The 62,269-nt window shown below is 45.5% G+C and overlaps 2 protein-coding genes across 2 annotated transcripts; one reads left to right on the forward strand and one right to left on the reverse strand.

The window, feature by feature from the left end:
- Positions 1–3,637: 3,637 nt before the first annotated feature.
- Positions 3,638–11,834, forward strand: ZHX2 (zinc fingers and homeoboxes 2; the record flags this gene model as incomplete). Its single annotated transcript, XM_081111315.1, has 2 exons — positions 3,638–6,173; positions 10,352–11,834. One exon carries the CDS (start codon positions 3,638–3,640, stop codon positions 6,167–6,169), a length of 2,532 nt encoding a protein of 843 aa, XP_080967441.1. The 3' UTR covers positions 6,170–6,173; positions 10,352–11,834.
- A 20,172-nt stretch (positions 11,835–32,006) lies between these two features.
- On the reverse strand, positions 32,007–56,671 carry DERL1 (derlin 1). The gene is made up of 8 exons (XM_081111316.1): positions 56,300–56,671; positions 45,518–45,629; positions 42,341–42,405; positions 41,045–41,071; positions 40,166–40,261; positions 38,992–39,044; positions 37,139–37,249; positions 32,007–34,210 (listed from the first exon to the last, which is right to left on the reverse strand). The coding sequence occupies exons 1-8, from the start codon at positions 56,450–56,452 to the stop codon at positions 34,072–34,074; spliced, it is 756 nt and encodes a 251-aa protein (XP_080967442.1). The 5' UTR covers positions 56,453–56,671; the 3' UTR covers positions 32,007–34,071.
- Positions 56,672–62,269: the final 5,598 nt, after the last annotated feature.

Raw genomic sequence — 62,269 nt, forward strand, 5'->3', positions numbered from 1 at the left:
AGGTGACTGTTGTCTTGTGAGCTTGATCAGGTGACCTTGATCTTCTCAGAAACATTCAAGGCAGAATCTTTTACTAAAACAGAGAGGCAGCGTTGAGAGAACTAAAAATATTGGCGCAGTTGCCATAGAAATTTCTATGGGCATGTACAGAAGATGAATAAACAGACTTCGGAGCAGCATGACTGAGGTGAGATGAGCTGGTGTAAATGTGCAGCAGCTTATCCAGGGCTGGCAGCTGAGGGGGGCTGTGGGGGGAAAGGTAGGGATGATCAGAGGTAGATTGAAGAGGAGAAAGGTGCGGAACGGTCCATCTGAACCTCGCTTTGCCAAGTCCGTCATCATTAATACTAGCTCACTAATTCAGGTCACCCTTTTAGGGAACCAGAATGTGCCAGTGTTAAAGGTGTTGAGTCCAATCCTACAGGCGCAGATTCACCCCATTTTCCACCTGCAGAAACTGAGGCTGGCTGTGGGGAATGGGAGGGCTGCATTTGGTGTCCTTCAGGTGCATGTGGGTTTGGGGCCTGTGAGGCAGGCATCCTGGCTATGGCCAGAGAAGGATGAACTCCTCTGTTGGTAAGTGGCAGAGCCAGGTTTCAAACCAGGGAGGCCTGGCTCCAGCTTATGCCCTTTCTACCGAGCACGTGTACCTGATGGTGAGTGCTGAGGAGCAGGAGGCAGCTGGAGGCCATATCCTCGCCTACTGAAGGGCTGGAAGAGTCTGAGCTTTGGGACCATTGTCCCTGAGTGAATGATTAAAATTCTGGGCTTCATGTTCACACGGGCCCAGAAGGGTCTGCCTTCTCAGGCATAGCTGGCTTCCTCTGACCCTAAGCCACTAACTGAGTAGGGTCACTCCTAGGACACCAGCCTCCTCTCAGGGCCCTGTGTCACCTAAATGCACGGTGACACTGATGTAGTGGGCCACATGGAACAGCCACAAACAGCATTTCGACCACTGAATTTTTTTTAATTTTTTAATTTTTATTTTTTGCTGGAGGAAACCATGCAAGCTTTCTTCTACCTAATATAAGAGTGTCTCCAGAGTAGCAACTTGAAAAATATGTTATAATTCAATTAAAAAATCTTTCTCCTTTGAACACTCCCAGAGGGGGAAAGCCACTAGGAATTTGTGAGAAATCTAATTTATAGACTCAGTATTGGGAAATTGAATCGTTATAGGGACCAAGCAGTGAGGATGGAGGAAGGAGAATCTGGGCTTCATCTTCCTCAGCAGCACATTTCATCTCTCTGAGCCTCAGTTTCCTTACCTGTGAAATGGAGCTTAGAGCCATCTGTTGGTCTTGTGAGAATAGTAAAGATTGTGCATGTAAATAGCATCTTGCTACTGCATTTTCCTGCCTACACTTAACCAGTTCAGCAAGCCTCTTCTTTTAAAAAAAAAATTGTCTGAGCAACTGAACAATAAAAGCTAAGCACAGACACAGGTAACAGGAAATAGCTTTTTAAAAAAAAAAATGATTTTAAAGGGAGAGAGAAAAAAAAATATCTATCCACTGCTTCCTGCATATCCCTACTGGGGATGAATGTGCCCTGACGGGAATCAAACCAGTGACCTTTTGGTGCACCAGCCAATGCCCAACCAACTGAGCAATACCGGCTAGGACAGGAAATAGCTTCTTAAAGCTCTCCCCCCACCCCAACCACCAACCGCACTGCTATAGTCTCTATTGTTTCTAAAGGCGTCTCCTGTTACTCAGCACCCAGCATTCTCTGTTCTATTCCCTTCCACCATCATTACTTTGTACAGCTCTCCCCCATTTCTGCATCATCCTTTGACTTGTCACAACCTATTCCAGCAGCTGGAGGGTGGATGGCCAAGGGGGAGAGGGAAGCATGAGCCAAAATGTGCCAGGGTTTGCCGGCTGTCATATAAGGGCATGGAGTTCACTCTGATGGGAAACTGAGAGAGTGCTTCATGGAAGAAGGCGACATGAACTGATTCCTATCTTAAAACATCCCTCTGCTGCTCTGAAAAGGAAGGAAGCAAGAGACCCATGAGGCTGGTATAGACTTCCAGGCGGGAGATGACGTTGGCTGAGAAAAGTCAGGAAGAGGTGGAAGTGGTCTGATACTAGATGTCTTTTGAAGACAGAGTCAACAGGATTGATGATGGATGAATTGTGTGGGGTGAAGCCAAGAGGTCTTTGGCCCAAGGGAGCAATGGTGGAGTTATTGATGGAGGTGAAGAACTCTGTAGAGGGTGACACGTGTATGAGGGGAAGATCAAGAGTCTGGTGTTCAGTGAGGACATGGAGACTGAAGATGTCAGTTGAGGGTTGTCATAAAGAAGACATGGTTCCCCCAGCTCTGCTATGCCATGTCCTGTCCTCACCGGTACCCTGAGGGACCCTCACCACTGTAGACGAAGTTGCCCAGCATGAAAATACAAGGGCTCCTCCAGCCTTAGGGTGGCCAGGTTCTGGGTTCACAAGGTAGAAACGCCCCCTCCTGTGTCCTGCTCAGGTTTGTCACCTGAGCCCCTAAAGAGATGGGTGTGGACCCAGAGCCCCACAGAGCAGCCCATGAATATAAGTATTCATTTCCTGCCTTGAGCACTTTTGTCAGTGGGACCTACACCCAAGCCAATGGGAGGGGCAGGAGGTGATATGCCATCTCCTCCATTACCCTCTCCCCAGATGTCAGCTATCCAAACACTTCTCCTTTAGCCACACAATGAAAGGTTCTATCTACATCAGCCCATGAATGTAGATGCTCAACATGGCCCAGCCCATCAGTCGTGGAAGGTGCATCTCTACAGTGTAGTATCATGCAGCCATTTTTAAATCATTATTTTGCTCCATATCTATAGAAATGGGGAACTTTTCAAGTGAAATGAAGGAACTATAATGTTGGGGGTAATGTTTTTCTCCTTTATACTTCAGTGCATTTTTCTGGATTATCTATAGTGATTTTATTTTTATGAATAGAAACAAAAGTTCATAACTGTTTTTTAATGCCCATACAAATGCCACTTGGTGGATGCAGGAAAGCGTCTTACTTCTAACATCCCAACAATTAAAGCGGCTTGAGAGCCCAGCCGCTTGTCATCTGCAGCTTTCCCTCCACCACCCCACCCACCACTCCAGAACTCAGTACCTTTGCTGCTTTTCTGTATCTATTAGTCTCTAAACATGACAGAGTGAGCTGCATCCTCATTTGCTTGTTTTGGGCCAGGTCCCACTTCCCTTGCAAGAGAGGGAAGAAAAGAAGAACGTAATCTTTCATTGTGGCGTGCGCCCACCCTCATGCTTACCTGGGTGTTTGCTCTGGGTGCCGTTTGGGATGGTTATGGGTGCAGCTCAGAAAGCAATGCTAGTTTCTTTTGCCTTGTAGAGAAACACTGACCCTATCTTTGTTCTTGTCCCACAGATACGATGCAGCCTCTTGTGTTTAACTGTTGGAGCAGTTACAATTTTCTGTGCTGAGATCATTCTGGAAACACTAGACTTCAGCATTGACGAAGCCAAAGTCATCGGAGGGGAGATAAAGCCAAGAGCCTTTCTTTGAACAAACAAATAAGTTTGTTCCAAAAGTTTTACTGCCCCCCTCCCTACGCGCCCCCCCACCCACCCACCCCTGCCCCAAAATAAGCCATCGCACGCAGGCAGGCAGCATGGCGAGCAAACGAAAGTCTACAACCCCGTGCATGGTTCGGACATCGCAAGTTCTAGAACAAGATGTGCCTGAGGAAGGAGACAGGGCCAAAGAAAAGGGGATCATCATGCCACAGCCTGAAATGGCCAAGGGCAGTTGGGCAGCGGAACCTGAAAACTCTTCCAAAGAAAATGAAGTGATAGAGGTGAAATCGACAGGGGAGAACCCCTCCAAAAAGCTCCAAGGCGGTTATGAGTGCAAATACTGCCCCTACTCCACGCAAAACCTGAATGAGTTCACGGAGCACGTGGACATGCAGCACCCCAACGTGATTCTCAACCCCCTCTACGTGTGTGCTGAATGCAATTTCACAACCAAAAAGTACGACTCCTTGTCCGACCACAACTCCAAGTTCCATCCTGGGGAGACCAACTTCAAGCTGAAGTTGATCAAGCGCAATAACCAAACTGTCCTAGAGCAGTCCATTGAAGCCACCAACCACATTGTGTCCATCACCACCAGCGGCCCCGGGAGTGGTGACAATGACCCTGGGATCTCGGTGAGTAAAACCCCCATCATGAAGCCAGGGAAACCGAAAGCTGATGCCAAGAAGGTGCCCAAGAAGCCCGAGGAGGCCACCCCCGAGAACCACATGGAAGGGACTGCCCGCCTGGTGACAGACGCAGCTGAGATCCTCTCGAGACTCGGAAGCGTGGAGCTGCTCCAGGAGTTAGGGCACGTCACGCCTTCTGTCCAGCTCCCACCAAACATCAACCTGGTCCCCAAGGTCCCCGTCCCGCTGAATACTACCAAATACAACTCTGCCCTGGACACGAACGCCACCATGATCAACTCCTTCAACAAGTTCCCTTACCCGACCCAGGCTGAGTTGTCCTGGCTCACAGCTGCGTCCAAACACCCAGAGGAGCACATCAGAATCTGGTTTGCCACCCAGCGCTTAAAGCACGGCATCAGCTGGTCCCCAGAGGAAGTGGAGGAGGCCCGGAAGAAGATGTTTAATGGCACCATCCAGACAGTCCCCCCGACAATCACTGTGCTGCCCACCCAGCTGGCCCCCACAAAGATGTCTCAGCCCATCCTCCAGACAGCTCTGCCATGCCAGATCCTGGGCCAGACCAGCCTGGTGCTGACTCAGGTGACCAGCGGGTCAACCACTGTCGCTTGCTCCCCCATCACACTTGCCGTGGCCGGAGTGACCAGCCACAGCCAGAAGAGACCTTTAGTGACTCCGCAGGCGGCCCCTGAGCCCAAGCGTCCACATGTCGCCCAGGTGGCTCAGGTGGCTCAGGTGCCAGAGCCCCCACCCAAGGTGGCGAGCCTTTCGCTGACCGCGGCCAGCGACCGCAAGAAGACAAAGGAGCAGATAACCCACCTCAAGGCGAGCTTTCTCCAGAACCAGTTCCCTGACGATGCTGAGATCTACCGACTCATCGAGGTGACCGGCCTTGCCAGGAGCGAGATCAAGAAGTGGTTCAGTGACCACCGGTACCGGTGCCAAAGGGGCATCGTCCACATCACCAGCGAAACCCTTGCCAAAGACCAGCTGGCCATCTCGGCCTCCCAACACGGCCGCACGTACCATGCCTACCCAGACTTTGCCCCACAGAAGTTCAAAGAGAAGACCCAGGGTCAGGTTAAAATCCTGGAAGACAGCTTTTTGAAAAGCTCTTTTCCGACCCAAGCGGAACTGGATCGGCTGAGGGTGGAGACCAAGCTGAGCAGGAGGGAGATCGACTCCTGGTTCTCAGAGCGGAGGAAGCTTCGGGACAGCATGGAGCAAGCGGTCTTGGATTCCATGGGGTCTGGCAAAAAAGGCCAGGATGGGGTGGCCCCCAACGGTGCTCTGTCTCGACTTGACCAGCTCACCAGTGCCCAACTGGTCAGTTCTCTGCCCAGTCCTTCACCAGCAATTACAAAAAGTCAAGAACAAGTCCATCTCCTGAGGAGCACGTTTGCAAGAACCCAGTGGCCTACACCCCAAGAGTATGACCAGTTAGCAGCAAAGACAGGCCTGGTTCGAACTGAAATTGTGCGTTGGTTCAAAGAGAACAGGTGCTTGCTGAAAACCGGGACCTTAAAGTGGATGGAGCAGTACCAGCAGCAGCACATAGCGGAGGACCACGGCTATGACACCCTGTCGAGGAAAGCTGTCAAGGCTGCCGTCACCGAGAGCCCGAAGAACGGGAGCGAGGTGGGCCTGCAATACCACAAGGACCCCAAAAAGCTCTGCGAAGAGGACTTGGAGAAGTTGGTGCCCAGGGTGAAAGTGGGCAGCGAGCCAGCAAAAGAGGGTTTGCCAGCAAAGCCCTCAGAGGCCACCTTGGACAGGTCAGAGGGCAACAGCCGAGAAGGCCAGGGGAGTGGCGAAAACGGGGAGTCAGGCGTTGTGGATTGGGTGGAGGTGACGGTCGGAGAGGAGGATGCCACCTCTGACCGGTCAGACAGCTGGAGCCAGACTGCCCCGGAAGGCACCGCAGAGCTGGCCGACTCGGACTCCGACAGCGTCCCTCCCGAGGCTGGCCAGGCCTAGACAGGTAAAGCCACCTGTTTCCCCCGGGCAAGGAGGGGAGGATGCTGGGTTTCTTTCTTTTGGTTGCCAGAGCCAATGGAGTTCGTAGGGTACAGAGAATGTTGACAAAGATGATGGGTTCTTTATTTTTTTTTTGAAAGGAAGAAAAGTAGGGGCTCATAGATTTCATGTTCTTATTTAAAAGGCTGCGCTAATGGGTGACAGCCCTGTGGCCTGTGGCCTGTCTGGACACCACCCTTTGGGCCTGTCCATTCTAAAGTCTAGTTGCAGTTGTAATCGCCTGTTTTGTGATCGCTGCTCTAAGAACAAAAACAAACAAGAAAAGGATGTGTCCTTTCCTTTTTTTCTTTTCTTTTTGGATTTTTAAAGGGTAAGTATCTACGTTTACTGGCTATAGACTTGGGGTCGTTTCTATTAACCTGAAAGGTTTGGGCATTTGCCTTGTCATGGTGAATGGAAGGTGCCCTGTGTATCTCATTAAGTAACCCTGCTCCTAGCTCTGCTGATTGGGTCCCCCAAGCCCCTTCAATCTGGACGAGACTGGTGTAAATTAGGCCCGTGGAGCCACAGAGGCCTGGGAAGGGAGGTTGCCATGGTTACTAATGGCCATGTCATCCACATAATGGGACATGCCACCCAAGCCCTTGGTGTTTGTGCTTCACAAGAGGTCTGTGCAAATCAAGGCCAAAAGCATAGCAGCTTGCTTGGTGGTACACTTAGAAAAGATGTCAGAGGTGGGCGTGGGGAGTAGGAGGGAGAAGGACGCAGGAGGGAAAGATCCACCTTGGCCAAAGCACAAAAGCCCTCCCCGCCCCCATGTCATCGTTAAAAATAATAAAATAAAGGTACGGACTTCCAGAATGATTGAAAAAGTCCCAAAGGGAGCCTGGAAATGACCATGCCTCTTTATTAATGAATTTGGACAGCTGTGGCTGGCCATGTCACTCATTCATTCATTTATCCAGTAATAAAATGAGGCACCTGGCAAAAAAAATAAAGTCTTCTGGAAACCTTCTTTTAGCCAGTTCCTTCCGGTATGAAAAGAGCAATTTAATGAGCAGCCAATCACAGAATGGCGTCAAGCCTTCCTCCAAGGAAGGAGGAAGCAGTAATGGGTTGTGGATCAGGAAGCAGCTCAGAGGGAGGGGGCATGACAGGAAGAGGGCTAAAGGCTGCTGATGTCACCAATAGTGCCAGCTACCCACCTCCGTCTGGCTGCCTGGGTTTTGTCCTCCCTCTGGCCACTTTCTTGCAAAACCCTACCAGTCTGGCCCCTCTCTCTCTTGATAAAGTGGAAGAGAAATGGGTTTTGTCCAATCAGAATCTGCCTGAAAACTCCTAGTTTTCCTTATCTGCTGTCCTTGACCTTTTCTGATACATGATACAAGTCTACATGATTGCTTTAGACCAGTGGTTCTCAACCTTCCTAATGCCGCGACCCTTTCATACAGTTCCTCATGTTGTGGTGACCCCCAATTTCATTGTTACAAATTGAACATAATTAAAGCATAGTGATTAATCACAAACACAATATGTAATTATATATGTGTTTTCCGATGGTCTTAGGCGACCCCTGTGAAAGGGTCGTTCGACCCCCAAAAGGGTCGCGACCCACAGGGTGAGAACCGCTGCTTTAGACAGTAGGGTCCAGTTCAATTTGACAAATGCATCCTGAACACCTACTGTGTGCCAGCCCACGCTCGTAGACTCATCTGGAGTCTGCCTAGTGAGTTTCAAATATGACCCCATTTGCTCAAATTCTGTTGAGCCACCTGGGTAACATTCAGTGAAGGGAAAAGGGCAGGAAGGGGCAGTGACCCCTCTGATTCCTTCTGTCTTGAGCCTCCCTGAGAGCAATGAGGGGAGACTTACCTGACCTATAAGTCTCAGCAGTTTCCCCAACCCCAGAGCCCCCCAAACTGCTACGGGGAAAGAGCTTCTGCCAGATGTGCCAAAGTTGACCGAGGCCTGGTGTGGGGATGACTGTGAGTGGAATGGGCTTTTCCCTATCCACTGGGAAATCGCTTACTCCCTCTCCATGCCATTGTATTGTCCTTCTAATTAAAATCAGGCCATGCCCCCTCTTATCGAAGGCAACTTGCCTCAGAAATATGATTGAGAGATAATAGATCACTATCACAGTGCTTGTTTTTCTTTCCCATGGAACACAGTGTTATTCTCTCCTGAGTCCGAAGGGCTTGGGGAAATCCCTACAGGGAAAATGAAAGAGAAAGAGAAACGGAAAGCTATCGAGTGGGGAAAGAATTCTAATTGTTTCGTGTTTCCCCAAAGGGTAAAATAATAGAGAAGCAGATTTTGCTACAGAATTAGGGACAGCACTTTTTAACATCCCAAGTGGTCCCCGAGGTAGAAAGGGGCGGCTGTGGGAGGCAGTGGGTTCCCTGTCCTGGGCGGAGTTCAGGGGGAGGCTGGGCATCCACGCGGCAGAAATGTCTGAATAGTGGCCGTGAGGAAATGGGCGTGATGGCCCTGCAGTTTCCTCCCAAGGCGGAGACCTGCTGCTCTGGGCCCAGGTGGCCCATCGGGTCACTGGCCTCTGCTGTTGGGGAATGCCTGTGACCAAGGGGTAAGATTCTGGGTAGAAACCCAAGAGGTTAAAAAAGCAATATTAGCAAGAGGCCACATGGTCAAAATCGCTGTGACACTCTTAAAAAAATAAGCCTGAAATGTGAACTTATCCTGAGTGGGCCAGACACGGTGTAGGGAGGGAGGGACGGGGCCAGCAGTGAACACTGGGCACCGTCCATGCCGCCGCGGGCCTCGTAAGATGTACAATTAGCCAGGCAGTCTGAGGACAGCTGTGCTGGGGAAGGCCCGGCACAGGCACACTCAGCGAAGAGAGCTGATGGCATCTGGGACAAGGCCTTTCGGGGAAGTGGCCTGCAAGCTGGGATTTGCTGGGGGGAAGGCGATTGGGCCCAGACGAAGACACCAGCCCTGCCTCTGCTTCCTCTTCCTCTGTTCCGAGCAAGCGTCTTCCCAGACTCACTGTGAGAGAGCTGCCCGCCCCACAGCCGAGTCCCGCCCAGGGCTACACACCCTGCACAAAGCCAAAGGAGACTGCAAGTGCAGCGGTTCCTGCAGACATCTGGGATCTCTGCAAAAGCCGAAAAAAAGGCGCTCTGTCCCTTTCTCTGAATCATCCCTTTGGTCTTGCAAGGTGTTGTTTTTATATTTTTTTAAGGGCCTTGTTCAGCATTTCTTCCTTATGAATGCATATGCTTGGAGAATTCTGCATGTTCATGTCCATAAGAAATTACACAGGGAAGGAGAAAAACCTCATTGCCAGATAGAGAACCACCTTAGTTTTGAGGTTTACCTAAAAAGTGGCAGCTTCTGCCAATCACTTGAAGAGACAGGGGTCAGTTTCGTTTATGAGACAGGAGGAAAATGTGTGTTCTCTCACGCGTGCGCACACACACACACATACACACACACGAATTTGCTTACGCCTAAGGTCCTGATTTTACATTTAAGCCTTCCTTGAGGAAAAATGAAGCAATATTTCTGGAGCACCTGCCTGTTTTTCACGGCTGATCTGTATCCCTCTCAGAAGCCGTTGGGGTATGAATTATAAAGTGAGTCAAGTTTGGGGAGCTTCACTGGCCTCAGCACGCAGCTAGGAGGTGGGGAGATCCTGGATCAGCTTTCTGGTTGAGGGAGAGAAGAGCAGTCGCTGTCCACTCAAAGAGACGGATGCTGTTATCACCCGTGTCTTACAGACACAGAAACACAGCCCTTGGCAGAATAAGTCACGTGTGCACTGCCTCAGGGCCAGCAGGTGGGCAAGGTCAGAACCGGAATCTCCATTTGTCTGATTCCAGAGCCTGTGAGCAGACACTGCGACTGGCTGCCTGTACAGGAATCATCAAGGGGCTCGTAATGATGCAGGAATCACACAGGTCACCCCCCTGTGATCCCCTAGGAAGCCACCCTGGTTCTGAGGCTGCCTCCTAATCTGGTCAGATTGTGCTCAGGAAACACTTTAAAACCGGCCCCAAACTTGAAGGGTGTTTGTTCATCTCTCCTCCTGTCCCCATTCCCCTCCCTCCCCCCAACACCCCTCCCCCCCCCACTGGCTTTGGAAGGGGTCATTTCCAGCCCCAGCCACCAGCCACCATCTCCCTGACATCTTGTCTCTGGTTTTGTGTCATCTTCTAGGGAAGTCGGTCAGAACGGCTCTGTCTGTGAAGAAAGAAGAGAACTCCCCTCCCAGGCCTGCGGGGCCACCTGGCCAGAGACTCCAGCCGCACCTAGTTAGCTGGCCTGTCCCTGCAGGCACGGACCGAGCGGCGTCACAGGCGCCTCCCAGAGGACCGGTGGGAATTGTTCATCGTGCCAAAGTCCTACCACTGCGTTTTCAATGGGTCCTTGTAAATAGTTGGCTCCTCTGCCCTGTCCCCCACCTCTTGCTCCACGGGAACCAATTTGTACAACGTGGGGATTTTGCTACCTTTTTAATCGCGGGCAATTTCCATCTCCAGCACTATCATCGGGAGGTTTTTCCCAGGAGGCGGGGGCTGGTCACACGCGCTTTTTTTTCCCCTTCCTTTTCTTTTTTATTTTATTAATTTGGGGAAAGGGATAATATTAGCATTAGTGCCATTATATCTACTGGATTTTAGGTAGGGAGAGTTCATTTTTAAAGGTGGATTGAAATTTGGGAGATTTCTCGGGGAGGCGTCGGACTCAACTTGGAGAGAGTTTACAGAGGGCAGATCTTCCAAATCAAATCTGTTTCCACTTCTCCGCCAGCCGCCTCTGGGATCCCGGGGCAGCCACGCACAATGCTTTCCCAGCGGCCTCCTGCACGTCTGGTTTCTCAATGGCCTGGCCTCTGAGTCAGACCTGGGGCCCAGCCATTGCCGGGCGACCTGGGGAGCAGGTGGCTGTCCTTTTAAAGCACCTTTTTAGATACTCACAGAAAGGGCTCCCCCCTTTGTAGCATTGTCATTACTTTTATAAAATGGCAACAAAAAGAGATCTTCCTCTCTAGATGGTACAAAGATGAACCGCGTTGGTTTTCGTTTCTGTTCCTAACTGCCTTTTCTCAGTGTGGTATTTGACAAGATTTCAGCTTGAAGCCTCACCATGAATTGATTTTTTTGTTTGTGTGTTCGTTTTGGGCCAATTTTAGACTCCTGAGTGCGCTTTTCTTCCCAGTTAGTTCTAACTTTTAAAGAAGAACCAAGAGACATATCTGGTGTACATGTTGCAATATGAATTGTGTGTGCAACCCACCCACCCCCCATTTGAGTACATTGCACAAATAAAATGCTAGGGAGTTTGGAGAAAAACACACAATTTTTCTAACTTGTTGCTCCTTTGCTGTAACTCAATAAAGCAAAGACTAAACATTTTTATAACCTTTTCCTCTGCTCCTGGTCCTTTCATTTCTGTCTGGCTCCCAGGCCGTGGCAAACTCCCTCACTGGGCATGGAAAGGGGTGTTTGTGAAAGGAGGGCACACTGGAGGAAGCTGGATGCAGGTCTGAGATGACATTCCAGGCACCTGTGCCTCTGGCTTTGGGGACTTTGCTATATGCAATCGGTCCTCTCCTTACCACCCGTTGACCTCCAAATTTCTCCTATTCACCCCACACCAAAAAAAAATCCAAAATAATCTAACCTGCACTCTTCTTATTAAAAAAAAAAAAAAAAGAAAGAAAGAAAGCCATAGCCGGTATTGCTCAGTGGATAGAGCGTCAGCCTGCGAACTGAAGGGTCCCAGGTTTGATTCCAGTCAAGGGCACATACCGGGTTGTATGTGCAGTAGGGGGCGTGCAGGAGGCAGCCAATCAGTGATTCTCATCATTGATGTTTCTATCTCTCTCCCTCTCCTTTCCTCTCTGAAATCAATAAAAATATACTTTAAAAAAAACCACACACACACAGTAAAACGTGGCTGTAGCTCCCTCATTTCCTGGTCCCTGCCTACACTGCCTCTCCTGTCGGTGCTCTCAGTACTAGAACTTCCACAGACCCCCATCCCCAATGGTGCCCTGCCCTTCCAGCCCAAATCGCCTCCAGCTTCTTCCTTGGCAGGTAGCTGCTTCCCCACCTGCTTCTTACACCCTTGTAGTCTGCTTGCTACTCTCAAGCTATTTAAAGAAATTCTTCAAGTAAGGCAGTGTGCGAAGTGATCGAATGCCTGAAGAAAGCAAAGGGAAAACCTTGCCAGAATGTTTGTCTTTTGATTTTAATATCTGTACCAAAGAGAAGCCTTGGTCATTGGTTGCAGTGAAAATACAGAGAGGACAGCTGTGCTCTTGAAACCACCCAAGTTATCTTTCCTCTGTGGGGAATGACTAAAGGGGGGCAGAAACCAGGAGAGAGGTTCTTAAAGCAGAGTAGCTGGACGGGATTCTTAATGAAGTGGGAGACAGCAGTGAGGCGGAGTGAACATGCTGGTTTGTCTGCCCTGTTCCCCTTTGCCCTAGGGGACACGTGTCTCCCCCTCCACTCATCTGATTCTGGGGGCTGCGTGATAGTGTCCTACCCCCTCCCGCAGGCCAAGCCCTGGCACGCCAGCCCCTATTCACAGATCTGGGCGCAGTGTGATACAGGAGCAGTCTGAGGCTGGAGGAAAGAGCTCCCTATTCCATTTAGATGATGATGAAGGTGATAATATTAGCCCGGAGCCACCTGCCAAGCCCCTGCTGGACAGAGTCTGTAGGTAGAAAGAATGAGGACACCAATTTCAAGAAAAGAGGCAAAGGGGCCCAGCCAGTGTGGCTGAGGGGTTGAGTGTCACCTCATGAATCAGGAGGTCACAGTTCAATTCAAGGCACATGCCTGGGTTGCGGGCTTGACTCCCAGTAGGGAGCGTGCAGGAGGCAGCCCATCCATGATTATCTCTCATCATTGATATTTCTCTCTCTCTCTCCCTCTCCCTTCCTCTCTCTGCGATCAATAAAAACATATAAAATTTTTTTAAAATAAAAAAAGAAAAGAGGCAATGAAAGGAGAAAGATGATTGATAACGACGGTGTTAGTGGTGATAACAACAATGGCAACTTCATTTGAGTCCCTGACCATGTCCATCTCCCTATCTTTTCAGTTTCATAAACACCTACTATTCCTGTTTTCATTTTAGCTGTAAACCTTTTGAGTTGGGTTTCTTTCACTCGAAACTCAGTTCGGATTGCTTGATGAAATTATTGAATAAAAACCAATGGAAAGACAATAAATGGAAATAGCCATGTGTGGCTCCCAGCTGGAGGCTCATCTCTAAGTCTTTTCTTCTCAGTGTGCGTTCCCTGAATCAGCAGCACCAGCATCACCAGGGAGCTTGTTATAAACCCAGAATCTCCGCCCCCATCCCCCGACCTGTTGAATCAAAGCCTGCAATTTGACACCATCCCCCAGTGATTCACAAGTTCATTCAAGTTTAAGAAACCCTGCTCTGAAGGCATTGAACAGCCACCCCCGCCCCCTCCTCCAGCACACTGGGGAGAGCTGGGGGTGGGAGGAAGAGGGAGGGAGGTGGGGATCTAATAATACACCACTGAGCCTGTTTTCAGAGTGTAGACTCCAGCGCCCTGGGGAGCAGGAAGAGAGAGGCAGGAACGGGATTGAGAACACATGGTGCACCAGTTGTGGCTGCACTTGTCCTTCCAAGCCACCTGGTGCGCAGTCACTTCCAATCAACAGTTCTAGAAATGACAGCTCTCTCTGGCCTGCCACTGTACAACGTGGAGAGAACCAGGATGGAGGTCAGTTCCCTCCTGCTGGTTCCTGAAAGCTCCCGTCTGAGGGGCCTCCCAGCTGATGTACTTAGGAGCCACCTCAGAGGCTCTGTCCTCGCTCTGGGAGAGGTGGGGGTGTTGATCAATTAAAGTGACTGAAAAAGACATCTGATCACATCCTAGGACATGTTGCAGGTCAGGCATCCTGCTAAGTGTAGGGGGCACATTGCCCTTGACTTTGAGGAAGAGGGAGACAAAGGTGTCCATCAGTCATTCCAACACCTTCCCCCAGAACAAGCGCCTCAGTCTGGATCCGTGCAGGAAAGAGACGGGACTCTGAAACCGGGTAATGGGGGGCAGTGTATTAAAAGAGCTCTCTACAAAGGAGTGGACAGAGTCTGGGGAAATCAACAAGGCGAGGGGTAAAGAATGGGGCAGTTACTGGAAGCTGTAAGAGATGTCCAGAGTGGGCCCCATGCAGAGAGGTGGGCTCAATAAATCATGGTGACCAGCAGGGAGGAAGCCAGGGAATAAATATCCTGACACTGTTCCCCTCCCTTCCTCTGCCCTCCTGCCACCGCCTCCCAATGGCCAAACCCAACCTGAAGTCGGGGCAGGGGGACCTGGTGATCCAACCCATCAGAACTGCCTCCCAGCACACTGAGCAGTGGGGGTAAGGGCAGAGGGGAAAACGGATGATGGCCCAGCACACAGATCAGTCTATGGCCTGGACCAAAATGGCAAATACACACCCAGCACGCCGTCTCCACATCCACGGCAGGCACTAATAATCAATCCAAGAGTCTTCGCCCACTGGGCTTGGACAGGTCTTCACAATACTGAACGCTGAGCTCCACCTTGAGTCTAGTAACCTTGGAATATGAGATGTAATATGTGGTGGGCGCCATTGGTTGCCTAGCTAATTCCATCCCCTCATTCTTCTTTGTGAATAGAGCCAGTAACACATCCAAGCCTCAGATGAAAAAGTCCATTTTCCTGGCAGCTAGGGGTGGCTAATGAGACATAAGCAGAAGACTAGTACATAGCTGATCCCATTCTCCTTCCTCCCTTCTTACCGTGTATGCATTGGTGATCTTCAGACTAAGTCCCTGAGGGCTTCACTGAGGCCCTTGGCCAGTGCCTCATCTGAAGTTTTCAAAATGTGAGGAAAGTATTAACCCACCACTCATTGGATTTGTCTGATGTTTGCAATCAAATGCTCTCTTAATTGACACAAAACCCATGTGCCATCCTCGGACTAGGATTGATCCTTTCACTCATTCACATGTTCACTTATCTCTGTGCTAATTGCTGGGTATAGAAATAAGTTAGGCATAGTCTGTTCCTCCTCCAGGAAACTTGACCTATATTTTGAAGGATGAGTAGGAGTTTGCCAAGTGGATAAATCAGAGGAAGGTACACTAAGCAGAAATGAAAGAGTTAAATATGATGTCAGGGTGTTAAGCAGTAGGAATCCAGCAAGCAGTCTATAATGTGTAACAAAAAAAGAAACCATTGGTTTGCAGCAAACGATTTTGAAAAACAATCAGCCACCCTAATTCAAACCCAGTCATAAAAAACAAACACACAAACACAGAATCATTACCTACTTGGAAAGAACCTGCAAAATAGCCAAAGAATTATGCTATTTGGTTGTATTATGGGAAATTAAAAAGTGGTTTGGGATTTCCCCAAACAAGTAAAATATTACATAAAACAGATGTACAAAGTGAAAGAAAACATATTCAAAGTATTTCACCTCGGACTTGCCTCCCATCGCTGAATTTGGGTCACAAATAAGGAAGATATACACATATCCCAACTGGCTCTCAGGGAGTCCTGCTGCTCTGAACTTTTGAAACACTTACCATCAACAGGTTGTATCTAGTCCTAACCACATGTGAGTTTAGCTGTTTAATATTCTCTGTTTGATGCTGGTCTAGGTCAGAAAGTGTGCTGGATATCAGCTGTTTTCATCCATCCAGCATCCCTGTCCCCTTATTTAGCGACACTCACACCCCTTCCCACTGGGAAGTCTCCTGAGGACCTGTTCTCCCTGTTCTGACTCTAGGATGTCAGGGTGTCCCTGAGTAGCCACCTGACTCAGGCCTAGCCAATGGTAACACTCATCTCTGGCCTGTGAGTGGTCCAAGGGGTATGCACATGGCCCCATCTGAGCCAATCAGAGTCTTTCATGAGGTTTATAGAAATTGAAGCAGAGGGAGGGGGGCGGGGGGAGAGACAGAAAGAGAGCACACACACACACACACACACACACAAGACTGATGACATCATTTGAGTGTTTCGATCCAGTCAACCCTAAAGTTAGGTCCACCCCATTTTTTCTGGTTATGGAAGCCAATAAATCCCCCTTTTGCTTAAGTTAGTTTGAGTTGTGTTACTGTCGTTTGGAAATGAAAAAGCTGCGATAAACCCATCCTATTACTCCACTGCCCAGCATGCCTGCATAATAACAGTTAAAAACATAAAGGCAGATTCAATTATATTTTAAAATATATTGGCTATGATTCTATTTATATGAAATGTCCAGAATAGCAAATCTATAGAGGCAGGGCTGGGGGGGTGGGGGAGGTGGGAGCAGAGGAGTAGAGAGAGGACTCAGGTGAGGGCTAAGATGTGAGACTTCTTTGTGGGGCAATGAAAGTGTTCTAAGATTGACAGCAGTGATGGTTACACAACTCTACGTATATACTAAAAACCATTGGATTGTACACTTCAAATGGTGAATTGTATGGTATGTAAATTATATCTTAATAAAACTATTTAAATATGTATTGACTGGGACCATAGAAACTAGAAACCAAATAGAAAAGGTTAAATCTTGAGTTACAGGGAAATTTGATTTAAGGGACACACACATAGCCCAAATTTAATGTGTTATCTTTTCCCCCCAGAACCTGCCCCTACAGTTCCTGTCTGGGTGAATAGCAGCAGCAGCGTCCAATTGCCCAAGCCAGAATCTGAGGGGGCAGAGGGGTTCAGCACATCATTTATCCTTGGGTTTTAACCAAACACCAAGCCCTCTCACTTCTAGCTCCCAAATACTTCTCCAAATGACCCCGCTCCCACCCTGTAGCCACTTATCATCATTTCCCTGCATAGCCTTCTAACTGGCCTCCTGCCCCAGTCTCACTCTCACCCACCCTATCCGTTCCCCAGACTGCAGCTAGAGTGATCTTCTCTACAGCGTAAGTCTGATCACACCTCTCATCTGCCTGTCAGTGGTACCCACTGCCCCCAGAATAAAATCCAGGCTGCTGAGCTCCTCCCACAAGCTCCTCCTGTTCCATCCCCTAGCTGTGTCTCCCAGCCTCAGCCCACTGGATCCCCCATCCCACCTCTCTCCAGGTGCCTTTGCACCTGCTGAACTTCCTTTTTCTTCCTCCTGTACTGCAAACTCCTCTGACTCATACAAGCCCCAGATAAACATCATGCCCCCCCCCCAAGAATCCTGTAAGCCTGTCCTGACCCCTCCCAGCCAAATCAGGTAAGGGCTTCTTCCTCTGAGACCCTAAACCCCCTTTTGCATGTTTTTATCCGGACCACAGTATTGCAATAGTCTCTGTGTTCATCTGCTGGGTAGGCCTGTGGCCTCCTTGCAGACAGGGTCCAGGTCATCTTTATCTTTATCTGCGGTCCCAGGCTTGGGACAAGGCAAGCATGCATTCAACCATGTGTCATAAGAGTAAACCTGCACCAGCAATATCAGATGTGTAATTAGACTAGGGATGGTAGCAAGATATTTGACAAAAATCATTTGTGGGAAAATACCCACAATGGGATAAAAATCAATTACATTGTACTAACCTCTTCCCTTCACCCAATCTGTCTAAGAGAGTCTTGAACTGACAGCCTAGTTCTCCTCTCCCCCCATCTCCCCGAGAGACTGGTTCCTAGACATGCTTGGTGCAGAGTCTGAGTCAGCAGAGAAGGACAGCTGCAGAGGGGTTGAAGGAGATGCACAAAAATTTAAGGAAAAAGGTCAAGTCCATCTATGTCAGCGGTTCTCAACCTGTGGGTCGCGACCCCTTTGGCGGCCGAATGACCCTTTCACAGGGGTCGCCTAAGACCATCCTGCATATCAGATATTTACATTATGATTCATAACAGTAGCAACATTACAGTTATGAAGTAGCAACGAAAATAATTTTATGGTTGGGTCACAACATGAGGAACTGTATTTAAAGGGCCAGAAGGTTGAGAACCACTGATCTACATAATAATGAATAGAGAGAGAAAAGAGCCTATAAGACATGCTCCCATGGTGTATACATAGGAAGCCCACATAACATACTTTCAGAAAGATGAGAAAAAATTAAATTCTTTTCATCATATGTTGGCTTGTTTAGACTATGCTTCTATGGCTGGGGCTGGACCATGAGGGTCACAGCTCTGACAGGGCGGCATGAGCAAGTTGTCTCAGAAAATGTGAAATGAAAAGCCAATAAAAGCATATCCTGCTGTTAATGGGATGAGTCTCATCGCCCATCTCCATGGACCACACGCATCTGCACGTTTGCTCGTACGGTCCTCTATCTGGAAGGAATTCTCCTGAGCCCTGGGACAGACAGAAGCACCGTGGAGGAGCAGAGGACAGGGACTTTGCACAGTCACACGGGCTGTCCAGACTGTCCACGGCAAAGCCATGTCTCAGGGCCCCGAACACTGGCCCCTGCTTTACCGCTGACATGTTTTAAGGCCCTGAATACGTCACTTCCTCTCTTGGAGCCTCAATTTCCTCATTTAAAAATGAGGACCAGCCACTGTCTTCAAACTCTGAGATTCTTTGATTCTGGGAGCCTGGGCCTACACCTCTCTTAAAGTCTCCAAACCCCTCCCCTCACCTGAAGGCTTTGGGGGAGACTCCAGGAGAGCAGTGAGCTGAAGAAAGCTTTAGGGCCTGGCGCTAAAGCTTTGGAGCGAACACTGTCAGCCAGCTCCCGGGAGGAGCTCTGAAGAAGCAAATGTGCCCATAAACTGTGTTTAATTAAAGAGCAGAATCGGCATCGTGGAACACTAAAAAGCAGGCTGTTCAGAGATATTTCTCCAAACCCAGAACGTATCGCTCTGTGTCTCTCCTCCGCCAAGCTATGTTCACAATGGCAGTTGTTAGAGAAACAGAGAACTTTTGTCTGGGGTCATCCAACCAGCTGCTCTGGAAAACAGCTGCTCTCGCTCTAGCCTGGACAGCCTCCTGAGCACCCTGGGAAGCAGGCTGCGGACTGGGTTGGCCCTAGCAGGATGAGTTTCTCTATAAGGGGTTTTTCAATCCCTGTGGGTCCCAAAAGAAAATTTACAGGGGGCTTCTGACTCCCTTGTGAGGCAGGTCAGCATGTGGGGAGAGGAGGTGCAGGGCTCCCAGAAGGCAGGACTTCCACGCACATGAAAATGCTGATGCTCTGTGTGGGGAACCAGTATAAGTTTCCACATCAGAGGAGTCCAGTTTAGGTTGCAGAAAGACTTCAGCATTGGAGTCAGGAGTCTGCCCAAGCCACAAACTAGGAAGTGTCCGAGCCAGGATTTGAATCCAGGTTTCTCTGAGACCCAAACCCATGCTTTTAAAAACCACAGCGCTCCACATCGAGTGGCTCAGGATCCATCTCAAGACTGAAAACCGTGCAGATGGGCTGATATGTGGGTACATCCCCTGAGGGTCCTCCCATCCACTCCCAGCCCAGGGAGCGGACAGTCCTTGCAAGGGCTCTGGCTTTCATGTTTGTGGTCGTAGAAGGCTGATTGGGAACAGATAGAGCCTTTCAAGGAGCTAAGATGAGAAATAAAAATAGACTTTAAACAACTTGGACATGAAATGATTTTAATGATCGTCTCCTGTTGACTCATAAGAATGAAGGACAGGGAGCCTAAGGGAATTGGAAATCCCATCGTGACCTATAAAATTTTACTCTCTTTTTTTTCCCCCAACTGCCTCCCTAAACCAATTTTTCTGTCCTTTTCTTCTTCTCATCATTTGATGGAAGTTACAGAGTTTTGTAATACCCAGCATCTATCTCGGGCACAGATCTCATACAGTTTTATAATTATCTGTTCACATGACTGTTCCTCCTTCATTAGGCTGTGAGAAGCCCAAGGCTAGGAGCTTTTCTTTTTCATCTTTGTATCCCCAATGCCTAACACATCATAAGGCCCTTCATCAATATTGTGGGAGGAAATAAGGAAGGAAGGAGGGAAGGAAGGAAGGAATTGAATAAAAGGAGATAAAGAAAACAAGAATCTAGGACATAAGTTTAAGGCTTTTTTTATATAACAACCAAGGGTGATACATGGTCTTAATTGGATCCTAACTTGAACAGATGAGCTCTAAGAGACATTTAGAGGCAAAGATATTTAGGGGAAGTTTGAATATAAATTGATATTAGATAATATTAGAAAATTATTATTAATCATTAGGTAAGTTAATGGTATTGGGCTTACGTAAAAAAAAAAAAAAGTAAAGATGCTATTAAAGTGGCAAAATGTCATGAGATATATGTTATTTCCTTTAAAATATTTTAAATATTTCAGAAAACAAAGGCTGGCAGATTAACAATTGTTAAACCTAAGTAAAAAGTACATGAATGCTTATTATACGATTCTCTCCACTTTTTTTCTGTACATTTGAAATTTTTCATAATACAAAATCCCAATAAAGCAGTTTTCTAACATAACCATAGTGCACTTATCAAATTCAGGAAATTATCATCACTACAATACTACCCATCTCATATACAGCCCATAGGCCTATCGTCCAGTTGTCTCCTACTGCCCTTTGTACCCAGAATCCCATCCAGAATCCCATCCTGAATCACATTTTGCAGTTACTTGCCTTGCTCTTGTGCTCTCTTTCCATCTGGAACAGTCGCTTAGCCTGCCTTTGTCGTTCACGACACTTTAAAAAATATCTAAGCTCGCTGTTCTGTTGCATTTGTCTGATTGTGTCCTCATGATTTGCTTCTGGAATACTATGGCATCCTGGGGGATAACTACATACGATGCTGTGGCCTTCTCAGTGCGACATATCCTGAGGCACCAGCTGTCTGTCCTATTACTGGTGGTGTTGATGCTGATCATTGGCGAAGGCGGTGTCTGCCAGCTTTCTCCACCGTAAAGGCACCCTTTCCCCCCGTGTAAACAATCAGTGATCTGGCAGACACTTTGAGACTGTGGAAATACCCTGCCCTGCTCCCCAACAGCAACTCACCCCATGGTTTTGTCAGCCACTGATGATTCTTGCTTGAGTCAATGAATACTATGCTGGCTGCCAGATGGTGACTTTCTAGCTCTCTTTCCTTCTACGTTTATTAGTTGACATCTTACTGAAAAGAAGAGCCCCTCCCCTCTCCCCCTAGCATTTACATGTTTATTTTCTAGAATCAGTGTGGACTCAAAAACATGTGTGTTTTTTTGTGTGTTTTTTGTTTTTTAATATATTTTATTGATTTTTTTATAGAGAGAAAGGGAGAGGGATAGAGAGTTAGAAACATCGATGAGAGAAACATCGATCAGCTGCCTCCTGCACACCCCCCACTGGGGTTGTGCCCGCAACCAAGGTACATGCCCTTGACTGAAATCGACCCCGGGACCCTTCAGTCTGTAGGCCTACGCTCTATCCACTGAGCCAAACCTGTCAGGGCTCAAAAACATGTTTTTAAAATATAAACATGACCATGGGGGATTAGCAAGGCGTGGTCTACATTTTAGCATTTCTAAGTCTTGGTGCCACTTTTTTCTGCCTCATTTGCAGCATTAACAGGACCCTGGCCAAAGCATGAATGTGAAAGAAGCTAAATCAATTTGACCCTTTCCTCCAGCAGCCTGCCTTGGTTCATTCACTCATACATGTCTTCGACAAACACGGCAGAGCATGCACTAGGGACTGAGCTCTAGAGCCCCCAGACTGAATGCAACGGTGGTGAGAAAGACAGGAGGCTAGATGAGTGACTTCAACCCAACCCAATGGGAGCTGTCGCACTGGTGAGCTAAGTGCTTCGGGAAAGAGCACAGCAAGAAGGGACCAGAAATTGTCTTTGGAACCATCTGGAAGGAGGAATCTCCCAGTAGGGTGGGGAGATGGGCCTTGCAGGTACTTTGGAATCAGCGGAAAGTGGATGGACCTAAAGGTTGGAGACTGTAAGACTGCCAGGTTGGATAAGGGGATAGCAAAACACATCAGGATTATTTTTCAAAAAAATGGCATCCCACCATGTGCACTGTTTTATAACCAGCTCCTTTCATTTCATCACTTGTTCTGGACCTTGTTTCCATGTCAACACATGCAGATCCGTTTTAGTGGATTCGTCAGGGAGTCATTTCCAGGGCAGGGCCGTGATTTCTTTCACCAGTCCCTTCCTGATGGCCACGCAGGCTCTTTCCAATCTTTTTGCCACTACAGTCTTTGTTCACCCTTCTTCTCCCACGTCTCTGAGTATTTCCTTAGGCTAAATGGGGGAGAGTCTTTTGGCTTCCAAGATCAAAGCCAAACCTGAAAGAGTTAAGGCCTGAGTTGGAGGCAGAGGTGTTAGGCTGCTTGTTGTGTTTCCTTATCCACGTCTAGTCCCTGCAGCCAGAGGCACGCTCCTGAGGAGGCTCCCCACCTTCATCGTCTTGCCTGAGCTGAGTGTGGACCAAGCGTGAAAGCCGGGTTTAAACTACCAACTCACAACAATTAACTCAACACAGGTGAGTTAAGGCTCCAGGAGACACATTGACATTTTCTAGATATAAAAGTTAAAGCCTAGATAGATTAATATCCTGTCCCAAGATGCCAGACAGGAAAGACATGAAGAATGGAAGGGTCTAGAAGCCACTCTGTCTAGAGACAGGGAAGGAGATGGAAACCTCACTCAGGATTAGCTCAACTGAGGAGGAAGAACCCAGACTTCGAAGCCAGGTGTTCCAAATTCTGTAGTTTTGAGCAAATCATTGAACTTGGCTGAGCCTTAGCTTCCTGAGGTGTGGCCTGGGAAGGTAATGGCTGTACCCTGGAGGTGGGTGTGGATTGCCTTAGGTAACAAAGGTGAGGCACGGGGGTAGCACCAGGCGGTCAGAAGTCTAAGAGGAAACATTACTCACCCCGGGTGGTTCACCTGAGGAGACTTCATGGCAGGGACTTCGTAGACACTACGGGTGAAGGGAACAAGCAAGGCACCCAGAGACTAGCAAGTGAGGAGCCACTGCCATCTCTAGAGCTAAAGGGACCCAGTGATTTCTAGCACCACGAAAAAGGGACCACTGAGATGGAGTTGTAGTTGTGCTACTGATGGTGACACAACACCAAAGAGAAAGAAAATAAAGAAGAAATGTCAGGTTCTCTCCCCTCCTGCCGTCCAGTCTCCTGCCATTGCCTGCCCTGGCCAAACCCAACCAAAAGCCAGTGACATGACAAGGGACTTTGGATGAGGAAAACTCACTCAGATGCTCGTTTCTAACCCATATGTCACAGGATCAGGGACTCTGACTGCCTTCAGCAGCCCACACAGAAGAAAGCAGTCGCCCTGCTAAGTCATGGTGGAGTAGGGTCACCAGAGGAGTCCCGGTCTGAGGAAGGCAGAGGCTCAGATGGACTTACGTGGGTCCAGCCAGGAATCCAGTGAACAAGACAAAATGCAAGGTGTTGGAACTCATCTAACCCAGGCCCCCTGGTTTTAGAGATGAGAAGGGAGCAGCCCAGGATGAGTAACTAATTTGCCCAAGGTCATCTTCTACTTAGTTTCACACCCAGGACCAGAACTAAGACATTATGACTCCAGAACCAGCTTCTTTTTTAAAAAAGCTCTAAACATCATTATGACAGCCATGCATCAAAGTTGTCTTTGGCAGAACCATCAATGCACTTATTCCTAAAGTACCCAAGACATAAAAGGTTAATTGTCCCTTGTAAACTTTGCCCAACATAAGCCAGGAGAAATCAGAGTAGCCTCCTCTTTTATAGGCTCCAGCAAGTAGGAAATATAAACAGTCTGCAGATCTCAAGGACTTCTAAAGGACAAATCTTCCTCCAAGTTCAAATGAACAATCCAGATTAAAACTGAAGCTTGGTGAGGGAGCAATGAAGTTGAGTATCCTTTAATGTGGTCCTGGGTGGCTGTTGATAGCATTCTGATCCACTCATTTTATTTCTCTCTCCCTGCAATTACAGCAGAGTTTCCTGACATTTACAGAGCACCTACTGAGGATACTAATATAAATTAGACAAGATTCTTCTCCTTGGAGCATTTGTCTATTTCCCCCACCCCCAACACATGTACACACACACACACACACACAGTAAGGACTTACTTAGTGTTTCTGTTGATGACAAAAGCATTTCCCAGTCCCAGAGCATAATCACTGGTGTGAATTCACATCACACCAAGTATTTTTACAACTAGCACCTGCAGAAATGAGCCTGTGTTTCTTCATCCATCCATGGTGGGGAGATAATTGCTCCTTCCTCTCATTTCCCATGGCTCTTTACATAGACCTCTGTTCGAGTACTTATCACCCTGTCACCATCATCTGACCGAGCTCCTCAAGGACAAGAGTCATATCACAGGCATCTTTGGCAAATGGATGGATTATGACTATATGGATGGATGGGTGAATGAGTACATGGATTGGTAGATGAGTGGATTAATAGACCCTTGGGTGAATCCATGAATCGATGGATATTTGGGTAAACAGATGGCTGAATGTGGATAGAAGCACGAATGGATGGATGAATGGGTAAATGAATGGGTAGATGACAGATGGATATTTGGATGGATAGGTAGATCAATGGGTAGACGAATGTTTTGAAAGATATTTACCTTCCTTGTGGCTTTAGGATAACAATACCTACCCTGTTCACCTCCTAGGATAATGCCATACTAAGTTTTAATAACAACCTGATAGTGTAGTGGGGGGGAAATCGGGCTTAAAAGGACCGAGTTCTACTCCCAATTTTGCCACGTGGTAGCTATATGTGACTTGAACAAATCCCTAACACTCTTGGCCACATTCTGTTCAGTTCTCAAGTGACAGCAACATCTGCCCCATCAACCCGGTGGTTCTTCTACAAGATGCTGTACTAATATGCACATAGTGCTTTGTCACAGCAAGGGCTGCTGGTTGTCAGGATGGGTAATATGGATAACTGTCATCGCATTCCACAGTCCATAGGTGGAAATACAATGCTTCACCTACTAAGCTTTGCAATCCTAGTCCTCAATCCTCTGGTCTCAGCCTTCCCAGTTCCCCAGACTAGAGGTGGTCCATCTGTGGCCAACCGCTTGCTCACATCCCCCCTGCTGGGATGCAGCTCCACGCCATATGGTTCCTGCACCTCTGGGCATAGCAGACTATGCCCTGGGACCTGAGCCCACTGTTCTGAAGGAAAGCAGGGAGGTGCCCGAGGAAGGGCTCCTCGGAGAAGCGCTGTTGGTGAAGCCCTCACTGGTGAGTTACTTTGCAAAGTGCTTTTCAGTTTCTTCTCTTAGAAATTCAATAAACACATCTACAATGCCAAGACCATGCATTCATTGCTCACTTATTGAGAGCTCACCTTGTGTCCAGCACTACAATCACGAGGGAAACAAAACAGATTGAGCCGGCGCTTGCCCTGAATGGGCCCCAGTGGTCTGTGCCCTCAGTAGATCCTGTGCTGCTCCAGGACCTGGTCCAGGTCAGCCTGACCACCCGGGACCTAGCACAGTACAGCCCATAGGACTGTGTTCAATTCACTTTTGTTCAACTGAAGGAACTCAGTCTAATGGGGGAGGCAGACAGGTCAATAACAACTGCAACTGGGCATATACAGAGAGAACCGGGGAAACAGAGGAGGGGCGTCAATTCCAAACAGAAGCCTGGTTGGCTTCCTGGAGGAGGTGTCCCCTAAGTTTATTCTAAGACAAGATAAACCACAAGAAGAAGTAGGTTGGAGGAGGTGGGGTTTGGCAGAAGTGAGCAACACAGGCTTAGCTTTTTCTCTCTTCTAATGAACTTCCACCTGCCTCTCCTTACCCAGCCGATGGGCTTTTTACTCCCCAAAGGGAAAACAATGTCAGTGTTCCATGGAAAGATCAGTGTGAGCCTGCTCTGGTCTCCTTACAGAAATCGCCTGTCTGGAGGGCGGTGGAAAGTCACAGGGCATCGCTGCCTGGCTTGACAAACCGAGAAGAGAGAGGTATCAGATTCTGATCAGGAGCAGGGACCAGAGGCGAAAAGAGGTAGAGAAGGTCCTGGAAGGGGCAGCTTCTATCCTGGGACTTTTCTCCTGCCCACTGTGGAGCAGGCGAGGGCCAGAGGCCACAGGGCCCCAGAGGCAGCCTCTCCCCTCCGCTCAGGTTAACATTGGACAAAGGCACAGAGAGCGTTCGCCCCAGAGCTTACGATTTCAAAACAGGTGATGCAGCCGCTCTTGGCACTCGGAGCTTGGCACCTGGAGCTGGGGCTGGGGCCAGCTGCGTCTCTCCCCACAGAGAACATGCCCGGGAAACCAAGGCCCTGGGAGGACACGATCTGTCTCACTCGGCCTATAGCCCCATCGCTTCCCACTCCCTCCCCTTTGCCTACTGGTCTTGCTTCTGCACCTTTGCACACCCTCTCCCCTCTACCTGAGACCCTCTCTCTAGTCCTGCTCCTTTATCTGGTTAACTCTGGTGCCTCTTCCAGGTCTCAGCTTCGAAATCCCTGTGGGGGGACGAGTGTCTCCTCTACGTGAAAACCTCCCCTCCTGTATGCAAAGGGCGTTCCCAGTCACTGTTCTGTTTAATTCTCCCTCCACCCTCGGGGTTAGGTAGTAACCTGTCCACTGCACAGGTGGGGAACCGGAAGCCCAGCAAGGCCAGGCGAGTTCCTGAGATGCTCCCCGGGAGGTGGCAGAGAGAGGACTGGCCCGGGTCTGCCCGACTCCGGTTCAGCCTGGATCGCCAGCTCCTTTGCTTTTTCATACATGTCCTGGGCCTCCTGCATCACCCAGTGGGGCCCGTGGAGCCTGTCAGCTGGAGTGCCAGGTGAGCACTGGCTGCTCAGCCCCTCCTCCCTCCAGTGACATGTTAGCCACGCCACAAAGGATCCTCGGGGGCCTGAGCCTCCTCCTTAGTGTGGCCTGAAAGCCTGAATTCCCCCCCAGCACACATACACGTCGAAACCCTGCCCCTGGCTTTCAGGGTGCCTGGGGGTGGGGGTCCTTGTCTAGCAGGGGAGACGGGAGTTGGGTGATTACAGAGAACGCATGACAAGTGTGGGGAGGGCTGAAGGTGCAAATGGAGGGAAGTGATGTTACCCCGGGCCCATGAGCCTCGGCCCCGGGACGCTGCTGCCAGGGGAAAATAGAAAACTGCCTCCTTCCACCTTCTGATCTCACACAGGTGCCTTGCATTTGCCAAAATGCACTGGAACCCAGCCGGCAAAGGACCTGGGAAATTAAGAGTCCTCAGGCGTGGTAGTCCAGGGGCTGAACACCACCAGCCAGCATCTGGGCACCGTTAGGGCCACCAGGAAGAGGTGATGGCCCCAAAAGGCCCCGTGTCCTCGTTGGCAGGGTGGGGACCACAGTGCCCTCCGAGGGTAGCTGTGAGGATTAAACGAACTCATGGCTGGGAGGGGAGGGGGAACTAACATTTCTGAGAGCCAAATGATTTACACGTATTCCCTGACCGGATTCCCAGGACAGCCTTCCATGGTGGGAGCCGGATTCTTTCTTTCCAGTTCTGGGATTCCGGGTGTATTATGTCTGTGTCACTCTTAAGTCCCAGATGGATTCCAGCCCCTCAGCTGCCCTCATCTGGAGGTTCCAGTTCCTGCCCAGAGACAGGTACCCCGTTAGAATTCACCCCAAAGGCTGGACAGAGTTTCTCTCTCACCAAGAAGGTCAGACTCAACTTCAATTATCTTTGTTCCTCAGGCCCTGAAGCCAGGCCTGCATCCCCCAGCACACACACACCACCGCTCTGCACAATAAACTCCCCTTTCTCTCCCCACAACCCCGCCCCACTATCAAGAAGTCCATTGTCAGACGCACACACTCAGAATGCTAAGACTGTTTTTCTTTTTCAAGGGCCCATTCCTAATCACAAGAGGCCACTTAGTCTGAGTGGGGCCTGGTAATGTTGATTAATGATAATACATTTCTCAAGAGAGTTGATGCTCAGCTTCGTCTCAGGCCTCAGTACCCCCCTTTCCCCGTCACGTGCACATTAATCAGGGCAGCCATGGGTGAAGGCAGAGTTGTGACTATGCCGTGCCAGCACAGCCAGGTTTGGTGAGCCTGAGCAGGGGCAGTGAAGGATTTAGAGAAGATAGACGAGAAGAAAGCTGGGCGCTAGGAGGACGCTGCCCACACTGATGGAGAGACGGTGCCGAGGCCTGTAAGCCGAGTCTATTTTATAGCCAGGTTCCACGAGGCAAAGTAAGGGCGTGGTTACCACGTTCTCGCGGGTTTCGAATCTACTCAGTTACCTGCACCTGATCAAGCTTTGTTTACTTGCTGCACCTCCCGCAGCCTGTATCACTCAGCCACGCGGGACCACAGGTCCAGACCATAGGTCAAGCTTACAACTATAGCCTTTGGTTATAATTGTGCTGGGACTTGCACGTGGCTTTGCCACGAGAGGATCCTGCCCTCTAATTAGGCCCAGGCTTGAACCTGTCCAAACGCTGTAGCCGCTCTCCACATGACCAGTGACCTTTTGGCAAGAGCCTCCAGCTCCCCAGCACAGGGCTCACTCTTGGGGTCCAGTTGCCTCTGCTCCCCCCGCTTCAGCAAGCCCGGCACCCCAGTGAGAAGCAGAAAGAGCACGTTGCATTTAAGAAACCGAGAGAAAACAGTTGGGAGGTTGCTACAGTACTTCAGGGGGTGGATTAGTTTCCTGGGGCTCCTTAGTCAGTCACCACAAACTTGCTGGCATAAAACAATAGACATTTATTCTCTCAGTTCTGGAGGCCAAACGTCCAAAATCAAGGTGTCAGCCAGACCACACCTCCTCCAAAGGCTCCAGGGAGGATCCGTCCCTTGCCTCTTCCAGCTTCTGTTGGCATCAGGCATTCTTCAGCTTCCTTGCGTGTGGCATGTCACTCCAATCTCTGATTTCATCTTCACATCACCTCCTGCTCTGTGTGTCTGTCTTCTTCTCTTCTGTCAAATATCCCGTGTGCCTCGTCAGGGCACTTGTTATTGGATTCAGAGCCCACACAGATTATCCAGAATGATCTCGTCTCAAGATCCTTAATTGCATCTGCAAAGACCTTCTCCCCTCCCTGCCCCCCAACAAATAAGGTCACATTCACAGGTTCTGGGAACTAGTACATGGACATATATTTTGGGGGCCACCATTCTACCCACTATAGGCAGTTGATCAGAATTTGGGAGATTATGTAATAAACATTTGAAATGTTTGAAATAGTTTGAAATAATAAACATGATAAAATAAACATACTCTGTGGTTGTTTTTAGCAGAACTGCCCTGCTTGCTTGATCCAATCTTCCTTCATTTTTGGTGAATACCTTTGAGAAGCCTTTCCCAGGTGGGTAGGTCTGATTAATGACAAGGCCTTTATTTTGCTGAGTGTAGTGTTTTAGAGCCAGAGTTAAATTGACCAAGACATTAGAGGGCCCTGGAAAAGCCATATGGGGAAAGGATGGAGAGAAAGGCAGGGAGCCAGGTGACAGCTGACGAGAATCTAGGTTATGAAATGGATTCATTCCTTCAATGAGTATTTATCTCAAGAAGCCTAAGCAAGCCCAGCTGGGTGCTAGGTAGTGGGGGTGTGATGGGTGGACACACATGACCCCTGCTCTCAAGTGCAAGGAGTCTCTTTCCCTGTGATGTTCAATGTCAACCTCTCCACCACCCCCCACCCCAATCTTCAGCAAAACCTACACTGCTTTCTCCTGCTCTGCAGATGAGCTTGAGGGAGGAGATGGGAGGAAATGCTATCTTGTTCCCAGGTTGGAGGCAAAGCCAGTGGCTCCTCCAGGAAGCCACGCATGTAGTTAACATGTGCTAGTGGGCCAGCAAGGGTGGTACAGGCATTTAGCATCTGCTGCCCCCTTCTTAGGAAAGAAGAGCATTTTGATTTGCTTGTGGAAAGAAATTACCTCTTCCCCATTACAAGCAGTATTAATGGGATTGTCATTAAGGGTTTCCCCTGAATTCCTAGCCAAGGGAAAGCACAGTCTAAGCGAGGCCAGGAAGACTGGGAGTTGAATCCTAATAGGAAAGAGGGAAGCACAAACTAAAGGTGGAGCTGACAGCCCAGCAGGTGGGGTAAGATCCCGTCCTGCGACCTGAGCTTGTGGGCCCTTTCCATGTCAGCTTTTCAGCAGACCCTTGAAATCAATGAGGTGGTTCTGTTCCTTCCAATGAAGTCCCTTTGGCTGAAGTTAACCAGAGTCCTTTTGGGGTACCAGCAATCAAAGAACCCTAACTGATGGAAGGGATCAGAGAAGTTCAAACCCTTCCCCTCTAGGTGACCAGGGCCTGCCGTGGGGACAGCCGCCTCTTACGTCCTCAGAGCCAGGTTTACAGCTCCTCTCTCGAACAGTTACCATCAACATCCACATGTCCCTTAAGCTACCGTAACTGCCCTTAATTAACAGGGACACTCACCGTGTCAGCACCAGTCCTCGGGAAAAGGCCAACACACTGGCAGAGAGCAGAGGAGGATCAAATTCATCTGGGTCAGCGTAAGGCGTCAAGGGACAAACCAAGCTTAGTAGGCAGTTCCGAAGGGACCCTTCAGCCTTGTGCCTAAACCCAAATCTGCACGCCCTGTGGGCCACTCTGACTTGGACGAGTGACTTGGCAGAGGTTTCTCCTTTCTCAATGCATATGCCTTTGGACAGGCCATAGGGGAATCGCTTTGGGGAGGAAAAGTTAAATGCATACCTTCAGTGACTCTCCCCAATTGTTCTTGCTGCCCTTAGTCTACACTGAGTCTCCTTCGCCCAAATCACCTTAAGTAGTCACACCCACGCAGGTAAGTACACATTGTAAGACAGAAGTTGCTTAACTGCTTTTTAAAAAGTATCTCAATTTTGAATCCATTCTTGCTACTATCTCCAACCTCTTCTAGTATCTTCTTTCAGGAGTCTATGATTCCCCTGTATAAGCAGCAAAAAATCCTTTGGAGCTCCTGGGAGACCAGACTCTTAGCTCTCTCTCCCTAAGCAGGCCAAATTCCTCCTCAACCCATTACCCAGTCCAAGTTTCAGGTGAGTGCAGCAGAGAAGCACCTGTACGAGGCAGGCACTGTGCTAAGTCCTGGGACTACAGCCGCGGCACGGTGCTAACAGACCACAGGAGACATGACACATAGGACTAGGGGTGTGATGACATCATAAAGCAGAGATGGTGCCAGTGGACCATCTTGGAGACATTCTGCCTCGCCGTCAGATCTATAAAGGCCTCTCCTTGATGCAGTGTTTAAGCTGGGAGGGACCTGAAGGATGGGGACAGAGTGAGCAACATCAGTTGAGAATTGTTTCTCTTTCCCTAGGGCCTTCTCCAAAGCTGTCCCCAATTCAGGGAGAAATCATGTTCTAAAAGTCCACTTTCAAATTCACAGGTTTAGCATTCATTATGTTTTTCTCTACAGAAACACACACACAGTGGCTAGGTTTTCCAGCTGGTCCACCAGCACCCAATTATTTATAATGTGCTGCACCAACAATACCTATAAATAGCATTATTTAACCAGTCTTGTTTCTATGGGAAACTTATATCCAGACCTGATGTCCAATGGAAACCCCTGTGCATAACCCCTCCTCTTCCTCATTAAGTCCCAGCAATTCTCTCATGGAGGTCTCTTCAATCCAGCCCTAGCCCCAATCCCACTACTTGGTTCAGTCCAACCTTATACCTGCACTTAACCTTACACCTGGCACAACAACCCACTGAAAATTCAGTCATCTGGTCTGCAGTTCCTCCTCTCTGCAGCTGTCTCCCCCAATGTTCCAAAACATCCCGCTTCATTAAACTAAAAGCCAGGGATGAATCCTCCAACATGTGAACAGAAGTATTGCTATGTCACTATAATAGCAACAAAATACTGGACACTCCTAAATGCCCAAGAGATGGCTGGTGACAGAAATTATGTAGTACCTCAAAGAGGGAGCAGAGGAGACATACAGAAACTTATGACAGACAACCATCAAGTTGTACATTTTAATTTACAATTTTTTACCAATAAAAATGATTAGTTACAAAAAGGGAATTTTCTACACAAAATAAGGATTTTTTTCATTCATAAAGAGAATCCACTGTCACGTCTTGCCTTGCCAAACCAATCTCAAAGAGTTTGCTTAGCTAAAATTATTCCTAGGAGAAAGGTAATCCAGGTAAGATTAATAAAATCATCAGCTCCTAACATGCATTTAAAAGGACGAATTTAAGGAGCATTTTGCCTTGACCCGAAGAATTCTGTAACAACCTTTAGAAACACCTCTGCTCTTGGCAGTCGCACTGCTGAGCGGGCATGTGAGGCTCCAGCTCACTGGCCGTGAGCCCCTCCTAACAGTGATTTCCACTCCTGCACAGAGTGCACATGCAACGTAACAGGAACATGGCTTCTACACATCACCAGTGCATTTTACTGCGGCCACAGGTCAACAGCGGAACATCTGACAGTTAAGGTTCAGATTCCGCCCCCTCCTACATTACCATACAAATTAAGTCTGGAGAAATACACACAAACTTGATTAAAAAGGAAGACCTGTTTTCAAACCCCACTTCCTCGGATAACACATCACACTGTAAGTGTGGGGTGAAGAATAGCCATCCTGTTAGCGCAGTTTCCCAAAAATAAACTTGATCGAAATGCCTGAAGCCTTTTTAAAAAGTTGTCTAAAGTACGGCAGCCACGCCACACTGCTCCTCGCAGTCTGCTTCCGGAATAAAAACATCAAATAGGAAACTGTGTGGAACATGTTCAAAACCCTTTATTCGGTGACAGGCCTAACTCTGATGGAAATTCCCACCTGTGAGAAAGGATTTGTGGGTATTTACGTTGGTCTGATGTACACTTGTGAATCAATGATAAAGACCCTCAGTCACAATGATTCTAAAGCCATTACAACCCAAAATGACGTGACTCAGATTTGCTTGCATTAGCTCTAAAAATATGATCTTCATATGGAGGAGCTACACCCTCCTCACAATTAACTGACGTATGTGGCCATAAAAGGGGGAAGAGAGGCCAAAAAATTGACATCTTAAAAAGGGCACAGGATTTTCTTACCACTATACTTAGTAAACATATAGCCAGAATGGGAATGAAATGGAATCAACACCCAGGGGCCTCTCAAAGACAGCATCTCCTGGTGAAGTCTGACTTGGAATTTTCTAGCACAAACAACCCAGCTACTCTGGGTTCACACACAGCCAGGATGCCTCACCCATCAGATGCAAAGGGATTATCCCACCACAGTTTAAAGCTAGCTGCTGTGTAAGACGCAACTCCACTATAGCTGTGGTCACTGAGGGAAAAAGCGTCTAGCAACACCTTCATGCGTTATTAATACCAATCTGCGGCCCTCGCTGACCCAGCGGTGCTTTTTTATCAAAACATCTGAAGAGCTGGCAAGTGGCTGCAACTGATACCAGGTCACAGGATTGCAAAGCTGAGAAAAGGCTCTTGGTCCCCTGTTCATATTCTCCGCTACTGTTACAGCTCTGCCACCAAAGGGGAAGAAAGGTTTGAACAAGGTTTTTGTGACCAAGCCTTGGCAAAAGTCAATAAATAAAAGAGCTTGTCAAAGGCAGAACCACTTTACGGGCAACCTCCTCTAGCTGCAAATCTGGGGGTTGGGGAAGTAGAATGGAGGCATGTGCAAGAAAGAGGTGAGAGCCCCTTTGACAAGCACTTGGTGGCCCAATCGCAGGTGCCCAGGTTGGCGACAGCAGACCAGGACCTAGCAAAACCCATCATTTGGACAGAAAAGGAAGAGGAGACACCAAAAACCACAGTCATTTCTGAAATTTGCACAGCTGACGTTTGTTCTTCATAGCAGAAAGGACTTGAATGAGAATCACGAAACTTGAGGAACACTTATATTTTCTTCAGGATTTAAAAAATGGTGTCTTGTACGGAAAGACTACATTCAGTGTGGGCCAGGTCCACCAGTGTTTGCTGGGACGCAGCTGCTGAGCACACCCAGCACTGGGAGGAAAACTTCATCTGAGCAGAGTGGCTGGTGAGCAGGCTGGAGGCCACCCCTTCACTGGTCCCCAAGTCGGAAGCCCTGTCCCCAGTTGTGTCTGCCACCTCCACCATTCTGATCAGCTGCTCGCCTCACGCTAGCAGGGGGCATGCCAAATCCGGACACCCCTCCTCTCCTGCTGGGCAGCCAGCGGTACCTGGAGCAAGGCGGGAAACAAAGGGAGAGAAGACAACAAAGTCACTTCCACACGCTGTCAGGCCATCTAGCACCGGCTCCCTTTCCCAGTGTCCCCGGGTCTGTCACACTGAATTGTATTAGTCTGTGGCCAATGGAAGGCTGAGGACAATGTCTTACTAACTTGCCTTTTCAGCACTTAGCTCAACGCCCTGACCAGAGAAAGCACTCACTTTCAGGCTTCGTAAATTTACTAAGTTTTCAGCTACATTTACACTCTAAAATTTTTTTCTCTGATTAGCAAAATAATTCATGCAGAATAGTACAAAAACAGAGCTATTACTCCCACAAGCCTGACCACCAGAAAAAAATACCTATTATGTAGTATTTTGACAATATGCATCTGGATCAAAGGGTACAAAATAAATTCACTTTCCAAGGACAAATGTGCAGCCTGTGTTCAGCCCCACATGGTGCCTCCACCATGCAGGCAACTGAGTCCCGCAGCGTCCATGGGAGGACTGGAGAAGGCAGCATTACGTCCTGGAGGTATGAGTCTATTTTTAAAGTTTATTCATCATTTGCCCTCCAACTGCATTCATCTCACAGGTGGTGGGAAAGTTGAAGCCCAAACAGGTTAGCTGGTTTGCCACCTTATAGTTTCACAAATTAAGAGTCACAGAACAGCTAAAAAACTTAAAGTCCAGGTTCTCAGTTTTTCCAAAGATTTCCCTTCCTTGACTATGAGGAAACTAAGACTATGTTTACACTTATTCCACTCACTAGATCCTCAGTTTAAAGGTTTGCTTGAAGAAGACTGTGTGTGATACCTGTTTAAACCATGAGGGGTGACTTGCCCGCAGAGCACAACCTGTCATAAAGGGTTTCCCTTACACCAGGGACCGCATGTTGGTAAATTCATCTCACCTCCACAACTCTAGGAGGTGGGCACTACAATGACCCCATTTCGTAAAAGGGGAAACTGAGGCAAGACTGAGTGAAGCTCTTCTAAACTGAGAGTCAGGATTCAAATGCAGGCAGCCTGGCTCTGGGGCCTATACCCTGCACCAGCCAGTACACCCCAGGCTGCAACGGGACACAGGGTGGTTCCAGTGACAGCAGTTAGGGACTGCAGCCGTCATCTGTTTACTTCACCTTCATGCTCCCTCCCAAAAAGATAATGGTCCCCTTTTAAACAGAAAAAATAACTGCAAACAGCAGAGAAGAGGGGTTGCCTACTTTTCTAGATGGAATGCAGAATGGTGATGCATCTTAGAATTCTGTAACTCACATCTTCCCCTTTCAATGAATACAGCTCTAGCTTTAAATCAAAATGTATTCCCAAGCACTGTTTCTCGATATCCGTGACGTTCTGGTATGATAATGCTCCTCCATGGTGCATAATAAAATAGAACTAAAACAGGCAGTGCTCGGGCCGTTTTGCTTTGGTTCTTATTGTAGGACAATATGGAAGCCATCTCCATTGCTTAAACAGACAGTGAAATTAAATGCAAGTAATTAGTATAAAAAGACACCCAATTATACATAATCAACAAAAAGTTATGGTAATTTCAAAGCAGTTCCTGTTTTTGCAAGGAGCTACATTTTGTCATCTGATCTTTATGCAAAACATAACAGAAGGGCTTCCACCAGCAGAGCTCAAATGCAAGGCAGGCTCCACGTGCTGCTGATTCTGCCACAGAATCTCATATACTTTGTTGCTCACAATTGAGAAATGTCTCCAAGCCTGGAAGTTAGAATATGACCATTTAAAGTATAGTAACTGTTGGCTGTTCCCCAAAGCACCACGTTTTTATTTTAATGGATGCATCTGCCACCTGACTTGACAGACCTAGATCAAAAATCCACGCCTGCTGTTATTGTGTGTCCTTTGATAATTAGAAAGCAGACTGGTCATTTGTTTTTTTAGCCTGGAGGCAACTCAAGACTCAGAAGAGAAACAAGTTTCTTTTTATGCTCTTAAAGGAGAAAACAAACAAAAAACACAACACAATAGTGTACTTCTCTGTTTGTATATTATATTTCATAATAAAATTCCTTTAAAAACTTATCCCTAATCTATAAAGGAATTGTAAGAATGACAAACTACAAAACATTAAAACATGCAAGCCTTGAAAAGGGCTGGTGTGTGCTTTTTTTAAGCTTTGAAGTGCAAGCTATTACTGCATATCCCCAGCTGGAGATTGGGTGTGACTGCCAGGCAGTCTTCTGCTTCACGGACACATGGTCATACTACTTACATGCTTGATATGTCAGCATCTCTCCCGCCCTAGATCCCAATGTCAGAAACAGGCCCAGAACTTGTCTTTACTGAGGCTCCACTACTGTGCTGCCAACAGTCCTGTGAGCTGGGGCTCCCCCCAACTTACTGACTGGCAAACTGAAGCTCGGAGGTTTGACTTAAGTTTCCCAATATCAAAACTGGTCAATGAGGGGAATGGGATTCCAACCCAAGTCTGTCTCAAAACCAAAGCTGTGTCCTTGGCCTCCTCACGTGAGTAAACCCTAAAGCAGAGGGCTATACAAACTCAAGTCTCTCATTTTATTCTGAAAAGTCCCATAAATAATATAATCGGTAATATTTAATAGAAAAGTATTACATTACTAACCAGTGAGCTAACTTATCCCCGTCACCCATCCTCACCCAAACTCTTGGGAGAAACTGATAGCCTGTCATCCTGGCCCCGCCCATCGCTCCCTGTGGTGCTGGCTGTCTCAGTGGCCCCTGGCCTGGGTTCTGTGAAGAAGACTGAACTGTGGTTTTCATTCCTGGTGCCCTGACTCTGTGACCAAGGTGACTCATTTGTTGGCTCACATTTTTCCATCAGACAGAGAGATAAATCCTATTCCTCCTCAAGTTTTTATCAGGATACATATGAACATGGACAGTAAAGTGATTGTTAAATAAGCGAGAGGAAAAAACACTTACAAAAACTGGGGTGTGGACAGAAAATTTCTTCCTCCTAAGTCCATGGGGTATCTGAACATTAGGAAGAAATAAAGATGTCCAACCAGGTTTCCAATGAGCTCATTGATGACCCTGCCAACAGAGAGCCAAGTCAGTTTACAGACATTCAAGCAGTGAAGTGAGAAGCAGTAAGTTTTAACTAACAGCACAGGGAGGAGATCCTCATGGCAGCCCACTGTGATCCCTGGGGACCTGTGACAGCTCGGCAGCGAGCTGTAGTTTGAGTGGCAAATGCATCCTGAGGGAGAAGGGAAACCAGGCCTGCTGGACCTATGGGGTCTGTGCTCCTCAAGGCCAGCTGCCCCTTTAACATCTCTTTCAAGTCCTAGCCCATCCTCAAAATACTGTTTTTGCGACTTCCTGCCTTAAGAGTTGGAAAAGCTGCAAACTTCTGAAATCTTCCAAATATGAATACTGTACTTGCAAAACGTGGGGAACAATGAAGACCAGCAAGAAAGAAGAATGGGAGCAAGGAAAGGAGAGACGCCTGCTCCCCATCCCTGGTGCCATGAGCACTCTCCCCGCTCCCTGTGTCCCGGTGTAAGCCATCAGAGATCACTTTCGAAATGTGGCCTTCACCCTGTAACCCTAAAATAAGCACTGGCCGTCTTCAGTTTCCCCACGGCTTACACAGAGGCCACCGCAAGGTTTTATAGATCCACTCTTACTGCTGCCTATCTCTCTGTCTTCACTGCAACACGATTCCGGCAGGGACAAGCCAGCATGTGCAACTGCTCCCAGCTCTGTCCTTCTGGGGAGCAGGGTGGCCTTACCGAGCTCACAACTAGCTACTCTCTAAACAAGCGGTTCTCAATCTGTGGGTCGCGAACAATGAAAATACATCCTGCATATCAGATATTTACATTACGATTCATAACAGTAGCAAAATGACAATTATGAAGTAGCAACGAAAATAATTTTATGGTTGGGGGTCACCACAACATGAGGAACTGAATTAAAGGGTCGTGGCATTAGGAAGGTTGAGAACCTCTGCTTCTAAACAGTCTGCTTACTTGACTCCTTCACTTCTCCCTATCAGTATGCAGCAGCAGTTAGGACCACACAGAGCAAATATGACAAACATACTAGGGACTAGTACTATTAGAATCGATTAAAACATTACAAATATGCTGTAGTGTAAGAAATGGGAGTTCTCCGAATAGCTGCATGTTATCCTCTTCCTAGAATTCTGACTGGATGCAGTCAAGGTTTTCCTAAGTCTTCGTCCTAATTTCAGACTAGAAATTTGACCCTGTTTGGTCAAACTTCTCTACTATTCACCCAGTTACTTCCCATCTGAGAATATGCATTTCTGTGACTGGTGAGCCCTTTCCAAGGCATTAAGACTAAAGAACATAGTTACTGTAGGCACAGCTCTTAGAGTAGTCAGTTTAGACACAATTAGATCTGTTTGCTCAATCTGGACAGTGAATCCAGAAATGAGTATTTATTCAAAAACACATATATGGAAGCCTACTGTCATAAAGAACTAACAACAAAAACACTATTACTCAATGCTAAAATGTACTTAAAGCCCTACAATTTAATCAATTAGATCAAAATAAAATCATTCTGTAAGACAAAGTTCCCATGCATCAATGTTGAGATTCTTTAGTTTCATAAAAATTAGAGAAGGAAGATAAAAAAGAATGGAAGTCGTCCAAGGATTAGTTTCCAATTAAATAAATCTAACAGGGAACACTATTTGGCTTTCTGCCTGAATCAGTGCTTTCCAAGTAGCTTTTCTTTTGAATTCAAATAAATGCCTGTTGCCTCTCAAAAAGAAAAAAATAAATAAATCTAGTATCACTTACGAGCCTCCGATGATATAGTTGAATCCAAGGATAACCCAGGGTAGATAACAGGCCTAGAAAAGAATAGATACACATGTGAGTCCCCACACTTAACGGGACAGAGTGAGCAGGAATGGGTAAGAATGTTCTGACAAGGCTTTATAAATCCCTTGAAAAGTCCTGCCCCAAATTTCTCCGATCAGTCCAGCATCACTCCTATGATACTTAAACTTCCTTCCTAAACTTGTACTTATTCCTCCATCAGTGACTGGAGAGACAGAGCTCCTTGCTGACGGTTTCAAATGCAATACAAACAGATTGATATTAGCACCCAGGAAGCAGGTGAGTGCCCTGTGCTATTAAAAACGTGGTCCGTAATAGAATCTCATGACTCCAACCAGCATACTGTTACCAATAAATTTAAAATACCCCATCTTTTGTGGCTCTCCTTTTGCATATTTCACAAAATTAGTTGAGTTTTTACCTCTCTATACATTGATATCTTGAATACTCTCCTGAATAAGACAGCCCTCCAGATAAATTGAACACTTGAGCTCCTTACGAGAATCAAGACATCATGCCAAGAGTTAAGGGACTTTATAAACCAGGAAGGAAAGGGTTATCCCTAAATAACATGAAGGCAGATGTGGTAATTACTGTAAGAGAAACACAAAACATTGCAGAAGCTAAAGGCACAGCTAATTCCAGGCAGGTGACTCAGGAAATAAGTATGTTCAGTTAAGAACAAATAGGATTTGCAGGAGTAAGATAATTTTAAAAATGTTACAGGTGGAAAACTGTGAGAGAAAGCACAAAAGTAAGTGTTTTGAGGGCAAACAAAAACAAATTTTGTCCAAAGTATAAAATATATAACAGGGAGTGTTAAGAACAGACTTTAAAAGACAGGGCTTCACATGAGTATCTTCCCTTCCCTCTCACTACCACACACACATACAGGAGATCTCTCTGGGACACATGGCTGAGGGGCCTGAGGTACAGGGAGTGAGAAGTGACCATCAGCAAAGGACTCTGGGTTGGCTGAGGAAATGGGGACTGAGAAGGCAAGAAGGGGCTTGCCAGCGGTACACTGCTCTGCACTGACCTCTTCTGGATGAATCAGAAAGTACATCTCTGGGCTGAAGAGGGATTTCTATAGACAAATGAAAAGGAAATTTTCCCAACTAGGCTGCAATACCTTAAATCGTGTTCCGAACCAAAATGACACAATCATGTCTCTGTTCAGCTGGGCCCAGACATAAAGCACCGACATGATCAGAGGAATCATCAGCAACTGCAAAATAAACAACATGTAAGGACCAGGCTCCAGGGGCCCTAAAAAGAGGCTTAGTATGAATCTGCCTTTTCACCTCTCCCTTCCAAACAAACCCTTAGAGGGCCTTTCAAAAAGCAAAAAGAAATGCAACTCATCAAAACTGTAAGCAGATCCTTCTAATGAATCATATACATAATCTACAAAGCCCTATAATAAAATAGTTATATTATTTTAGACAGATTCAGAAAAATATCAGGGCCAAAAGTAGGCATAAAGTTTTACTAACTGTATATTCTAAATTTTTAAAAAATGTCTATCCTTTATGTGCATAAAAAAATACTGGATAGTCATCATTCTCAATGTTCAAACATGATAAAAGAGCCAGAAATAAGTAAGAAAAGTAATGGCCGAAACCGGTTTGGCTCAGTGGATAGAGCGTCGGCCTGCGGACTGAAGGGTCCCAGGTTCGATTCCGGTCAAGGGCATGTACCTGGGTTGCGGGCACATCCCCAGTGGGAGGTGTGCAGGAGGCAGCTGATCGATGTTTCTCTCTCATCGATGTTTCTAGCTCTCTATCTCTCTCCCTTCCTCTCTGTAAAAAATCAATAAAATATATTTAAAAAAAAAAAAAAAAAGTAATGACTTAGCTAACTCATATAGGATCTTCAAAATAAAAACAGCTATAATTCTATCATTTCAAAATATCACATAATTAACCACAGAGATAATGCAATTTCAGCTTCTGTCAAAGGCTTGTATATCTAAAACATGCAAAAGGGCAAATGGATAGTCGCAACTTACCTGCATGTCCATTGCTAAGCCAGTAATCTTGGTTTGTAAAGTTAAAGATCAGACAAAAAAAGCATTTTGCACCCAGTAAAAGTTCATTTCCTTCCAGTGTTCTGAAGGAACACACTTTTCTATACTTCAGGTGGCTTAAAACATCCAGAGCAAAAAGGTGTCTAATAATCTTCATTCCAAATATTCTATTAGTCTAGACCAGGGGTCCTCAAACTACGGCCCGCGGGCCACATGAAAATACAAACATTGTATTTGTTCCCGTTTTGGTTTTTTACTTCAAAATAAGATATGTGCAGTGTGCATAGGAATTTGTTCATAGTGTGTTTTTTTTAACTATAGTCCGGCCCTCCAACGGTCTGAGGGACAGTGAACTGGCCGCCTGTTTAAAAAGTTTGAGGACCCCTGGTCTAGACGATGACAAGGAAATGGTAGACATTACCTGCTTCGGCATATGACTCAGTTTGGTCACCTGTGTCCTCTTTCCCTCACCTCACCTCTGCACTTTAGCATCACGCCTTTAATTAGAGGATGGAGATGCCTGTGCCCTCTGAAACAAATAATGATTCTACATGTTCAGGGCTCCACAGTGTGGCTACAGTTATTTTTTCTTCCCTTCAAGGAGGGAAAAGGGCTTCCAAAGTGCCACATTTTCTGGCTCTTGGCCATGTGTCAGTGGAAGCTAAGCCCCAAAGCAAGGACTTGAGCCACCAAGTCCCTTCTGCGACTCTCGCCATCTGTGAAGGTCCGCAGCTGGAGGGCTGCTGACACCTGTGGCTGAAACAGCGGAGACACAGGCCGTGTCCTTCCCAGAGCCGGGTACTGACGGAGGGACTGCATCACTACTCAGGACCCCAAGACAAGGACAGTAAAGAGGTCAGAAAAGAATGCTGGTTGTAAATTAATTTTCTGATCAGAACCACAGATTTCAAAAGCTGTCTCAGGGCCGAGAGCCTCTTTGTGCGCAGACAACAAGCTGTCACACATGAGAACACAGAGAACTGGGATCAAGAAGAGGGAACAGTAATAAAACGCAACCAAATGTGGGAAAATCCCAGAGACGATGGCAAGAGAATGCATCACTCAGGGCTCTATGATTTACTACAGCGTTTAAAAAGAACTTCAACGAGCCTTAATTATTAACTGCAGTAAACGAAGATGCAAATACTGTCATTGGAAGTGTCGCACAGGACACTGTTTTCCCAAACCTGAAAACACACACATACACACACACACACACACACAAACACACAAAAAAACTGGTTTCTTTCCAACCCAAAATAATAGACTGAAGGATACAACGATGCAAATCCAGTTAAAGAGGAGCATGAATAAATAGTCCGCTGGCCTCCCATCAAAGGCTCCTAGGAACAAAAAATAAGCCAAATGTCATGGTTCAGAAATTCAGAACAAAATAAATCATTTCTATGTAGAGAAATGCTTTAAAAATCATAGAAGCCAAAATGAGAATATTTACAATCAGTCCTCTCCAATAAAATTTTTAAAACTATCTAAATTCATGCCTCAATAAAGCCCTGAACTACAGTCACCTAGGAAGGCTAACTTGAGTTTTCCAAATGAATTCCAGTAAGTATCATGCTCTGATGGCCTCAGACTAAGAGAGACCCAAAGAGAGGACTCGATTCCAGAGCTGCCGAGACGCCATCACGGCCTGTCAGGCTTTCTCTCATGGCTCATTCATGACCCCAGGATGCATTTGTGATACTTGGTGAATCCCTTCTCCCTGCATTAAACCATAAGCTCTGTTGGGGGAGGAACCATTTCTGTCTTGCCTACCACCGTGTTTACCGCAAAAGGACTATGCTGGGAGGTACTTACTGTGATTAAGCACCTCCACTTGATCCAGCACTGGGCTTACTGAGCTTACACTCCAGCAAGGGAGCATTGTGCAGGGGCAGGGAATGGAGGGCAGCCAAACCTTTCCATAGCCTCTGACTCTTAACCTTCATACTACATGTGAGGTCGAATGGAAAGACCTAGATCCCCTTTAGACAGATGAGGAAATAAAGCTAAATGAGCAGTTACATGGCTTGTTAGAAGCAGAGTGGAGTCTAATTACTAGTTTAGGGCTCCTGTCACTGCACCATATACCAGGCTCTGTCTTATTCCTGGGCAGAAAAATCAACATGGCCCAGCTCTCCCTTCTAAGGGGAGTCCTCACGCATTAGGCTAGAAGACAAGAAGAGAGACAGCAAAAACAAACAAGTGACTGTAAGGCCACTCTGGCTCAAGCACTTACCTTACCTCCCTCTAATTTAAAACAATCCTGACAAGTGTCAGAAAGATAGAAAAAAAATCTACAATAAGTAAATAAATTTCCAACAAATGTCTCTTCTCTTTCCCCTTACCTCTCCCCTGGTATGTCAAAGGCACACTTCAGCCACAGTGGTGAGGATGCTTAATGGCAGGGATCACCCGGATGAATCAGAGCTGAAATTCTAACAAGTGTTTCTGAATTTTAATGATACTTTTGCTTCTTTTTTATGTGGTTTTGGCTTTGTGCTTTTTAAGGGTTCTTTAGATTGAAAACTTAAAGTACTGTACTCACATAAACTTCAGTACTTTATTCTTTGGCAAGCTTGCAACTGGGAATTTACAAATGAACTGGCCTCCAATTGCAGTCTTCGGTATAAATCAAAAATACAAATAAGCCGGCACTGCTATAGACTTAATTCGGCCAGGAAAATATGCTTATGGCAAACATTTTGTCACATGTTTCCTTGAGGCTGTATGGGGAGGGAAGGAAAGGAATCAACAAACTTGGGTTGCAGTCCTGGCCGTGCTATCTCACCTACTTGTGAACTCTGGGGCATGTCTCCACCTCTCCAGACCAGTGTTTTCTTGTCTGTAAAATCTTATTTAAATGGAAAGACCTTAAAAGTTCCTCTCACATGAATGTTCATAGCAACATTATTCATAACAGCCCAAAACTGAAGAGGCAAATGTCCATCAACTGATAATCGGAAAAACCAAATGTTTTTCCATACAATAGAATCTTATTTGGCAATAAAAAGGAATAAGCTTGAAGACACAATGGTAAGTGAAAGATGATAATCACAATTCCACAAGCCATGTATTGTATGACTCTGTTTTTAAGAAATTTCCAAAATTATAGCCTCTCAAATGGTTAAAACGGTGAGCTTTATGCTATGTGAATTTTTTTTCAAAAAGAAAAAAGGTTCATTATTAATCTTTCTACTTTTATAAATGTTTGACAATTTTCCATAATAAAAATTTTAAAAAACTGGTCATAGGTCATCTACACTTAACCTAGAGTTTACTACTGGTATAAAAGACACATTACCACAACTTAATCCTCAACTGAATTATATTAGAGGGGTAGAATGCTAATTAGGGCCCTCGGGGACAAGGAGAATGAAAATCATCTATTCTGGTAGATTTCAGGACAAACCCTTGATATGGCCTTAGAATCCTGTTGTGTGTTTCACCTCAGCCAAGTTCACTTTACTTCCTTGAAGCTCCTGTTCTCCTCTATAACACTAAGAAAATGGGCTAGGTCACTCCCAGTAGTAACAGTCTGACAGAGTATTAACGTAATGATGTTTTTCTTTTTAAAAAGCACAGAGTAGCAAATACCAATTTAAGGAAAGATTATATTTGACACATAAATGCCCATTCTTGTAGTTCCCTGCAGTTAGGAGACTGGTTCGCCATGCTCAAGCTGACAGATTTAAAGATGGTTCAGAATTCTCCATCCTGAGCTAACAGCCAGCAGGTTTATGAAATCTGAAGTCAGCCAGCCTTTTCAAAATCATTATGCTCACATTTTGACACAGCAGTATCAATTTACTGCTTCCCAGGATAAGCAACTCAGAACAGCATACAAGCTATTGTAGGAAATAAATAACAATCCGCAAGAAACCTTGTAAGAAAAGATTTTTATAAGAGAGCTTATCCATAACATCATATAGGGAGTCATATCTGATAAATTACCATGTCACTAAATCCTGGCTGTATATTTTAAAGTTGAGTGTTTCAATGACAGAGACTAAGTCTAGGCTTTTAATTGCATAAGGTTGTGTTTTCCAACCTCAATCTAGGAGACATGTACACTTCAGCCCAACTGCACACTAAAGGACAAGGTCTGCTGTGTAACAGAAATGAGTGAGATGTCAAGTCCAGTGAAGGGCAAATAGCACAGCCACTAAGGACATGGGCAAGATTTGTAAGTCCCTGGGTTTGTTGGTGTTTTTTTTTTTTTCATCTCTGAAATAGGGACAATGCTACTTATACCTCCTGAGTTTATTGTGAGGACAAGAAATCGAATATTCTCAGTGCCTAGTCCAGTCCTGGCACAGCTACCACTTCCTGAGCACTTACTCTCATTATGCCATCTCTTTATATAAACTAACTGCCCTCAAAATTCCTCCAAGTAAACATATGGTTTAGCAAGTTAAAAAGAAACAGTACCTGCAACAGTTATGGATAACGTACCTGTTTCAAGTCGTGTAGAATACTGATATAAGAAATATAAATTGACCAAATAAAGAAATCCAGTTCCTGGACCCACAGGGAAAAAAAAGGTGGCAGTAATGGGTCTCCAAATCTGTCCAGATCAAAATAAACACAGCTGTTAGTCTCTAAGCTTGGTTAATTTTTTTTTCTTTTAACTGCACAAAATTAACCCTTGCAAAACATTCTCAATAAGGAGAGCTACCAAAGGGGCACCAATGCCCTACCGGTTTGGCTCAGTGGATAGAATGTTGGCCTGTGGACCAAAGGGTCCCAGGTTTGATTCTGGTCAAGGGCATGTACCTTGGTTGTAGGCTCCTCCCTGGTCGGAGTGAGTGCAGGAGGCAACCAATTGATGTGTTTCTCTCACATCGATGTATCTCTCTGTTTTTCCCTCTCTTTTCTACTCTCTCTAAAAGAAAAAGAAAAAAATCAATGAAAAAATATCTTCAGGTGAGGATTAACAACAACAAAAAACAAACAAAAAGGGGCACCACCACCAGTATTATTCAAGAAGATGACCTAAGAAAAGTTCATCAGTTACAATCACATCAGTATACAAATCAATGGAATAAAACAACATCATAAAATAAGCAGTGAACAGTTCTAAGCAAGTTGAACACAAATCAATACGGTAAAAGTACAGGGTTAGTCTTTACAGGGATCAAACATGCAGTTAAGCCTGCCAAAAATGAATTACAAAGACAATTTCCAACAGTACTGTAATATCTCTATTTAGGAAAATACTACTACTACTCAGATGACAAACCTTGTCAAAAAATGTCATACGCAAAAGGTAAAAGTAAAATAAGAAAATTTTTACCCAAATCATTGTGCTATTTAGGCAATATAGACACTTGACTTTATAATATTAATCCTCCCCCCACCAGAAAAAATTACAGGAGGTAAGCTTCTCTCCTGATCCTGGGTGTCCCAGGTGCCTTTCCAGCAACAACGAATCAGTTTCTTGTATTTCTTTCAAGAAATAATAATGTGTTACTATTATTTGTCTCTTTTCATCCTATCTTATATCGCACTGTTCTATACCTTGTTTCATTCCCTTGAAAAATATATTTATTGCCTTCACAGTATTCCTTTTATGTAGATATCTAAACTTCATTTAAACTGTTACAATGCCACAATGAATATTCTCAAATACATATACATATAAGATAAATTATAAATTTCTGAGTCATTCTGCTATATCAGCGTCTGCATTTAATTTTGGTAGATTTTGCCAAATGTCTACAAAAATGTTAAACCAATTTATACTTCCTCTTAAAATGTACATTAATGCCTGTCTTCTCTATACCCCCACCGCTTAGAGCATTTTACATTCACCAATTATGGTTTTAAAACTTCAGCATTTCCTTTCTTCATTTTTCTGCTAGAATTGCATCTCTTATTATAAAAATTTCCCTTTCTCGCCACTGCAAATATTTTCTGGACTGTCATTAGCCTTATACATTTATGATATTTTTGCCATACTTGGACACATACAGTTTCATTTCATGTAGGCAAATGTATCATGCTTACAAGATTTTTCACTCCAAGAAGGTAAAAGTGCTCAGCTTTATTTTAGCACATTCCTGGTTTACCTAAGGAGTGAGGAAGAGATTTTAACTTATTTTTCTAGATGGCCACTCCGTTTTCCCAATCCTATTTACAGAGTAACCCATCTTTTCTCCATTGATTTGAAAAAGTACTTTTATCATATATTTATTCCTTTTTTATATTCAGGTTTACTTGTAGACTATTCTGTTTGAAACTGAATTCCTAAACCAACACCAAGCTACTTTAATTTTTAGTTTTACAAAGTGTTTTCATACTTGGTAAAGGTACATGATTAAATGATCCCCCTCCTGTTTTTCTACCACACTTGTCACAATTTTCTTGGTTAGTCTTAATATTTTATTTTTCTAAATGAACTAGAACCAATATCTTTATTATATCAATCTATACTAATAAAAGGGTAATATGCTAATTAGACCAGGAGACCTTCTGGATGTCCTTCCGGACAAAGCCATGGTGGCAGGGCCGAGGCAGAGGTGGTTAGGGGTGATCAGGCTGGCAAGAGTGGGGGGAAGGCAGTTGGGGGTGAGCAGGCTGGCAGGCAGGCAGGTGAGTGGTTAGGAGCTAGCAGTCCTGGATTGCAAGAGGGATGTCCAACTGCCGGTTTAGGCCCAATCCCTGTGGGCAGTCGGACATCCCCTGAGGGGTCCCAGATTGGAGAGGGTGCAGGCTGGGCTGAGGAATACCCCCCCCCACCCCCGTGCACAAATTTTGTGCACTGGGCCACTAGTATGATATAATGTGATATAGATATAATACCAGCCAGGAAGAAGTCTTTCATAGCATTTATAGTTTTCCATAGAGCTGCTGCTTTCTATATCTATCTCATCAAAGCTGTATTGTTTATAATATTTGAAAACTGAGCTTCTTGGGATTTCCAAGTATAGAACTCTAACTGTAAATAAAATTGTGTATCTTATTCCATTCTTGTCTAACTCACTGGCAAGTACCTCCAGAACATGTTAAATAATAGTGGTGGAAGTAGATGGCTTTCCAGACTTTTGGAAAGTAATGCTAGCTTTGGCTTGAGAGCTAGCTATGTGTCTTACTGCACAAGCATAAAATGCATGGCTGATGCTCAAGAAGTTCTTGACAGTGAGGGAGGCTGCCCAGAGAAGCAAGAGTGGACGCAAGGGAGGGTAAGTGTGGTCTTGGAAAAACAAGTGCAAAGTCCCAAGGAATGGCAAAAGCACAATCAATGAGAGGGTACTGCTAACAACTGGGGTGTGGCTACAACAGAGGACATCAGTGATGGGGCCTGACCAGACACATCACTGGCAAGTTATATTCTCCGAGTAGTAGGACCCGCAGAGCTTAATTCCCTGTGAAGGAAAATGCACTTTAAATCCACAAAAGTGACTTTGCAAGAACTGTATATTAAAGCAGTAAAACAAAATTGGTTAACATTCATTTTGGTTTATACACAATTTTATCATAGAAACAGTAGTCTAATGGGGGGAAAAACACACTAGAAATGATTTGAGAAGACCTAAAGTCTTAGCTTACAAATGCTCATTTCTGAGCCTCAATCACCACCATAAAAGGGGATGACATACTAATACTTGCTGTTCTTTGGCTAATGATTTCTAAAAAAAAATAATGTGCTATTCTGTTCACTTCCATGCACTGACTCATGAGGTGGATTTATAGATGAGGAAACAGGATGAGAAAGATTAAGCAATAGCTAGTAAGTGGTGGAGTGAGAATTTTGTCGCAGCCTGACCCCAGAGCTTACGATACTAAACCCCTACTTTTACTATGCCTCTCACAAGTGACATCACCATTCTGAGGTATATTACAATTAGTAAACATTTTCAGTACTAATATACTTACATAAAGTTGATTATTCCTGCCTATGAAAAACACTGGGAGTAAAGACCAGAAGCAAGCAAGCGCTGGCCGTGGCCCTGAGGTAGCCATGGGGCCTTGCGAAAGTCAGGGCCATGGAGTTGGTGTCTTCATCTAGCAATGCCATCTGTCCTATGACTCCCACCTTCCCTGTCTCACAGACTTTGTACAAGGCTGGCCTTAGGAAAGTGGACTAAGAAGGTGCTTTGTAAAAACACTGTTTATGTGGAGTGTATGAGTATTACAATCTTTAGGAGATGCACACTGATCGGGTTTTTACAAATGCACATTTTAAACTACCCCCATATTTCTGTAAGTTATTAGGGGCCTGATTTTAGAAAAGAAACCTTGGTTATTTTTCTGACTACATTTTCACTAACACTGACAACACAGCACTATTTTTAGCCACTGCATGCACCTGTTCTTTGGAAATCAGTGTCTGTCAAAATACCTTACTTCTGTTCCCTGTTCATTAGGCTTACCCTTGAGTTATACTTGCTTTCATTGATCTAAGAGTCTTATTATTTTTGTATTACTTTAAAATTACAATTTGAAAACACCAAGAGATAGTTTGTCTCTTCAGAAGGACACAGTGTAATACAGAATTTCTGAAATCCCCATGGAAAGTACCCAACTAAACCCCCTCCTTTCCTCTAATTGACATGTAAACCATTACCATAAGGAAAAGGCCTTATTTTCTGGGTTGGAGGTGATGGAGGTCTGTCCTCAAGCCCGAAAGCCTCCATGGATCCTTTACAGCAGCCAGGGGCAGCGCAAAGAGCCCAGGGCTTGAAGGCAGAGGTCTGTGTGCCTCATGTGCCTGAAGTGTCGGAGGGGAGCATCTCATGTTAAACACACAGTAATCCCAAGGCCAGGCCCAGAATCACCCAGCTTTTCCATGAGGAAAGCTGGCCCCTCATTAGAGTTTAGGTAATCTGCCCAGTTGCTCACTTAACAAGGGCAAGAAGCCCACGTGTTCACTGGCATATTAGACCTTCAAAAAAACCAAAAGACATTGTTCTTTAGTTCAGTCCAACAACCTCTGTTGAGAGAATGTTTATTTCAGCCATCCTTGAACTAAAACGACCTGCCACTGAAATAATCACAATTGCCATCCAGAATCTAGAGTGGGATTTTTTAAAACTATCAAAAACACTGTGTGGGTTTTTTTTGTTGTTGTTGTTTTTTTCCTGAAACAATAAGGATTGGTTGATTTGGAGTTGAAGTCTGATTGGGTCACCAAGCAATTAAGAAAGAAGAGCACCCATGTGCCAAATGCTGGTATTAGCAAACTGTGACTTTTTTTTCTTTTGACACACTAGGTATGCAAGAAAAACAAATGAAAAGCACTAAATCTCAACTGAAGATTTGAAAGAGCTACTAGAAGCCACCAATTCTACTCAGCATACCTATGTTCACCAAGTTATGTACCAGAATGTTCCCAGAAGCACTATGCATTCTAGCCAAAGCTGGAAACCACCCAAAAGGTCCAATACCAGTAGAATGGGTAAATAAATAGTGGTCTATTCCCAGGATGGAACAATCTGGGGATGAGCAATCTATAGCCACATGCAACAATATGGGAGACTCTCAAATGTACTATTAAAAAGACAAGAGTTACTGTGCTAAATACTGATGTCGAATCATAATGTTTCACACCTGAAACTTATACAATGTTATAAACTAATGTTACCTCAATAATGAATGAATGAATGAATGAATGAACGAACAAATAAATGTGGAGACAGATTTCAAATCCTGAGGTTGGAACTAGAACAAGGAAGTTTGCTACCTTGCCTTCTATTGAACATTGTACTGGAAGTTATAGCCAGTGCACTGCAAGAAAAATAAAATAAAGGTATAAGCTTGGAAAAGAAGAAAGAAAGGCTAGACACAAAAGAATACATACTGTATTAATTTCACTTAGAGCATGTAAAAAAAACTGGCAAAAACAACCTATGGTATTAAAAGTCAAAATACTAGTTACCCCTGGAGGAGGAAGTGGCCAGAGGGAGCAGTAATGCTGTTTCTTGATCTAGGTGCTGGTTACATACATGTACTCTGGTTTTTGAAAATTCAACAAGCTGTAAATATATAACACACATATTTTTCCTATTTGTATACTGTAACTCAATAAAAAATTAAAAAACAAAGCCATGGTCTAAGAGGCAACCTTATCTATGACCAAAGAACTGTCTAATGTAGACGGGACTGCTAAGGAAAGATTGGAAAGCTATACTACATACCAAAACACCTGCCACTCAAGTTCTAATCCAAACCCTGGGGCTGCTTCTCTGCTCAGCCTACAGTCCAAGTTACTGTCCTTCCGGTTATGTGTGTGCTTGTCTTCCTTCCCAGGTACAGTCATAAATCAAGCATCTAGGCTTGCTGTCAGGGGTTGGCAAATATAGGCACCAAATCAAATCACAGGTTTGATTGGTGCCATTTCTTATTATTCTTGGCAACAAATTAAGAAACAAATTGAGAGTTCCTAATAAATAAAGACAGCACTGTTTCTAAATAGTTTACTTACTGGACTATTTACTGGGATCTTTGCAAACAGTTTTCTCTATGTTTTATATAATAGAGGTATAAAGTAGATAACGTATTTTCTCAACTTGAACATATCATTCTTGTGTTTCTGAAATCAGGATGTATCTATCAATATATTAATTAAATGTAATATCTACTTTCCTCTCCCTCCAAAGGTTGTATTAAATACACAGACCATCTTATAATCAATGGAGTTAGAATAGAGTAAACCCTTAGGACAGAGTTAATATGCTACTAAACTATCCCCATTTTTAGGTAATGTTCTGATTTTGACCTGGGTGCTGGTTGTATACATGTACTCAGTAATTAAGAAATATAGGCTCAGGAAGGGTACATAACTTGCCTAAGAGCATACAACCAGTCAGGCCCAAAGACCATGACTCAGCTACTTGAAATCCCATAGTCTTTCTATACTAACAGAAAAAGACAAATAATTTGCTATGACTGATTGGGAAGAAATCACTCTCAATACTATTAACATTCACCTGTGTGTTTTGGTAGAGATTATGCAAAGGAGTTAAACAAGAGCTCAGATCAACTCACCGAAACAGAAACAGAAACTGCAGTTGTCTATAAACTGGGATAACTCCTATCTCAGTGTGACTGCGGGAGCTCAATGCGATAATAGATGGAGAAGCACAATACAGACGGAGGGGGCAATGTTATTTTGTCCAAAGAAATAAACTATCAGTGTGGAGAAAGCCCCGGGAAACGTCATCTCAGGAACCACTGGAGCAGCAAGAAACTGCCACCTTTCTCCTAGTGAATCAGGGACCAACATGAAGGCATTTGATCACAGGGAACTGATTGTCAGGTGTTAAGTGTGAGGGACTAGGAACTGGGGGCAACAGTAAAGTGAGTCTTAACACACACCCATCCATGCTAAATCAATCGTCCCATCTTTATTTGAAGCTGTTAAAGATCCAGCTTCTAAGGAAAAGATGAGCCTCTAGCAGAAAGCACACCACATGCTGTTTGTCCTCACACCTCAGCCTCTCATTTGCAAACAAGTTCCTCCAGGAGGATCTGAAAGCTAAACTTGTCCAGAATGGGTAAGAGCCCTGGCTGTTCTGGCTCAGTGGGTAGAGGATCAGCCTGCGGACTGAAGGATCCGAGTTCAATTCTGGTCAAGGGCCCATCACAGCAGGAGCAGAAAGGTATAAAGATCGGTCCTTTCACACCTGACAGCCAGCGCACTGTTCTGCTTCCTGCCAGCAGCTTCTCCCCAGGCTCAAGATAACAAACACCCAAGAAGCAAGGCAAGGAATATGGGAAAATCACAGAAGGTGTGACATGAATGACTTTCTAATCAGTTCACCCTTTTTAACATTATGCGCCTGTGGTCTATTAGGAAGGCTTTATTTTACTAATCTGATTAGACAAGTGAGCAAGACTTTGCAAGGAGGGTCAAGAGACAGTTTTGACCAGGTCTTTCCCACAAAATGATTGACAGCCACTGCTCCTCCTGCACATACACATCAACCAACATGCCACCAGGAGCGAAGTGTACAATTGTTCAATCAGTCGACAAATATGTACCAAAGCAAATAAGTAGAAAGCAGTATGCAGTTCTTCCTGCAGGCCCAAATCATATTCTAATAATCAACTGCCTACTTAACTTCTCCACTTGGATGCCTAAAAAGCATCTCTAGACTTAACATGGCCAAAACATAAACCTTTTTTTTAACCACTGAGGAAAAAAATTAAGTTTTTACGTAGGATAACAACAATAAATCCACTACATATTAATATAGAAATTTTTATGAAAGCTATTTTTCAAAAAAGTAAGATTAGTACGTGACGTTTTACACTGCAACTCTCCTTAATGTCTGGCTTCATAGAAGATAACCAGATTCTCACATCTTCTCCATTCAACCTGATGTGATATATTGTTTTGGTTGAGATATAAGAAGAAAATCTGACCTCGAACAGATCTGTAGTTGAAAAGGGAGAATTTTAATAGTTTTTTCACCAAATTCAAAACATAACTCTTCACCCAGAACTTCCCCCATCCCCAAACTAAGCTCCCTAAATATTTCCAATCTCAGTAACAGGCTCCACTACCCACTGTGAAAATAGTGACGTCCTGGAATTCTGCTTCCTTCACCCTTCACCCTTCATATCCATTCAGCTGCAATACTGTCCACTCCAACTCCCAAATTCATCCATTTCTCTCTATCGTCGCAGCTATCCTGGTCCAAAACACCATCTCTCCTTAACTTGATACTTTCCTCACCCCCAACCCACATACGAAGTCCATCTCACAGAGCAGTCAAGGCAATCTTGTCACTCCTTTGTTCAAAGGCTCCAAAGCTCTCCTGGTGTCTTTGAAACAAAGTTCAAACCACAAAGCCCTATATAATCCAGCGCAGCCTACCTTTCCATTCTCGCATTACTGTGCTAACCCCTGGCTATCTCTGTCCTCATTTTCAATCCTCATCCTTACAGCTGACTCTGTATTAACTATCCAGTCTTCTTTCTGTTTCTAGTGCCTGCCTCTAAGCTTACTATTATTCCATCTTCCTGGAAGATTGTTCCCAGAGCCAGAGCTTCCCAAAGCTGGCTCCTCACCACTCCGATTTCAGTTCAGATATCTTCTTTGAGGTGTTTCTGGAGCCCTCTATCAAATAATCCACCCCTTAAATCACTCTCTATCTAGCACATGCCTCTCTCTTACTTTCTTCATGGGAGCTGCAACTTTTTCTGTCTTATTCACAATTGTACCTCCAGTGCTCAATAATGTCCATGCAAGCACCTGCTATGTGCCAGGCACTATTCTAGGTTAAAAAAAAAAAAAAAAAAAGCGCTAAACAAGACAAAGATCTCATGGAGCCTTATTTTCTGATGGTAAGTGAACTAACAAAATACCAAGGGGTGATATGTACAAAAAATATTAAGGGTAAAGGACACAAAGTAAAGAAGGGCAATCAGATAAGGCCTTGCCAAAAATGACAGCATTTGGGCAAACACTTGAAGGTGGTAAGGAGGGAAGCCATGGTTATCCCAAGCAGAGAAACAAAGTGTGCAAACAGCCAGGGGGGAGAGAATGAGTTAGCTACTTAAGAAACAGCTAGGATTCCTTTGAGGACCCTCATGTGCAAAATGGAGAGTAGGAGGAGATGAGGTCACAGAGGTAGCAGAGGTGGTGCAGGACCCTGAAAGGACTTGATTTCACTCAACGAGTTGAGAAAACACTGGAAGGTTCTGGGCAGAGGCCTGACAGGACTTCATTTATGTTTCAGAAGAAGCACTCCAGCTGTCTAGAGAAAAGACTGAAAGGAACAGTCTGGAATGGTAATGGCTGCAATGAAGAAGGAAAAGGTACCGTATTCTGATTATATGTCTAAAGTAAATAGAATCTGCTGACTTCGGAGTGTGAGAAAAAGAGAAGTCAACGTCGACTCCGTGATTGTTAGCTTGAGTTCCTGTAATAATGGCGTTTCTAGCCGAAACCGGTTTGGCTCAGTGGATAGAGCGTCAGCCTGCGGACTGAAAGGTCCCAGGTTCGATTCCGGTCAAGGGCATGTACCTGGGTTGCGGGCACATCCCCAGTGGAAGATGTGCAGGAGGCGGCTGATCGATGTTTCTCTCTCATCGATGTTTCTAACTCTCTATCTCTCTCCCTTCCTCTCTGTAAAAAATCAATAAAATATATCTAAAAAAAAAATGGCGTTTCTATTTATTTATAGGGCAAAGGGGAAAAGGGATTTAGTTTGGACATAGTAAGTTTGAGATACTCTATCAGCCTCTCAAATAGTAATTTCAAATAGATGGCTGGATGTACAAGTCTGGACATCAGGAGACAGATCTGGACTTAAAATACCTATGTTTGTATTATACAAAGCATTTAAAGCCATGAAGGTAAATGAGATCACCTACAGCTGGGAAGAGGTCCTATACCTGCTCCCTGGGGCTCATCACAATATCTAATGGTCACAAAGATGAGGAACCAGCAAAGGAGACTAAGAAACAGCCAGTCAAGAGGGGGGTTCAACAAAAGTATTATCCACAGGCCAAGTAACGTGTTGAAATTAATATCAGATCGTAATATCTGACCTGCCACTGATTAAAGAATCCAGTGAGTAAAGACAATCTCCAGGAAATATTCTCTTGCCAGTAATGTTATTCTGGACTGCTTCCTTTGTGCTTAAAAAATTAATAAGGACTTCCATTTCTGGAGCAATTAACTCTTTACTCATTCCTTTGCATATTCAAACACTACATGCCAGATACTAGGTCAGGGCATGGAAAAGCAGATAAACAAACTCACTCTTTTCGCCTCTGACCTCAAATCACTCCTACAAAAAAGCAAAAACAAAAACAAAAGACCCACTCCATTAACATAAAAGGAACTCAGATGGCTGTTGGGTAAGTTGACAGCTACTGGCCACCCACGTGGCAGAGCAAGGTGAGAGGGCACCTGCTCTCCAGGTAAAACCCACGCTGTTAATCACCAGCGTCCAGCAGATTGACAACTATCACAAACCTCCCTTCCCACTGCCTCCTCCTCTGACTGCAGATGCGGGGAGCACAATCTTAATAGAAGGACGAAATCAGTCCCTTAGCCAGACCAATCCAAGCCTCCATGCCTAGGTATCCAGGCCCTTGCTCCAGATCCCTTTGCCGCCACTAAGCTTCCCCCGGACCTCAGGACCCCGCCCTAAGCCGCTGGAGTGGTCGCACTACAAATCCCAGGAGGCATCGCGCACTCGCAACCTGTGGGTCTACGCTCCGCCGCCGTCGACCCGCCTGGGACCTGTAGTCTCCACTCTCCCGGTCGCCGGTCAGTACCTGGAAGCGATAGAGAAAGGCTTCGGGCCAGAGGACGAAGTAGGCCGGGCTGATGAGACCGAGTTTGCCAATCAAGGGCACCGCGACGGTGGCGGCGAACCAATAGCGCGTGATGGCCGGGATGCTCCTGAACCAGTCCCCGATGTCCGACATCTTCGCCTCTTAGGTGGCCAGGATGCGCACAGCCGCCCGACTCCCCGTCCCGGCCCCTTCTCGACGCGGCCGGCTTCGAGAGTGGAAGGTGTCGAGGCGGAAGCCGCCCAGGTCGCGGTGCAGAAGGCGGAGACCGACGGACGTGGCGCCACCGAATTCGGACGAGCGAGGGAGCGTTCGGAGGCGAAACTTCCCCTTCCGGCGGCCGCGGACGACGTCGACCGGAAGTCCCGCCGCTTAAAGAGCAAGTACAGTTGTTACCACCAGGCCAAAGCTCGACAGTCTGGAGGCGAGGCCATAAGGGGCGGGGCCAGGCAGGACGTTGACACGACTCGTGGAAAATAGTAGTTGCCATGAGCAACGGCTATACTCCAGCCAATGGGGATACTGATCTTCCTCTACCTAGTTCTTGGTAATTCATGGGGCCACTTGGAGCAGCGGTTCTCAACCTGTGGGTCGCGACCCCTTTGGCGGTCAATCGACCCTTTCACAGGGGTCGCCTAAGACCATCCTGCATATCAGATATTTACATGACGATTCATAATAGTAGCAACATTACAGTTATGAAGTAGCAACGAAAATAATTTTATGGTTGGGTCACAACATGAGGAACTGTATTTAAAGAGCCAGAAGGTTGAGAACCACTGATTGGAGGGTGTTTAAAGGAGGAAAATAAAGCATTTGTTCATTCGTTCAGCAAATGTTTGTTGAGGGCTTACAAAGTGCAGGGTAGGAATGGAGACACTGGAGAGGCTGTGGCTATCAGAGCTGACGCGGTTCCTTCGTTCCTGATGCTTACATTCTAATGGGGTTAGGAAGATAAACAAACAATTAAGATAATTTCAGAGCGTACTAAGAAAATAGGGAAATAAAAGGGGATGATCGGGTAGAGTGACGAGGTGGCAGCGAAGGGATGTGGGGGAGAGATGAGAATGGTCAGGGAGGACTTCCCGGAGGAGGTGATGTTTGATCTGAGCCAGCCCCCCAGCCAAAGATCTGGAGAGTTTTCCCTGCAGAGAAAACAGCCACTCTAAGTTAGAATGCTGACGGAACTTAAAACAGAAATGATCCTGACTGTCAATCTAGTTCAGCGATTTTCAATCTGTGTGCCACAAGAATTTTTATAAACATGCATATTTCCTATTGTTTTTCTTTTTTTTAAAAAAAAAAGGACTTAAAAAAATTGGAGGAAAGCCAGCAATCAGGGGCACAGTATTACTTAGCGCTGAGCTTGGCACTGCACTGCTGAGTGATGCTGACAGACAGGGGCTGATGACTCAGATACCATTCTGTCACAATAATCATAGAGGAACACCACCCTATTGGGATGCCTGCTACGTATGCGGCATCTTCTTCAAGAAATCCAAAGCACATTGCAAACATGTAATTCTTATGCTGACTAGTAGGCAGTTTTGTTAGCACCATCTTGCAGATGAAGAAACTGTGGCAAGAATAATAATTTATCTCTGTCAAGAACCAGTCAGTTAAAAGCCTTGGAAATGATTTATTTATTTTATCAGCAATTTTTAAAAAATATGTTCTTATTGATTTTTCAGAGGGAGAGGAAGGGAGAGAGAGAGAGAGAGAGAGAGAGAGAGAGAGAGAGAGAGAGTCATCAATCGGCTGCATCCTGCATGGCATCTACTAGAAATCGAGTCTGCAAACGGGGTATGTTCCCTGACCAGGAATCTGTTCATGGATGACACTCAACCAACTGAGCCATAACTGCCAGGGCAAACCTGGGAATTTTTAAAATTTTGGCACACTGGGCTGGGGGACAAGAGGGTTTCTAAACAGCATGTAAAGCATTTTCCATTTGTTGTTCTGATGTGGGTATGTGTGTGCATGCATGCGTGAGTGAGTGAGTGTGTGTGTGTGTGTGTGTGTACTAAATAAAGACGGCCTTCTACATGCTGTAAAGGAATCAGTCTGGATGTCAGTCCTGCCTCTGCCCTTTGCTGATTATGTGACCATGGGCAAGTCACTAACCTCTTAGCTGATTCATCCCAGTGGGAAAATAGTATTACCTGCTGCCTTCATCAGCTTGTTTGTTGTTTGTTTGAGTTGAGAGCCTGCTGTTTACCAAGCTCTGTGCTTGTGCTTTTCATGCATCATCTCATTTAATGTTCACATTAACAACCGCATTGGTAGGTGCTATTTTTATGGAAACCGAGAAACAGAGATTAACTAATTTACCCAAGGTCACATAACTCTTAAGCGGTGATTCTATCCAAGTCGGTCTGACTTTGAGGCCATCTTTGAACCACTCTGCTTTACTTCTGTGATAAATATGAAGGCCCTTTAAAAATGCCAAAGCATCCCATAGGCACTAGTTTTATCTGCTAACCCACACATAGGAGGTACTCAGTGTTTCATATATGAGTAAACTAGGCTGGCTGGACCAGAGACTCTGTAGGACGTATTTGGAAGAAATAATCCCCTTAATATCAAACTTCTCTGAACTAACAAATCTGAAAACCGAAATCATCAGAATAACAATAATCTAATCTATAATTATTGCTATTCATAATTTATATTCATCAACTCATACTTTACATTTATAATCAGCACAGTCCTGAATGATATTCAAGATATGCCAGCCTTGAGGAAGGCTGGCAAGGATCTGAAATGCCTTCCTTCTACATTAAAGAAAAAAACTGTCCTAGCTAATGTCGGTGTTCGAATGTTGAACTTAAATGCAGGCTTCTTATCAGCCGGCCTTGGACCCAAGTGATCACCCATGGTGTAGACATCCCACCAGAATTAAGGCACAGGCATAGGCATTCTAAAGGATTAAAAAACAAAAACACAAGCAAGACCAAAGAACAAACTGTAACAACAAACTGCAAAGCAGCTAACACACATGCACAGATGGCCAGTCAATGGTGGTTCCATCACCTAATCCACCTCCCACATGTTCACACCTACTTCCTTACATAGAATCTTCTGATGGGTTAAGCAGAGGGGACCGGTTTCTGGGGCACTATTTCACTAACAAAGACAACACACTTCTAAGGTCTGTAGATGAAATAGACAATCCATTGTGCATACTCTAGCTTGTCTTTCTCTTTCCTCGTGTGGAAAGTTGCTTGCAGCATTTTTCAAAGCCGTCTATATAACGAAAACAACAAAAATACCGGGAAAGGGAGAGCAGAGGAGGAGTGAATAAAGCAGAGGACAGAGGATTTTTATAGCCGTGAAAATACCTTGTATATGATACTATGTTGATGGACACATGTCATTATACTTTTGCCCAAACCCACAGAACGCGTAATACCAAGAATGAACCCTAATGTAAACTTTGGTCTCTGAGTGATAATGCTGTGTCGATGTAGGTTTATCAGTTATTAATAGAGGTACCACTCGGGTGGGGGACGTTGATAATGGTGGAGGTTGTGCATGTTGGGAGATAGGAGGTAGATGCGAAATCTATATACCTTCCTCTTAATTTTCCTGTGAACCTAAAATTGCTCTTAAAACATAGTCCTTTTAGAAAATAAAATGCGTGGGAAAGATAGCTTCTACTGCTGCGTAAAGCCACACAGAAATCGGGAGGGACCGAAGAGCCCACAGGGACATGATGAAGTTCTGCAGAGGGGGGTCAGTCAGGTACTGTTTCCTGCCGGTCTTCCTCTCTCGGCTCTGTGCCTCTTCTCCACATTCTGCCCAGAGCAGGCCCTGGAGGAAGGATGCCACGCCGCCCTAGAATATTTTAGTGGATAATAAACGCTTAGCTCAACCAGCTGGCCTTCCTCCCTTACAGCGATTAGAGGCCTTTATTCCTGGTTTACCGGCATCCTGTCATGCTTGATGGATAGCCTGTCCTCTCAGCCCACATATGTTATTAGGAGCCTGTGATCAGCCTGGTTACTCAGTCCTGTGCGACATATTCCCAGCATCCTCTGACTCCACAGCCCTCTGCCCAGAAAGGCCTTTGGAAAAAGCCACTAACCACAGAGCGTAATTTTGAACATTTAAGCCTCCCAATAGAAGCTTTTCGAACTGGTTCATCCTAGCACCTACAGTAGCATACTTAGATATTTATTTCTCTGGCATCAAGTTTGCGAATAAATTTTAAAAACCCAACTGCCCACAAGAGGGGAATTATAAAATTATGGCATATCCAGAAGAAGGGATATTATGCAATTGTGACTAAGGCAGAGGTGGCTCTGGGGTTTCTTTGTTACTAATGTTGTGGCCCCACCCCATAACAAAGAAACAGAATTTCTGGAGGATGAGGCCCAGAAATCAGGATTTTAAAAAGATTCGCAGGTGATTCTAATGTGCAGCCAAGGTTGAGAACCACTGCCCTAGTCGATGGCAGCACTTTCTAATTGCAGGTGGGAATGATCTTACTGCCCATCAAGTTGAGCATCACCTTCCCCCCTCTCCTTTGATACTGTACCATTTCCGCTGTAGATGCCAAATCCTTCTGATTACACACAAAACATTCCCTGTCGTTGGCTTCATGTATGTTTTATGCGAACAGCTGGGTGTGAGTATTTATATCAGCCACTGGGATCACATCTCTTTGATTTTCCTATTCTGTCCTGTCTCATATGAAAAGGGTGGAGGGAGATGCGCTCTGTCATAGTTCACTTGTAGTGGCTTTTGCCTCCCAAGCTCTTCATACAAGACCAAATAGCCAAGTCTTCCAGGAAATGGAAAGCGTTGCCTGGGTTTCATCCGTCAGCAGCATGGCACTCATTTCGGTTTTACTGATGAAACAGAACTCTTTCCTGCGTAATGTCAGCTTTCCTACATAATATGTCAACACACCCTGGTCATTACAGTTGCCTGTTCGAGCTCCTTCCATAGTGTCGGACTTGGTCATCCCTTTATCTCTTTTTGCCTCAAATGGAACAGCTCTCACCCTCTTTCTGCCTCCAACTTCAAGCTCTTCTAAGCGATCTTTCTACTGTAGTCAGAAGGATGTGTCTAGAAGCCTTGAGTTTCCCTAGAACCTTTCAGGAATAGATACAAACTCCTTAGAATGGCAGACCTGACCTTTTATATTCTAACTTTTTTTTTTTTTTTTTTTTAGTAAGAGTTCTTTTTTTTTAAAAAAAAATATATTTTATTGATTTTTTACAGAGAGGAAGGGAGAGAGATAGAGAGCTAGAAACATCGATGAGAGAGAAACATCGATCAGCTGCCTCCTGCACATCTCCCACTGGGGATGTGCCCGCAACCCAGGTACATGCCCTTGACCGGAATCGAACCTGGGACCCCTCAGTCCGCAGGCCGACGCTCCATCCACCGAGCCAAACCGGTTTCGGCATATTCTAACTTTTACATATGTGTTCTCTGATTCTCCTGCTATTCAGTCACATAGTGATTTGCCTTGTCACTCTAGAAATGGAAATTAGAATCACCATGAAGTACCAGGAAACTCCTAGAATGGCTATAATTACAAAGACTCATTATGAATGTGGAGCACATAGAATTCTCCTCCACTGTTGGTGGGTTGTAAAATGGTGCAATTACTAAAACATTTGAAAGTTTCTTACAAATTTAAATTCACAGCCACCATATGGCCCAGCTGCTCCATTTCTAAGAATTTACCCAAGAGATATGAAAATATATGTTCATGTAAAGACTTGTACAGGAATATTCCTAACAGCTTTCTTTATAATAGCAAAAAAACTGGAAACAATCCCAATGTTCATTGACAGGTGAATGGATAAGTTAATTGTGCTATTTCAATACCACAGCAGACTACTCAGCAATAAAAACATATGGACTACTAATACCTCCCATAAAATAGCTGACTCTCAAAGTAATTATGCCAAGTGAAAGAAGCCAGACCAAATTAAA

This window comes from Myotis nattereri (genome assembly GCF_964212035.1).
Source record: "Myotis nattereri genome assembly, chromosome: 17".
Lineage (NCBI taxonomy): Eukaryota > Metazoa > Chordata > Mammalia > Chiroptera > Vespertilionidae > Myotis > Myotis nattereri.

Bases quoted from the DNA above. Each gene is read 5' to 3' on its own strand.
- DERL1 (XM_081111316.1), bottom strand. From the start codon at position 56,452: ATGTCGGACATCGGGGACTGGTTCAGGAGCATCCCGGCCATCACGCGC. The intron at 45,630-56,299 runs GTACTGACCGGC...TGATCTGGACAG, and splicing joins CCTTTCTCTATCGCTTCCAG to ATTTGGAGACCCATTACTGC. The intron at 40,262-41,044 runs GTAAGTTGCGAC...TTTATTTTGCAG, and splicing joins GCTTAGCAATGGACATGCAG to TTGCTGATGATTCCTCTGAT.